Source organism: Terrapene carolina, unplaced genomic scaffold, assembly GCF_002925995.2.
Source record: "Terrapene carolina triunguis isolate 2854851 unplaced genomic scaffold, T_m_triunguis-2.0 Scaffold31549, whole genome shotgun sequence".
In the NCBI taxonomy this organism is placed as follows: Eukaryota; Metazoa; Chordata; order Testudines; family Emydidae; genus Terrapene; species Terrapene triunguis.
Genome location: NW_020695900.1, coordinates 132,381 through 186,485, shown reverse-complemented (window position 1 = coordinate 186,485; position 54,105 = coordinate 132,381). Strand labels below are relative to the sequence as shown.

The 54,105-nt window shown below is 46.4% G+C and overlaps 1 protein-coding gene across 1 annotated transcript; it reads left to right on the top strand.

Moving 5' to 3' along the window:
• The first annotated feature begins 5,628 nt into the window (after positions 1-5,628).
• On the top strand, positions 5,629-21,596 carry LOC112125823 (tripartite motif-containing protein 10-like). Its single transcript, XM_024224196.1, has 7 exons — positions 5,629-6,036; positions 8,134-8,229; positions 9,967-10,197; positions 11,798-11,820; positions 15,844-15,959; positions 17,634-17,666; positions 21,019-21,596. Exons 1-7 carry the CDS (start codon positions 5,629-5,631, stop codon positions 21,594-21,596), a joined length of 1,485 nt encoding a protein of 494 aa, XP_024079964.1.
• The last annotated feature ends 32,509 nt before the right edge of the window (positions 21,597-54,105 follow it).

Below are 54,105 nucleotides of genomic sequence, written 5' to 3'. Positions count from 1 at the left end.
GCAATGCACTTGTCCTGTTGCCTTGACTGAGAGAGGTTTCTGATCAAAGGGAGGATAGATTCCAGCAAGATTCCTGGGGTAATATCTCATTGGAGATATAGTGTGTGTTTCTCATACCCCATTTTGTGTTTCTTACCATCATGTCATCTTTATTTTTGGGTTTTTTTGCAAGTCAAAAAATTTCAGTATAAGCAGTAGTCCTCCATGCTCTCTGAAAAAATCAATAAAATGTTGTCAAATGATGGTCACATTGTGACCAAAACTGTAAATAGAAATCTTGATTTATTCATTACTGTCAATTACTTCAAAAATTAACTTGTTTGCTAATACTTTTCCTTTTGGGGGGGTCATAGTTTGGATTGGATCACTGCTTGCAACTTCTGCCAAAAAACACTCCTCTTCATCCGTGTCTCTGACTTCCACCTTTATCACTTGGCTGTTGTGAGGCTTGTGAGATACATCGCCTCCCATTTCTCCTACCTCTTCGGAGGTGACTTTTTTCATAGTGTTATCCACAGCAGTTTCCATTTTCATGTTTTCCTGTAATCTGTTTTCAGCAGCTAATGTTGCAGGCTCTTCAAATCGTTTTAAGTGGGAGATACTGTATATAGATCCTAAAACTTTAAGGTTAAAAGTGCAAGGGGGGGAAGGGAAAGAGGGGTGCTAATGTCAGGGTGTCCCCTTCCCCTGCTCCTTTACCCCATTGGGCCATTTAGCAGCAAGGCATTCCCTGGGAAATATCCCACCCTCTGACTCCACCACCTCAACCAAGCTTCACAATCATCATTGCTGTGTACAGTATTCAATTGTTTAAAACTTATACTATGTATATGTGTGTGTGTGTGTGTATGTATATATAAAATATAGTCTTTTGTCTGGCGAAAAAAATTTCCCTGGAACCTAACCCCCTCATTTACATTAATTCTTATGGGGAAATTGGATTCGCTTAACATAATTTCGCTTAAAGTAGCATTTTTCAGGAACAGAACTACAACGTTAAGTGAGGAGTTACTGTACAGTGGTCCCCAAAGATACTGTGTGGGGTAGCAATATATGTCACAAGCATGATGTCTAATGGCCAATCAGAACACAGGACCTCTTAACACTGTTTTGTAATTTCCCTTAAATTATAGACTCTCCCTTCTCCAAGAATAGGGATGGGTTGAATTTTAGCCTTCAGATTTGCAGTGATAAGGTTAGATGAAATAATGCCCATAAGCACTTGCCAAGCAATATGATTGTTGTTTATCATATTAACTCTATCCTCAAAATTAAATCTCCCAACTCAAAGTACAAAGTTGAATTTTTTTTAATATTTGGAAGAACAGCTCATAGTCCTCTCTCCATAACCTAAAGAATAGAACCTTGCGGCAGCCTGCATGAAAAATCCTCAGGGCAGACAAAAAATTGCAAAGCACGACCTATGGGATCCTCCTAGAAAGAAAACGACAAAGCCACTGAAGTGTAGTACTATAAGTTTCCACCATATGGGATAGATCCATCAACAGTTCATCCCAGTCAACGTATCTAAGGCATCTGACAGATGTAAAAGAATCAGTATGATTGACGATCTTCACCCATCATAAGGGGAAGGTCCTTTACCAATGTAGCCTGTGTTCTAAATGCTGGCTAACTTGTAGATTGACAGCAATCTAGGGGCATGTCTACACTCAACTCCGGAGTGATCGATCCAGCGGGGGTCGATTTATCGCGTCTAGTGAAGACCAACAACAGTGAAGACACCACGGTAAGTAGATATAAGTACGTCAACTTCAGCTACGTTATTCACGTAGCTGAAGTTCCGTAACTTAGATCAATCCCTCCCCAGACCAGTACTTAGAAATCTCAGGCCCCCAACTGGCACTTTAAGACCTTGTCTACACCATGTAAATAACCATTTTTAGACATGATTTTAGCCAAAGTCATGTTGTAATATTTTGGGCGCTTTTACATGTGTAGACAGGGGGGAATTAAATTGTGGGAGCTGTGATGGAATCCCTCTTGACCAACACACCCAGGAATGAACCAGGGACTTCCAGAGCTAAATTAAGTGTATGTGTGTGGAAGGCACATAGCACATAGTGGGTACTACTGAATAATAAGCTTTCCAGAATTGCTACAAAAGCTGTAAAACACATCCACCATAGCAAAAAGCCATGTGGCCAGAGTCCGTGGACAAGCCCAATTAGTACCATAGCCAGAGTCTAGATACAGGCCAAAGGTCAAAGCCAGGTGGTCAGAGGCCAGGCTGGAGTGGATCAGTAACTGGGCTGGAGCAAGGTCGGAGTAGGGCAAGGACAAGACTGGAACAGGGCACAGGCAATGCTGGGGCAGGAACCAGATCGGGAAGCCTAGGGAGTCTACCACTGCAAGGGCGTAGAAGGTTCCTGGCTGGGTAGTGCTGTTGCACAGACTGATCTGCAGCTCTGTCAGGGATGGAGAAATACCTGAGTATGGGGGTCATCTGACCCAGGGTCTACTCAGGCATAGGCTGCTGTCGAATGTCTGAAGACTGAGTCACTGGAGGCTCTGTGGGAAGGATAAATTATTGAGCTGTTAACACAGCTCTGTTGGAGCAGAGTGAGCAGTCCTGGTTTGGCTTTGGGTTTGTCTCACATCATTATTTTTTTCTAGTCCTTTAATCATTTTTGTTGCTGTCTTAGGGGGGAGGGATAGCTCAGTGGTTTGAGCATTGACCTGCTAAACCCAGCGTTGTGAGTTCAATCCTTGAGGGGGCCATTTAGGGATCTGGGGCAAAAATCTGTCTGGGCATTGGTCCTGCTTTGAGCAAGGGGTTGGACTAGATGACCTCCTGAGGTCCCTTCCAACCCTGATGTTCTATGAACAGCAGACAATCATTACTGGACTTTCTCCAATTTGTTCACATCTCTCTCAAAGTGTGGTGCCCAGAGTTGGACACAGTACTCTAGCTAAGGCCTTATCAGCCCTGAGTAGCAGGGAAGAATTTCTTCTCATGTCTTGCTTATAATACATCCCAGAATGATGTTTGTTTTTTTTGTAACAGTGTTACATTGTAGATATATATTTAGTTTGTGATCCACTATAACCCCCAGATCCTTTGCTGCTGTACTCCTTCCTAGGAGGTCCTTTTCCATTGTGTATTTGTGCAACTGATTATTCCTTCCTAAGGGGAGTACTTTGCATTTGTCCTTATTGAAGTCCTCCTATTTATTTCAGACCATTTCTCCAGTTTGTTGAGATCATTCTGAATTCTAATCCCGTCCTTCAAAGTGCTTGCAATACCTCCCAGATTGGTATCTTCCATAAACTTTGTAAGTGTACTCTCTATGCCATTATCCAAATCAATTGTGAAGATATTTAATAGAGCTGGACCCAGGACAGATCCCTGCAGGATCCCATTCAATATGCCCTTCCAGCTGGACTGTGAACCATTGATAGCTATTCTCTGAGCATGGTTTTCCAATCAGTTATGCACCCACCTTATAGTAGGTTCATCTACGCTATATTTCCCTAGTTTGCTTAGGAGAAGGTCATGTGAGACAGTATCAAAAGCCTTACCAAAGTCGAGCTATATCACATCTGCTGCTTTCTCCTAGCCACAAGGCTTCTTCCCATACCAAAGTTAAGCTGACTGGTCTATAATTCCCTGGTTTGTCTTTATTCCTCTTTTTAGACATAGATACTATACTTGCCCTTTTCCAGTCCCCTGGGATCTCTCCTGTCCTCCTATGAATTCTCAAAGACTCTTCAGCCAGTTCCTTAAGTATTCTAGGATGTATTTCACCAGGCCCCACCAACTTGAAGACATCAAACTTTTCTAAGGGTTTGTCTACACTTTAAAATTTTGCGATGGTGCAGCTGCAGCGGTGCAGTTGAGCTGCTGTAGTGCTTCAGTGAAGACAGTATCCACCCAGATGGGAGGGTTTCTCCCACCGGCATAGGTACTCCACCTCCCCGAGAGGCAGTAGGTCAATGGGAGAGCACTGTCTACACCACAGGTTAGGTTGGTATAGTTATGTGTCTCGGTGTAGACCAGGACTAAGCAATTCTTAACTTGTTCTTTCCCTATTTTAGCCTCATATCCTACTCCATTTAGTATGTTCACTATGTTAGTCGTCCGATCACAGCTAACCTCTTTTGTGAAAACCGAAATAAAAAAGGCATTTAACACTTCAGCCATTGCTTTACTGTCTGTAATTGTCTTTCCCTCCTCCTTGAGTAATGGGCCTACTCTGTCCTTGGTCTTCCTCTTGGTTTTAATGTATTTGGAAAATATCTTCTTGTTATTCTTCATGTTCCTAGCTAGTTTAATCTTGTTTTGTGCCTTGGCCTTTCTACTTTTGTCCCTACATGCTTATGGGTTTTTTTTTATATATTAATCCTTTGTAATTTGACTTAATTTCCACTTTTTGTATGACTCTTTTTTGAGTTTCAGGTCAAAAATGTTGAAATGTTCCTTTTGACATTTTCAGAATGGATTGTTTCAATTGTTTTGTTTCAAAACATCTTTTCATTTTGAAATTTTATCTTATTTTTTTAAATCAAAATGAAACATTTCGTTTTCATCAGAATGAAATGTTTTGATTGACCCAAAATTATTTTTTTCAACATTTTCATTTAGTGGGAAATTTCAAGTTGTTTTATTCTGATTCAGAACCAAAATAAATTTTGAAATATCAGAACTTCCCATGGAACAGAAATTATGTGTTTCAACCAGAGCTACTGAAAACACAACCTAAATGTTACCTAAAGGCTCAGTAACCAGAAGGCAAATAAAAATAACTCAAATATATTATTTAAAATAAAAATCTCTTTTTTTTTAGGCCTGGTTCATGATTTCTGAATGCTTGGCAATGCTGAATGAAGTTCAATATTTTAAATAAATTAAAAAGCTGATTTAACATGGCACTGTATAAGTCTTGATTTTTAATTTAATTGTATTCATCATTTCATTTTTGCCTCCCTTCACGTTTAGATACTCTTAGCAAGTTTTTAAATGTTGCAACATACTGTAGTAAGAAAATTGCATCTGTTATTTTTTGTATTAGAAGTGGACCTGATTAGAACGAGAATACCAGAACTTTGGCAAAGTTCCGATCCTAATCAAACTAACATTGCAACTCTGATCTGTTTCTAATTCACACCACACACTGTTTTGATTTTTTTAAACATAATTTCTAACTATGATGGTTTGATAAGCAAAGTATAATGGAATTACCTTCTTCTTCTATTTTGGCATAATTCTGCCAATACTGTTGGCCTCTATAAAATTTTTGTGGGCATGTGATGAGGGATTTTATGATCAGCTCTTTGTTTTCCGTAGAAAATGCTTGTATCTCTTCAGTGACTTGACTTGCTTAATTCTGTTTATGGCTGTATGAGAAAATATTTGTTTCAAGTCTAATCTGTATACATGTAGGAGTTCAATATATTCATTATTTTTATTTTATAGCTCTCCTTATATTTCCTCCTTTCCATTCTATGAAGGACCCGAGAGCACAGGTAACAGATTCACAGCAGATCAGCAATTAAGCAGAAGGCAGGCAGCTGCCCTGGGCTCCAGGAAGGGCGGTGGCCAGTTACAATCAGGCACAGACACGTTTTCTGAGCAAAGTGAAAGTTATTCTCCTCTTTCTCCTATGCGCCATGGCGACAACAAAGCAGGTAAAAGATCTCCAAGAGGCTGTTATCTGTTCCATTTGCCTGGATTATTTTAATGATCCGGTGATTCTCAAGTGTGGGCACAATTTCTGCCGAGTCTGCATCACTCAGTACTGTAAGGACTCCAAAATCTCCCCATTCTATTCCTGCCCTCAGTGCAGAGAATGGTTCCGGAAAGGAGAATTCCATCCTAACTGGCAGCTGAGGAATGTAGTCGACATAGCGAAAAAAATCCCAGAGCCAAGGGGGAAGAAAGCCTGTGAAAAACATGTGGAGCTTTTGAAACTCTTCTGTGAAGTGGATCAAACCCCCATCTGTCTGGTCTGCAGAGAGTCCCGCAGTCACAAAGAACACTCTGTGGTTCCTATCGAGGAGGCTGCCCTGGATTACCAGGTAATAATTAGTCATTTTTGCATTTGGAACGCAACCCAGCCAAGGCATGCTTGAACAATTCAGACTAGAGCCATCTGAGAAATATAAAACCAGCAATGTAATAAAACTAGCTTCCTACAATCACACGGTAGAGAAACAGAAGGGATTTTATACAGGAAGAATGTTGAGGAGACACGTTTTTATGGCCTGCTCTATCTATGGTGCTTATTCTGATCTAACGTTGTCAGTTAGGGGTGTAGGATTTTTTTTAAAACAAAATAGTTATACCAGCAAAACCCCTAGTGTGTGAATACAAGTTGTATAAAGGTGCCTTATGCCAGGAATGCTTGTTTCCCTTTCCATACAGGAATAACCTATACACACTTTTATACAGGTATAACTACATCCACACTAGCAGGGATGTATGGCTTTAATAGTACCAGGATACTTAAAGCATAGCATGATTTGTGTGCACTAAGGGCAAGATTATCCCCCTTGTACGGAAAAATCCACGCAGGGGGCAGGAAACTACAAGTTCCAGCTCACACAGCTTCCTCTTAACAGTTGCAAGGGAGGAGGGGGAAAGCAGGGTTTGTTTTTCATACAGAATGGACAAGAGTGGGGAGCTGGCCACTTTAATAGATTTCCTGAAATTCACAGAGGCTGGGTGATCATATTTTCAAAATGAAGATCTAGGATCCTATTATGGGGGGAGGGAGAGGGAGAGGGGTTGGATGTGGTGCTGAAGGATCAAGGAGGAGTACACCTAGGCTTTGGCAGCTGGGGAAGAGAGAAGATGATGTCCACTCCTAACCCTGTTTTCCCCCCTCAGCCCCAAGCAATATCTGCTTTCTCCCTCTCTTCCCTCTCTATAATAAAAACCCAAGCCACATTAAACACCTTTTATAGCAGGGAGTCTTGAAAATGTAACTGATGTAAATTGATCACTGTGGTCGCAAGGATCAAGCAGTATCATTGAGTTAGTTGTGTTTGGAATGTGTCCCAGTCAATCATCTCATTGACTCTCCCAAACTCTCAGGCAATCCCAGTGCATAGGGGGGTGGTCAGGAATTGGTTATACTTAGGTTAAGGGGGAGGATTATTTCTCTGGCCTACCCAGAAATGCCAAGGCCAGTGATATACCAAAATGTGCCCTGCATGACAGTGTGGTTTGCAGACTGCTCAGAAAATTCATAGTGAGCATGTGCGGAGTGTGTCCACATGTGCACTGGGGGGAAGTGAAGCTTCAGTCAAGCCCCTGCCCTAAGCTTGGTTTGTCAGTGAGGCCTAGATTCACAGAAGTACTCAGGTGCCTAAACCCCAGTTGGAGCCTCCACTGCAATTCACAAAACGCCCTCAAAGCCCTATAGGCACCTAAACTCCCTGTTTTTCAATAAATAGTTCCCTTGGCACCTGTGCTTCTGCCTCTGGCCATACACACTGCTGCCCTGCTCTAGGCACCCAGGTGTGAATTATTCTCCTAAGCCTCAGAGCGATTCACTATCCTGAGGAAAATCAGTTTTTGGGCCCCACACAGGAGTTAGGTGGCCTGTCTGGTAGGAAGCCTCTGAGCACGCTGGGGTGATGGAACTATTTGTATAACGGGGGTGCTGAGAGCCATTGAACAAAACTGTAAATCCTGCATATGATGGAAACCACTTCAAGCCAGGGGGTGCGGCCGCACCACTAGTTCCAGCACCTATGGAGCATGCCCAACCAATCAGGCCCCTCAGGTGAGTTCATGCAGAGGTGGACCCTCTCACAACTTTTAGGGGTTAGGGTACTCACCAGGGATATGGGAAACCACCAGTTCAAGTCCCCCCTCCACCTGATGAGGAGAAGGGATTTGAACAGGGATCTGCCACCTCTCTATGGGATATTCTGATGTAGGGCTCCCTCCATCTTTCCTGTTGAAGCTGTTCCACTGGAGATAAATACTTAGAGTCATTTGGGCCAAAGAGAGAGAGAGAGAGATCACAAGCATGAGAGTGACTGTATAACCAGGTGGTTAGAGCACTCGCCTATGTTATTATGTATTTAATATTCTTGAAAATATAAATTAAATAAACGGAAAATCCTTCCAAAACACCAAAACTAAACCAGTTTTTCTTTTATTAGAACCAAATTCGGAGCCGTTTGGAGAGTTTGAAGAAAGAGAGAGACGAGATTCTGTCGTATAAATCGAGTAGGGAAAATACAAGCCAGAAACTGCTGGTAGGTGCCGTTATTATTCAGAAGCAAATGTGCACAGAGACATTATCTCTGCTCTGCTTTGTTTGAGTAGCATAAGAAGAATTGTTCCCTGCCATGAAAGACTAACTTATTTATCCGCATTGTAAAGAAAAACTCTTCTGGTTTAATTGAGAGTAAGCAGGAAAATGGAGCATTAAAGAAAGTTTTAATAATCCAAATATTTCCATTGATGATGTGATTCATTTGTTTAGTTAACAGTAGTTTCGCCTTTAGTCTTCCAGCTAGAGCTGATTGAAATTTTTCAACCATAAAAAAGTCCTGCAGAAAAATGGGGTTTAGTAGAAAAAAAATTCCCTCCTGGGAAAATGTCATTTGCAAAAAAATTGCTTTTTTTTTACAGGAAATTTCAGAACAAAAATGTTTATTTTCATTTCTAACAGAAATTTTTCGCTTTGGTTTTAAAAACCTGAACATTTTTCAAAATTTCTAATGTTTGTTTTTTATCTCTTTGTTTTCCCGTTTACTCCATTTTGCCACTGAGTACAATAAAATGAATAATTTCTAAGGTTTTTTTCTCTTCGTTTTCCCTTTCTTTTTGCCGCTTTTTCTAAAATGGGAGAAGTTTTGAAGAGTTACGGAGAGAAGCGAATAAAAGGAAAACGCGGGGTGTGTGGAAATGAACATTTTAGAAAAAAGGGGAAACAAAAATGTTAAAAATTTCTAAAAGTTATTTCAAGATATTTTTCAAACAAATTAAAAGTTGTCCCATTTTGAACACTGAAAAATGGAAGCAACTTTGAAATTTCAAAATTTATTGTAAATTCCTCCCCCATATTTGAACAGACCTAACCACAAAAGGACAGTGAGGGCTCTAGAAATCTCCTGCCCCAGAGAAGGCTGGTCACTTAAAGCCTAATCAAATCCTAATGAAGTCACTGGAAAGATTTCTATTGATTTTGCTGAACTTTGGAACAGGCCCTTAGTGATATTGCTGCTCGACATCGCCATGAAGATGAATTGGGTTCTAAATATGATCTTAGTTTCTTGCTCCTAGGGTATCAAAAGCTAGAGAGTGCTCCAGAAAGAGCATGAATTGGTGGGCTTCTGTCTAGTTCACATGTACACGTTTCTAAGTGCCCTGCAAACTCAGATTTGCACATGCAAATAAGTTTCTTTCCAGCCATCCAATTTGTACTCAGAATTCCTGTGTGGATTAAAATTGGAGATTTATGATGTGACAAAATTTATGTATCTTAAATTGTGCATTCAACACTCATCAGAGCAATTGTTGGTGCTCTAATTTTAAAGACTGTTTTAGAAAACATGGCCCTATACATCTGTGCGTATTTTGTGGAGAGCCTCTGTTCCCCAATTCAAGTCTAGCGCTTCTTAGTTTGGGTTCTACCGTTTGCTCCCCAGAAGTAATCCTTGTCTGTCTAGTTCTAGATCCCAAACCTGCTGTCCTTCCTGTTACTAGAAGGATCTGGTTTTCTAGAAGCCACTGATCACAGAATATTATAATAATGCAAGATACATTCATATTCTAAACACCAGTTAGGACTCTTGAAAATCTATTGAAAAATCATCTGTCTACTGAGCATAGAGTATGTTCTCCATAAAATATCAGGAGTTAAATTCTATGGGGTTGCAATGACATACTCCCATGTGCATACATAAGGCTTTATAAAATGTCCCATAACTCACTCTGTGTTCCTGTCCTTGACTTGTGCTATCCCTGTTTGTATCTCTTTATTTCAGAAACAGCTACAAACTGAGAAGCAGATAATTGTGTCTGAATTTCAGCAACTGCGCCAGTTTCTGGTGGAACAAGAGCGACTCCTGCTGGCCCAGCTGGAAAAGCTGAATCAGGAAATTGAAAAGAGGAGGGATGAGTATGTTGCCAAATTATCTGAGGAAATAGCTTCTTTCAGTTCCCTGATCAGTGAGATGGAACAGAAGTGCCAGCTGCCAGCAAGTGAATTCCTGCAGGTGAGACAGTGTTAGAAACACCCCAGAACCTTTCACAGGGCAAGAAAATCTTCTAACCCTTCACTTGTGGAGTTTAGGAGTGAAAGGTCAGAACAATAATAAATATACATTATTTTTCCTTAAGAGCTTGATAAAATGCCCAGTAAAGTCAATGGAAAAATACTTCTTGAGTACAATGGGCATTGGATCAAGTCCTAAATGAAAAAAAAAATCTTCATTTGAATTCTAGTGGGAGAAGATTACTCCAAAAATGGCAAATTCCAAACTCTGTTCTCCCACTCTCCTAATGCAAGAACAAAGGGAAATTCAATAAAATTAGAAGGTGACAAATTCAAAACTGATGCAATGAACGCTTTTTCACATGTCACGTAATTGGACTGTGGAACTCATTGCCACCGGATGTCGTTGAGACCAAGCATTTAGCAAAACTCAAAAAGTGATTGGATATCTATATGGATAACAAGAATATCCAGAGTGATATTAAACCTCATGCTTCATTGCTTCAGCCAGTCGCTAACTATTAGAGAGCAGGATGAGAATGTGGGGGGCGGATTATATTACACCTTCCTTTGAAGCATCTGGCACTGTCCACCTTTGGAGACAGAATACTGACCAGATGGACCTCAGGTCTGATCCAGTCTGGCATTTTCTGTGTGCCAGATGCTAACTCCAAAAGATGAAAGATGGAACCAGTCTTTAATTATGGAAATAGCTAAGATTGAAGCTGAGTTTCCATTTTATGCCTGATTTGGCCACTCTTCCTACATACCCCCAAATAGGGAAAATATTGGGCTCATGAGGTCTCAGGCTGTGGTGATTTTGTCTGCCAGAACTGAAGTTGGTTAGGGAAGTTCATTACATATGGTAGCCTGAAAGTATAAGTAGTCATTAGAATTCCAAAAGCCTTCTAATGATTTTAATTTTCAAAAAGTGCCTCTAAGTAGCAAACAAGAAGGAAGGTGAGAAATAAAACGTAACATCCTGGACTTCTCTAGCTGATATCTAGGGTCAAATTCTCTGTTGCGACCAGTACCTGCTGTGGGCAACATTCTTCACTCCTCGGGTCTCCTGCATTGAACCTGGGGTGTAGGATAGTTACTCTGTACCCCACACCCATTGTTCTCGCCCAGCCCCAAATTCCTGTGGGTGTCAAGAAGCCCACAGGATGGGCCTTCAGAATGTTTGTGGGCGAGTGGGGAGAGAGTTTACAGCATGAGGGCAGCACAGCATGGAGGCATCCCTCCCTCTGGACCCACTGGAGTCTGCAGGAGGGGATCTTCCCCAAACCTGTGAGTGTTAGGGAGATCTTTGTTCAACATATCACAAGACTGAGCTCTCTGATTCCATGTGCCGTGTGGTTACTCAAATGTTGTTACACAAAGAGCTAGTGTGCCTCCCTTCCTGGGCCCAAATCCTGAACTTAAAGCATTTTTCCAAAGAAGCAAAGCCAACACATTCAAAGTTTTTGTTTGTGTTAATAAATAACAAATAATTTCACTTTGAAACTCAAACTGTGAAGACAAAGTGAGTCTGCTCTAGAGCAGGAGGGATCCTTAGTGTGAGATATGGAACTGAATTTCCTTTTATCTTTCTCCTCTAGGACATCAAAGGCACCTTGAGCAGGTACGTGGCTCCTTCTCACTCTCCCTTTCACTCCCCAATGCAGGGAAGGGATTTTGGACATGAGACATCGTTCCCCATGGTCCAGAAGTGCAGAGCATGGGGTTGGTTCCCAATTTCCCCCCGTTAAATTTAATCTTGGGGCTGTTGTCATTTTGAGTAGACTGCAGAATAGATCAGCCTGAGAAAAGAGTTATTTACCTACAGACAGGGGTGTTATTTATAGCGTAGCTGGTGGAATGGAGACCTCAGGAGATTGGAGATGGAGAATGCGTTTTTCATTTCTAGGTCATAGACTCCAAACTCCAGCGAGGTTAGTAGGAACGGAAAGTCAGTGCCATCTGATGACTATTCAATGAGCTGTTTATTAAGTGTTTCCTATTATGCAGTGAGCTCTATCCATGTGCTTAGTGTGGCAACAGATATGATTGAAGAGACGTTGCCTGTTCTAAGGAGTTTATAATGTGCTATTATCAGTAGTACTATGGCTAGGGTGACCAGACAGCAAGTGTGAAAAATCTGGACAGGGGGTGGGGGGTAATAGGAGCCTATATAAGAAAAAGACCCAAAAATCGGGACTGTCCCTATAAAATCGGGACATCTGGTCACTCTAACTATGGCAGTGTCTAGAGGCTCAAGGCAAAATCAGGTCCTATCATGCTGGGCACTGCACAGACACGTAGTAAGAGACAGTCCCTGCCCCAATGAGTTTACAGTCTAAATAGACACAAGAGACAAAGGGCGGAGGGAGGAAGGATTAAAATCAATTTAAGGGGACATTCAATAGAGACAAAGTACTGCACTTTGGAAGGAAAAATCAAATGTACGACGACAAAATGGGGAATAACTGGCTAGGCAGTATTACTGTGGAAAAACATCTGGGGGTTAAAATGGATCACAAATTGAATGAGTTGGCAGTGTGATGCTGTTGTGAAAAAGGCAAATGTCATTCTGGGATGTTATCACAGGTTGCTGTATTCACCGCAGGTGGTGCCTCCTCCTGGCTGTTCTGGGGATTAGCTCTCTTCCACAGCCAACATCTCCCCTTGCCGTCTCTCCCCCCGTTGTGCTCTCTCTCACTCTGCAGCCTGGTCTCTTACTCCAAGAGCTTCAGCTTCCTCTTCGTGACTCAGCCTCCAGCCAGGTCACTAAATGGTTTCCCCTTCTGGGGTATAGAGTCTCACTGGTCCCACTGCCCAGGCAATGCCACTGCATCAGTGGCTGGTAGGGGAGCTCAAGCCCGCCCACTGCTCCAGGGTCCAGCCTAGGGACCCTACCACATACAAGCAAAGTCTGCTTTCTCCCTGGGCTGATTCCTACTCACCTCCCATAGACTTTCTTCTCCACCCTTCTCTCTTATATGGGTTAGACGAGATGACCCTTGCAGTCCCTTCTAACCCTATGATTCTAAGTACTTCCTTCCTTCAGGGCCCGGATCCTAGCATGCTGTTCTTTCCCTGTTTCCCTCTTTCCTTTTCGAATGCACAGAGGGTGGCCGCAGACTTCCTCACTGCAGCCAATTTCTGTTGCCAGCTTCCTGGCTTTATACTAGCCCAGCCCCCACCTGCTCAGCTGAGCTTCATCTTCCAATCAGAGATTGCTTCTCTGGCCTAAACCACTCATGTGTGGCCCATCTCACTAATCTCCTCTTTCTCAGCTTCCTTCACTCTTTCTGGGGGCTGATGTGGGGTGAACACCCCACCACAGATGTATTAACAGGAGTGTCATATGTAAGACACAGGAGGACGTTGTTCCGTCCTTCTTGCCACTGTGAGGCCTCAACTGGAATACTGTGTCCAGTTTTGGACATCACACTTTAACAAAGATGTGGACAAATTGGAGAGAGTTCAGAGGAGAGCAACAAAAATGATAAGAGGTTTAGAATGCATGAGCTATAGGGAAAGGTTGAAACAAATGGGTATGTTTAGTCAAGAGAAGACTGAGGGTGGGCCTGATAATTGTCTTCAAATATGTATGAGGCTGTTCTAAAGAGACCAGTGATCAGTTATTCTTCAAGTCCACTGAGGGCAGAACAAGAAGTAATTGGTTTAATTTGCAACAAACGAGATTTACATTAGTTTGACGGGGTTCCCGGGGTGCAACCTGGACTGTGGGACTGCTGAGCCCTCCAAATCCCCAACCTGGGCTGCCTCACACTGTGATGCTGATGTCAAGCTACAAGCCTGCCAGGCCTTGCGCTGACACAGACACCTACGGGCAGGGACACGCCCAACTGTGTTACATGAATCATCTCCCAGCCATTGATGAACCAGCAATAGAAAGGCACCAGCCAGTTCCCCCCAGCTCCAGCCCTACACCGCAGAACTGTACCACCTTACACTGCTCAAGGCTCCCTTGGGCAGTGCAGGTTCATTAAGTAGTTTGCTGCTCCCTCAGTGTGGAGTGGACACACACTAGCCTTTGTAAGTTGAGAACCCCTGTGCTAGTGGACTGACCATTGTATGTATCCAAAGAACTAAATAAGAACATAAATTATCTTTGAAATGGGTTAGTGGGTCTCACTCCAGGTCCTGGTACAATGTGTGTCTACATCACCACAAGGATTGTCGCTAATTATCTCCCTTAAATGATGTACAGGATATAAGTCAGGTGATCCTGCTTACCCACACTCACAATACAAGAACAAGGGGACGTTCAGTGCAATTGAAAAGCAACTAATGTAAAGCTGAAAAAAGGAATTTTTTTTACACAATTCATTGTTAACCCGTGGAACTCATTGCCACATGGTATTACTGAGTTTCATAGATGCATAAAGTTGAAGGCCAGAAAGGATCATAAAATCGTCACATTTGACCTCCTGTATATCACAGCACAGGCACTGACTTTCTCATTCCCCCAGGGGTGTTTGAGCCCCACTTGGCCCTGGGCCCTGCCCCCACTCCACCCCTTTGCCCAAGTCCCCGACCCGCCTCTTTCTGCCCTTCCTCCACCCCCTCACCTCCAGCATCTCCTGCCCGCTGATGAACAGCTTTTCCCCAGTGGGCGGGAGGTGCTGGGAGGCAGGGGGAGGAGTTGATCGACAGGGCCCGCTAACAGGTGGGAGGCACTGGGGGGAGGGGAAAGAGCTGATCTGTGGGGCTTCCGGTGGGTGCTGAGCACCCATTATTTTTTTCCATGGGTGCTTCAGCCCCGGAACACCCACGAAGTTGGTGCCTATGTACCACAGCACCTTAAATTTCACCCAGTTATTCCTATATCCATCGCAATAACTTGTATTTGATGAAATCCTATCGTGTGTTGACTAAAGCACCTTCCAGAAAGTCATTCAGTCTAGATTTGAAGACATCAACAGACAGTAATGCCTGCAGCTCCCTAAAAGTGGTGGGGCCACCGGTGCCCAAACCATGGACCCACCCCTGCTCTGCCTCTTCCCCTGAGACCCCTCCCCATGCTTGCTCCTCTCCACCCCCTGCCCCATCACTTGCCTTTAAGGCAGGTAAAATGGGAGAGAGCAGAGCTCTCCCACTTTTAAAAGTGATGGGGCCATGGCCCCCCTGTTGTGGCGCCCTTGTCAAGAGGCAGTTTCTTCCAATGGTTAATCCACCCGCACTCTTCAAAATGTCTGTCTGATTTCCCATTTGAATTTCTCTGGCTTCAGCTTCCAGCAATTGGTCCTTGTTATACCTTTCTTTGCTAAATTGAGGAGCCCTTTAGAACCAACTGTATTCTCCACATGAAGGTATTTATATCCCATACTCAAGTGCAAGGCATTTTTACCAGCCCTCAAATAATTTTTGTGGGTCTTCTCTGCACCATCTCCACTTTTTCAACGTCCATTTTAAAATGGGGACACCAGAACTGGATGCAGTTTTCCAATATCGGTCTCAGCAAAATGAAGGGGAAGCTTATAGTGTCCAAGCTGGTATTGGACCTATTCCTGGGGCAATAGAGAATTTAATCCTCCAGGGTCTGCTGAGCTACAACCATTCACTAGAATAAAACACATGTTAGTAAAAAACAAATATGACCGAACTCCACAATGAGTAACACTGGGTTGTTCGTCAGATGTGAGAGGGAGAAGTTTCAGAACCCAGTGGCCTTTTCTTCTGAACTGAAATGGAGAATCTGGGAATCTTCTCAAAGAAATGCATCTCTGGAGACCATAATGAAGAAATTCAAAGGTAATGAACAGTCATCTGGGGAATTTTCTCACATATATTACACTGATAATAGACAGAGCTGGGGAAATCTCTTGGGGACAAGGATTGTGGATGGAGATAGTCAACTAATCATTTGGAACCTATGAATTCCCTACTCAGCTCTCAATACAGCACATACACACTGGGTTAGGGTCCTAAATTTGGACTCCCTGGGGGTTTTCCTTTCCTAGCAACTTTGAACGTTAACCTTAGCTTGAACTTCCTGCTGAATTAACTGTTTTTGAAGTATGTTTATTTGGATTTTTTGTCTGCAAGTCCTCCTGTGTCATAATCCCTCTCTTGCTTTAGAGCAGGGTGAGGAACCTTTTTTCTATCACAGGCCATTGACCCACAGAAAAAAATCAATCCCGGGCCACTCACCCTCATGGGGACAGAGAGGCAGCGTGGAGGCTCGGGGCTTCCCCCCGCAGTAGGCCAATCTGGGGCTTGCAGCTCCAGCTCCACTGGGGGTACAGAGGAAGTGGTACTGGAACAATTTTTACAGTGGGGGTGCTGAAAGCAAAGGGTCCCAAACTTTTTACCTGGCACTCCCCTTACCCCTGTCTGTGCCCCCTCTCCCCAGAACTGGTGCCAAGACTGAGCCATGGGAGAGGGGGCGGGAAACAGATAGGAGTAAGGGGGCTGAGGCTGGGACCACAGCTGGGGGCGGGAGCAGAGCCCTGGGGGTGGGGCCAGCAGACCAGACCATGCCTGTGGCGCCGGGGGCAGAGCCCGTGCAGGGCTCCGGCAGCCAGCTGGGACCATGGGCGTGGGGCTGACAGCTGGGATCCCACGCAAAACCTGGGGGGTGCTGCAGTACCCTCGGCACTCCTAGTTCCCGCGGCTCTGCGCAGAGACTCAGGGCTTCCCCCCCACGGCGGGGTGAGTCAGCACTCGCGGCTCCAACCCCACAGCAGGGAGGGGAGGGGTGCTGCGGGCTGGATAAAATTTAGCAACATGTCATATCTGGACCACAGGCCGAAGGTTCCCCACCCCTGCTTTAGAGATTCTCCACCTTTTATCCTCCTGAGCTGGAGATAATGAGACCACCAGGTCTGTCAGGAAGGATGAGCCAGATTTACTGAGTACTAGTGGTACAGGGGCAGATTTAAAGTTGATTGAATGCTAATCAGTGAAAAAGTGTCTGTGTATTGGTCTGTCTGTGAATTATGTGTTGGTGTCAGAGGGTTTGTCTACACAGCAATTAGACACCTGTGGCTGGCCCATGTCCACTGACTCCGGCTCACGAGGTTCGGGCTTGGGCTGGAACCTGGGCTCTGCAACCCTCTCTCGTCACAGGGTCCCAGAGCCCAGGCTTCTGCCCAAGCCCGAGCATCTACACCACAATTAAACAGCCCCATTGCCCCAGCCCTGCGAGCCCAAGTCAGCTATCATGGGCCAGCTACAGGTGTTTAATTGCTGGTAAAACATCTCTGGGTATGTCATGTAACCTTAATGTTTGTGGTTATTTTTTAGTGATGTGTGTAATGGTTTGTATTGGTCTGAATTGCACTTAACCTCCTTAACTATAACTTCATTAAGTTTGTTTTCTTTTCATTTTGCTTTTTTGTTAGAACGTTAATAATGTGAATATTCATAAACATGATAAACATGATAACATGACATTTCGTCTTTTTCACCCGTTTCTTCCTCTAGACTCGCTGTCGTCTAGACAGCAGTTGGACAAAGGTAAATTTCTGGGACGAAAGGGGGAGTGAAAACTTTCATATGAATTATGGTGTGTGACAGACCCAGACCAGTGGGGTACAGGAGTCTGGTAGAGGGCAAATATACTGGTCACTGGATGAGTAGTTTTCTGTTCCCTGAGTGACCAGAGCAGGGGCTGCACTAGAGTAATCAGGAACCTGCTAGAACCAGTTAAGGCAGGCTGGCTAATTAGGACACCTGGAGCCAATTAAGAAGAAACTGCTAGAATAAATTAAGGCAGGCTAATCAGGGCACCTGGGTTTTAAAAGGAGCTCACTTCAGTTTGTGGTATGAATGTGAGGAGCTGGGAGCAAGAGGCACAAGGAGCTGAGAGGGTGTCCTGCTGGAGGAGCACAAGCATTATCAGACACCAGGAGGAAGGTCCTGTGGTGAGAATAAGGAAGGTCTTTGGAGGAGGCCATGGGGAAGTAGCCCAGGGAGTTGTAGCTGTCATGCAGCTGTTACAGGAGGCACTATAGACAGCTGCAGTCCACAGGGCCCTGGGCTGGAACCCGGAGTAGAGGGTGGGCCTGGGTTCCCTCCAAACCTCCCAATTGACCTGGACTGTGGCATATTGGCAGCACCATAATTCAGGTTTTGTTTCAATTTTGCATTTGACAGGAGCTGAACACTGTATTACTGGTGGCTACACAGATCTTTCCTAAAAACAGAAAAGTAGATTCTTTTCTCTATTATACTTTAGAATTTTTAAATAGTGGTTGGGTTAACCAGATGTGCTGGTGTGGAGGAGAGGGGGTGAGCAGTGTATCTCCATAGAGATCTAAGAGTTTACAAATGAGCCTTTTTGAAAATCAGAGAGGAACATCACACCTCATTTTCAGAACTCCTTATGCACATACATCACAACCCCTGGCAATATTATTATTATTAGCAAATGCACAAGTGGTACAATGAAGAATGGGAAAATTCAAAAATACAAAAATATACATTTATGTTTTATCTCTCCACTTTATATGTCAAAAGAAAAAATGTTAAAAATGTCCAAAAGGGTTAGGTAGACACCACCTATTAGCAGACATGCCAACTCTCATGAATTGATCATGAGAGATACGATTTCTGAGTAAAATTAAGCCTCACTCGTGATCTCACGATAGAGCTGTGGCTGAAAAAATATCCTGACATTTGAGAGTTCTATAAATGAGGCTTAATTTTACTTAGAAATCCTGTCAGCTGCCCTGGGTGTGGCTGGAGCGCCCGCTGTCAGTCACCCCAGTGCAGCTGCTCCCCTGGGAAGTGGGAGAGGGGACCCCACTGTAGCCCCCAGGCCTAGGGAGGATGAAGAACCCTAGGAGGAGCAAAGGTGAGGCTGGGAGGCTTTATTATGGCCTGGGGGCTGCAGGGGGCCTGAAGTGAGAGGGGGGCTGATGAGCTGGGGGGGGCTGTATTGATGTTGGGTTCTGAGCAGATAAGGTGACTGCTGGCAGGGTGAACTGAGGGTGGTGGGATAGGGATGCTGAACTGATGGGGCAGTGATAATGGGGGCTGGGGGACTGAATTGAGGGGGGTTGGATGGGGACAGAACTCATGGGGGGCCTGGGGGACAGGATTAATTGCTGGGCAGGAGATGGGCAGATGTGGCTAGGGGTGAAAGTGAGTCAGTAAGGGCTGGTACAGCGTACCGGCCCGTACGCAACCCACATTAAAGTGCTGCCACGTCAGTGCTTTAACATCGTTGCCCCTTTTGCCCCTCCCTAGCCGCCAACGGGGGGGGAAGGGAACAGCTGCCCTGAGGCCGGCGATTTAAAAGGGTCCGGGGCTCCGGCTGCTGCTACCGCTAACGCAGCAGTGGTCAGAGCCCCGGACCCTTTAAATCGCCGCTGGAGCCCCGGGCGGCGCAGGCCAGGCGGTCTGGAAAGGCTGGCTGGGGGACGCTCACCCCAGCCCCGCCCCTTCCGCCTGAGGCCCTGCCCCTTCTGGGGCCGGCCCCAGCCCCCATACCAGTAAGTCTTCCCTGTTACTTTCACCCCTGGATGTGGAGGTGAAAGCTCCTGCAGCAGGAGCCAAAATCCCCTTATCCAGTACATGTGGGAGAGTGGGCAACACTAACTGTCACATGTGCACGCCCTTGGGAGGGGCCAGGGGAGTTCAAACATCAAGAGACTGACCTAAAAACCACAATAGAATCCTTTTTAAAATGTCATGATTGTTGGGCCAATCTCATGAGATCTGATTTGTTGAAGTTGGCAATACCGTATTAGCCATTGCATAGCCTTGGGGCCAGCAGTGTGGAGTTTGGAAAGTCCCCGATAGACCAGCACAAGACGAGCAGCCATTCAGGAAGTGTGCGGTGTCCTCAACCACACCACAGCTACACAGAGTCCTGGAGCACCAGTGATGTCTCTATAAAAGCAGTTTTTCTTGTGCTCAGCTCGCTGATCTTTAAGAGGGAGGGGGCTCTGCAAGGAGACGGGATGTGAAGAGTTACATTGTTGGACAGGGGGACTTGGGATTCCCTGTAACCTGCTGGGAGCCTCCTATAATGCCAGGGTCTCTAATCACATCTGTGAGGAGAGGTGGGTGCGGATGGGGAAAGATTCCAGGGCCTGATTGTCAGGCCCTTTCATGCTGCTCTGTCAGAGCAAAGGGGCCTTAATGTGCCTGGAAACAGTCCCCAGAAAATAGCTCCAGTGCAAGGGAGCTACCCCCGTCCATGTGAAGCTGGCACAGGGGCTCTACAGCAACTCTGCTCCCAGCCGTTATTGTAGGAGTGGGTCTGGGGCCATGCTGGGGGCCAGGGCCATCCCTAGTGGGGTCTGGGGTGGAAGTGACGGATTTGTTTCTTCCGGGACCGACCGCGCCAGCCAATCGCACCAGCCCACAGGACCTCCCCAAAGCACGGGGCCCGGAGCGGTCGCCCCAATTCGCCCTACCCAAGGGACGGCTCTGCTAGGGGCATAGACAGGATGCATTACACTATGGCTGCTCTCTGTTTTGCAGCCCTGAGGCCCCTGTAACTAGGGGTCAGGTAGACTAAAGGAAGGACAAAGGTGGCTTAAAACTACTTCCCTCTAACCCCCCTTGTCTATACCCCAAGCACAAGGATGGAATAACTGAGAATCAGACTCTGGGTTTGGGGTCCTGGCTCAGCTGAGCTGATCCCTTCACTCTGTCACTGAACTGGCTCTGTCGGGTGTGAATCCCCCCTGCACATGGCTGAGATCTCAGCGCTGCTCCCCAGGCAGAGCTGGGGAAATCCTGGAGGCAGGAGGTTGCCTGATTCACTCCCCAGCTGGGGCAGGTTCTGTCACTGACACGATCAGACCCTGCCCCAGGGCTGAGCTCTGCCCCTCACGCTCTGATTCTCTCTCTGCAGCGAACGTGACTCTGGATCCAGATGTGGCCCATCCTGAACTCATTGTGTCTGCAGATCAGAAAAGTGTGAGATGGGGACCCACACATCAGGCTTTGCCCGACAACCCTGAGAGATTTGACACTGTTCACTGTGTGCTGGGCTGTGAGGGATTCACCTCGGGCCGACATTACTGGGAGGTGGAGGTGGAGATGGAGGACTGGGGACTCTGGGCTGTGGGGGTGGCCAGAGAGTCTGTGAGCAGGAAGGGAGGGATCAGCTTTATCCCTGAGCAGGGGATCTGGGCTGTGCGGTGCAGTGAGGATCAGTACCGGGCTCTCACGTCCCCTGAGCAGCGCATCACCCCCTTGTCCCTGAGCCGGGCACCCCGCAGGATCCGGGTTTATCTGGACTATGAAGAGGGGCAGGTGGCGCTTTTCGATGCTGGTCATGGGGACCCGATCTTCACTTTCCCACCGGCCTCTTTCGCTGGGGAGAGAATCCGCCCGCTCTTCTGGGTTGGACGCGGGGGAAGCTCTTCTATGCTCCTGCACCATTTCTCTCTCCTGGGCCAACGCTGCCAACTCACACTGTGTCCGTGAGGTGCCCTGTCTGTCCCTATGAAACAGGCTCCTCTAGCCCCCACCCTCCTGATCTCTATGACCTGGAGGACTCAGCCAGCCAGTCTCCCTCAGCACAGACAGGCTGAAGACGGAGTGACGCTCTACCCGTAGCTCTATGGCTGTGGAGGTCTGTGTGAGGCTCTAGGCTGGGTCTCTGTGCTCTTAGGAGGCCAACTCGGTGTGGAGTGGGGGGGGGGGTCCCACCAAGGAAGGATGGAGCCCCTGTGGGAGGGACCCAGCCAAGGGCCAGGGAGAGACCCCTCAACTGGGGGGAGGGGAAAGCAGGGGGGAGGCCTGGCTGAAGAGGCTCAGGAGAAGGGAAGAGAGAGCAGGGGGAGGCCTGAGTGAAGAAGCTGTGGGGGGGGGGGGCGGGGAACAGGGTGTTTAAAATCATATTCATTGATTGTTATTTAGCCACAAGCAGCTAATATATATTTAAATACAACTGTTAGTGTGTGTACGAGGTGCGAAGGCTGACATTTTCAAAAGAACCAAAGTGATGTAAGACTCATAGATTTTCAATGAAACTTGTGCTGCTAAGTAACTTCAGGTGGGATTTTCAAAAGCACCTAAGTCATGTTTATCATTGTGTTAGTTTTAATGGGTTAATATATTTTTCTGTGACGGGTTGGATCACAGAAACCCCCTTGGGAACTGCCAACTGATGTGCCAAGACTACTTCTGACCCTGCTTTCCCTGCCAGCCTGGGACTCCAGCACCCTGTCTTGTTGAGCCAGACACGCCAGTCTGCTCCAACAGAGACCCAGAGTCTGAACCACGTGCCCCAAAGCTGCAGGCTTAAACTGAAAGCAGCTTAAGGAAGTGTTCCTGTCTTTAACACTAAGATGCTCAACTCCTAGTGGGGTCCAAATCCCAAATAAATCCGTTTTACCCTGTATAAAGCTTATACAGGGTAAACTCATAAATTGTTTGCCCTCTATAACACTGATAGAGAGATATACACAGCTGTTTGCCCCCTCCCCAGGTATTAATACATACTCTGGGTTAATTAATAAGTAAAAAGTGATTTTTATTAAATACAGAAAGTAGGATTTAAATAGTTCTAAGTAGTAATAGACAGAACAAAGTGAATTACCAAGCAATAAAATAAAACATTCAAGTCTAAGTCTAGTACAATAATAACACTGAATACAGATAAAATCTCACCCTCAGAGATGTTTCTTTCACAGACTGGACACCTTCCTAGTCTGGGCACAATCCTTTCCCCTGGTACAGCCCTTGTTCCAGCTCAGGTGGTAGCTAGGGGATTTCTCATGATGGCCGCCCCCTTTGTTCTGTTCCACCCACTTATATATCTTTTGCATAAGGCGGGAATCCTTTGTCCCTCTGGGTTCCCACCCCTCCTTCTAAATGGAAAAGCACCAGGTTAAAGATGGATTCCAGTTCAGGTGACCTGATCACATGTCACTGTAAGTCTTCATTACCCACTTTTCAGCCCACAGGTATACAGGAAGACTTACAAGTAAAACAGAGTCATCTACAGGTAATTGTCCTGGTTAATGGGAGCCATTAAGATTTCAAACCACCATTAATGGCCTACACTTTGCATAACTAAAATAGGACCTCAGTTATATTTCATATTTCTAGTTTCAGATACAAGAGTGATACATTTATACAAATAGGATGACCATACTCAGTAGATTATAAGCTTTGTAATGATACCTTACAAGTGACCTTTTGCATGAAGCATAGTCCAGTTACATTATATTCACACTCATTAGCATATTTTTATAAAATCATAGAGTGCAGCATCACAATGTTTACCATTGTGTTAGTTTTAATGTGTTAATATATTTTCTAGAATAATGAATTTTCCCCGTGTAGGCAAACTGCTTGTGTTCTCCTGTTCACCTTATTCAAGTCTCCCAGTAAATGGACCCGAGAGGGAAATTGGTCTGTTAAAACTTTCTGGAAAGCTCTGGTTTGCTGTGTGAGGTGTATTTTGAGACAGAAACAAAGGGTTGGTTTCCACATGAATTTAAAATGAACAGAGTCCTGAAAGCCCAATCAGTTCCCTTGTGTCCACTGCCCAATATAGGATGTAAAGGCAAAAACAGAGGAGAAATGTAGGATTGATGACAAATATATGAATGATGCTGGATTCCATCATGCACAACATTTCCCGCTAGATCATCTCTTCTACCCCCTGTTATACCGTCAAGTAAATAATTTAACTGTGAGGGTGGGAATTACTCTGGCAATACCAGGAATATGAAATAAAAATGAACAGATCATATGGAAAATCCCCTTGAGATGCACTGAGTTCAAACTAAAATGTCCAGCATCTGTCACATCAGAGTTGTTTTCATGAGGTGCAAACTGTGTATAAAAATTATCATATTTGTTCTTCATGTAGCTCATTTTTCTTTTAGAAATCTCCCTGATTTTGCTGTAAGCAATTTATTGTATCTGACTTTCCTCCCAAAGTGGTCTTTCTAAAATGTGGCTAAATTCATATTTGGATGGTGTATGTTCATATTATTAAATTTGCTGACAGTAGAATTGTTACTGGTGTGACTGTCGCCTGGTATGAATCACCACTGAGAATGCCCAATTCAGGACAAGGCAGATACACCCCAAAACCGGATGGTTTATTCTATAATTAGATTCACCAAAACAGTAACAAAATGAGCTCTTATATCCCCACACTGGTTAGGAGGAAGCCAAAGCACAGTCCCCTTTTGGCATTCCAACTCCTGGCTTGTCCACCCAAACTGGTCTTTTGTGATAAATGATTACTAAAACCAGAAATCACATATAAAGTTCTTCCAATCCCAAAGCCACTGTCCTCAGGTCAATATATACTTTAGATCTTACCCCAAAATCACACTGCAGCCAATCCCCTTAGTAACTAAAAACTAAAGGATCATTAATAAAAAAGAAAAAAAGAGAGTTAGTAAATTGTTAAAAGAATCATATACTTTACAATTGATGTATAGGGAAATACAACCTAGATGGAGCTACTACAAGGTGGATGCATAACTGGTTGGAAAATGATTCCCAGAGAGTAGTTATCAGTGGTTCACAGTCATGCTGGAAGGGCATAACAAGTGGGGTCCCACAGGGTTTGGTTCTGGGTCCAGTTCTGTTCAATATCTTCATCAATGATTTAGATAATGGCATAGAGAGTACACTGATAAAGTTTGCGGATGATACCAAGCTGGGTGGGGTTACAAGTGCTTCGGAGGATAGGTTTAAAATTAAAAAAGCAGACGACTGGCCCAGGCCACCCAGATTCCTGGACGACCCGGCCCCACAGAAAGCAGATGACTGGCCCAGACCACCTGGACCCCTGGACGACCAGACCCCTCAGGAGACAGATGGCGAGCCCAACCCCAGCAGAGCTTCTGCTGGCAACTGAAGCCCCCACAGATCACCTTATCTCACCGGACCAGCAGGTACCCTTGGAGGGGGCGTGTGGAAGTGGCCCAGGGTTAGTAGCCCCTGTTTGGCTGCAACGCTGGCAGAGGGTGAGTCAGAATGTTGCAGCTTGGATCCCTGCTGATGCAGTGGCAGACCCCTGTGCCACCCTTAGGCCCCTGGGCTGGGACACAGTGGAGTGGGAGGGCCTGTGTCCCCCCCTCCCTCAGGCTAGCTGAAGGAAAGCCTGAGGTAACTGACTTTGGGTACAGGCCCAAGCTGAGAGACTTTGTTTCCCGCCAAGCTCTGAATCAGAGCTTGGGCTCATTAATTGCGAGCAGCCGCAACTGAGTGCAGGGGGGAGCTGAGAGACTTTGCTTACTGCCCTGCTCTGAACCAGAGCCTGGGCTCGTTAACTGCCTGCAGCCCCACCTGAATACAGGTGGAGCTGAGAGACTTTGTCTACTGCCCCGCTCTGAACCAGAGGCTAACCTGATAGACTATTTGCAGCTCCACTGGAGTGCAGGCTCGAGCCAAAGGACTGCAGCTTGCCCTGAGAGAGGGGCTAGACTATGGGCTCTAGTTCACCACTGAGATCTCGGGCCTGATCCTGCCATCTCTACTCTGCTGAATTTTAAACAGGGACAGTTTAAGCCGTGGGAATGAGATCCCCAAGTGAATACTTGGAATGCCCTGGAAAGACTCATGGAAGGACTCTAATAGACTCTATATCTAAACCAGGGGTCAGGTCAGTCCAGGGTCCAGGCAGTCCGGGCCAGTCATCTGCACTCTGCGGGCCTGCTGCCATCTCCCAGCATGAGAGTTCAGGGGAAGTGTCTGTCCCCTCCAGTGGCTGGGCCCCCATTCAGCTTCTTGGTTCCACCTTTATACTTCCAGCCCTACCCCTTGGCTTCGGGGGGGGGGGGGGCAGAGCTAGGGGGTAGTGCTCCGCCCATGATGGGGTGGAGCCACCCTCTTCCTCTGTGTCTGGGGAGGGCCAGTCCACCTCACTACAGGGTCAAGTGGATCACAAGCTAAATATGAGTCAACAGTGTAACGCTGTTGCAAAAAAAGCAAACATTCTGGGCTGTATTAGCTGGAGTGTTGTAAGCAAGACACGAGAAGTAATTCTTCTGCTGTACTCCACGCTGATTACGCCTCAACTGGAGTATTGTGTCCAGTTCTGGGCGCCTCATTTCAGGAAAGATGTGGACAAATTGGAGAAAGTCCAGGGAAGAGCAACAAAAATGAAATGAATAGGCAACAGATTTAAAACAAACAAAAGGAAGGGTATGTCTACACTACGAGAGTAGTTCGATTTTAGTTAAATCGAATATGTGCAATCGATATTAGAAAGTCGAACGTGTGTGTCCACACTAAGGACAGTAAGTCGACTTTGTCAGTCCACACTACCAGGGAAAGCGTCGACATTGGAAGCAGTGCACTGTGGGCAGCTATCCCACAGTTCCCGCAGTCCCCGCCGCCCATTGGAATTCTGGGTCGATCCGCCAATGCCTTCTGGGTAAAAAAATGTGGCGAGGGTGCTTTTGGGTAACTGTCGTCATCCGTCAGTCACTACCGCCCTCCCTCCCTCCCTGAAAGCGCCGGCGGGAAATCAGTTCGCGCACTTTTAGATCAGTGACAGCGCGGACGCCACAGCACTGCGATCATGGATCCCGCTGCGACCATCGCTGCAGTTGTGGCTGTTCTCAACGCCTCGCAGCTTATCATACACCTTTCCCAGAGGCAGATGCAGAGAAATCAGGCGAGGAGGCTACGGCACCGCCGTGAGGGCCTGAAGTCGGACAGTAGCACAGAGCTGTCAGAAACCACGAGCCCCAGCGCCCAGGACATCACGGTGGCAATGGGGCATGTGGATTTTGTTGAACGGCGATTCTGGGCCCGGGAAACAAGCACGGACTGGTGGGACCGCATAGTGCTTCAGGTCTGGGATGAATCCCAGTGGCTGCGAAACTTTCGCATGTGGAAGGGGACTTTCCTGGAACTTTGTGACTTGCTGTCCCCTGCCCTGAAGCGCAAGGACACCCGCATGCGAGCAGCCCTGACTGTCCAGAAGCGAGTGGCCATAGCACTCTGGAAGCTTGCAACGCCGGACAGCTACCGGTCAGTCGCGAACCACTTTGGCGTGGGCAAATCTACCGTGGGGGTTGTTGTCCTGCAAGTAGCCAAGGCAATCGTCAAGGTACTGCTGTCAAAGGTAGTGACCCTGGGAAACGCGCAGGCCATCATAGATGGCTTCGCCACGATGGGATTCCCAAACTGCGGTGGGGCTATAGATGGGACTCACATCCCTATCCTGGGACCGGGCCACCAGGCCAGCCAGTACATCAATAGAAAGGGCTACTTTTCAATGGTGCTGCAAGCACTGGTGGACCATCGGGGACGGTTTACAAACATCTACGTCGGATGGCCGGGCAAGGTTCATGACGCTCGCGTGTTCAGGAACTCTGGTCTGTTTAGACGGCTGCAGGAAGGTATTTACTTCCCGGACCACAAGATAACTGTTGGGGATGTGGAGATGCCTACAGTGATCCTCGGGGACCCAGCCTACCCGCTAATGCCCTGGCTCATGAAGCCCTATACTGGCGCCCTGGACACTGAAAAAGAACTCTTCAACTACCGGCTGAGCAAGTGCAGAATGGTGGTGGAGTGTGCTTTTGGCCGTCTCAAGGGGAGATGGAGAAGCTTACTCACTCGCTGTGATCTCAGCGAAACCAATATCCCCATCGTTATTGCAGCTTGCTGTGTGCTCCACAATCTGTGTGAGAGCAAGGGGGAGACCTTTATGGCGGGGTGGGAGGTTGAGGCAAATAGCCTGGCTGCTGATTACGCCCAGCCAGACAGCCGGGCGATTAGAAGAGCCCAGCGGGACGCGCTGTGCATCCGGGAGGCTTTGAAAGCCAGTTTCAAGGCTGAGCAGGGTACCCAGTGACTTTTTAAGTTTGTGGACACAGAAGCAGAACTTGCCCCCGTTTCTTTACCCAGTTGCCGTCGACTATCCTCTCCAATCACATACCCCCTTCACCTCCTTCCCAAAAAATAAAATCTGTTCTGTTTTGTTAATGGACACCGTTGTCTTTATTACTGTTTTCGCGGGAATGTTTTAAACCTGGGACGCAGACTGTGGCGGGGGGCGGGTTTAGTGTTGTGATGCAAATGATGCTTCTAAACTCCAGGAATGACAGGCTCCGCGGTGGTGGACTGGTTGTTTCAACGGAGCCTGCCAGCCCTCCTGGCCGGGACTGCGTGTATGTGTCGGCTATGTGACTGTCTTGCAGGGGGAGGAGGGTTACAGATCCCCTGCTGCGCGGCTCTGTGATCCAGGGTAAGGACCGCTGCATAAGATCTGTAACTGCCCTCCCCCGCCACCAAGTCACAGAGCAACACCCCCCCCCCCACCACACAGAACATGAAAACCACCTCCCAGACTGACCAGGATAACTAGTCACTGCACTGTATATGTGCCCTGCTGCTGCACCTGCCCCCTGCTAAAGGTGACTGTCCTGTCCAATGACCAAGCCCCTTCCCCCCCCTTCAGACAGACTCCCCTCCAAAAGAAGAGGATGGAAACAGAAATGAACAGAAACGTATTCTTTATTAACAACCGCACATGGAACGGGGGGGTGAAACTTGGACGGGGTCTTGTGTGGGGCGGGTAGGAAAGGACTTTTCAAATTTTGGGGAATGAGAGCCTTCTAGTGGTAGAGCAGTCCGCAGGGGTGGAGTGAAATTTTTCACGGCCCCTTCCACCCCTCCGTGTTTGGACTTTGGGTGAGGGGGGTATGGGACTTGGTGGCGGGGCAGGGCAGTTACAGAGAGACTGCAGCGGGGCTCTCTCCTCCTGCCTCCGGTCCTGCAGAACATTCACAAGGCGGCGGAGCGTGTCCGTTTGCTCCCTCATTAGTCCAAGCAGCGTTTGAGTAGCCTGCCTGTCCTCCTGTCGCCACCTCTCCTCCCGTTCAATGTTTGCCCGGTGCATTTGGGACAAGTTCTCCCTCCACTGTGTCTGCTGGGCTGCCTGTGCTCGGGAGCATTCCATTAGTTCAGCAAACATGTCTTCCCGTGTCCTCTTCTTCCTCCTCCTAATGTGCGCTAGCCTCTGGGCAGATGTGGCTGTGGGAATTGGAAAAAGGGAGTGAATTCCTGAGACAGAGCAATGTATCTGTGAACAGAGAACATAGTCTTTCTCTGTGAACAAGACCATGCAGAGCACCTATCACACGCGCACTGAGGACAAGGTCGAATTTTCGGCCCTCGCCTACCGTGCCTGCGGTCTTGCTGTGGCGAGCTGAGGAGCAGGGCTGGACACCGGACTTTGTCTAGCTGGCAAACATGGTAAGCCGTAGACTTGTGGCCGCTTAAAACTTTAAGAGTGGCACTGGCCTCCTTTCACATAGAAAGCAATGCGAGTCTCTGCTGGCAGCAATCCTGCAAGCATGAACTCTGGCCCTGTCCCACCCCCTCGCGGCTGTAAACCGCGTGGCTGTAAACCGGCGGTTGCAGTTCTGTAAAGGGACGGGCAAGCAGTCCCAATACTAACTTTCCCCTACCTAATTCACAGCAGGGAGTCATGGCAGACATCACCCTCCTGAAGGTCTCTGCGAGCCAGAAGGAGCGGATGCTTCGTGACAGCCTGCAGAAACCGGGGCCATTTGCTGCACTGCTCTGCAAGGCCATGATCCCGGAGTACCTGCTGGCGTTGTGGCAGGGAAACGTGTCCTACCACGGGGGGCCTAATAAGCTCTCCCTGCCCAGGAACCTGCTGATGAGGCTGGAAAAACACCTGCAGGAGGTGTATGAGGAGTTCTCCCCGGAGGATGTTGCCTCTATCCCCGGTTACATTGACCAGTTCTTGGCTTAGGTGCCCTTGGAGGGACAAATGACTGCAGGGTTTTGGGCACTATAATCATGAAGCGGACATTGTGCAATTTTTTGAAAATGGTTCGGACTATGTATTGAGGCGCCCAAAGACAGACTAATCATGATACACTTTGCACTGATTCCCCTTTTGTTTGACTTTCCTGTTTACATGTTTTGAAGCACTTTACCCACTGTTAATATTTTCAATCTTCCTGTTTTGTTGCAAATAAATGTTTACATGTTTTAAAGCACTTTAGCTACTGTTAATATTTTAAATATGCCAGTTATGTTGTAAATAAATGTTTAGATATTTAAAACACTTACTGCTTGATCCTTCCCCTGAATCTGTGTCTGGGGTAACGGCGGGGGACGGTTGGTAGGGGATCTCGGTCAGGGTGATGAAGAGCTCCTGGCTGTCGGGGAAATCAGCGGTTCCAGCGCTGTCGACTGCCTCGTCCTCCTCATCTCCTTCTTCATCTTCCCCGTCCGCTAACATGTCGGAGGAACCGGCCGCGGACAATATCCCATCCTCAGAGTCCACGGTCAGGGGTGGGGTAGTGGTGGCGGCCGCAGTGCCTCGTAGAAACGGGATGTGTGGGGCTGGGATCCAGAGCGTCCGTTTGCCTCTTTGGTCTTCTGGTAGCCTTGTCTCAGCTCCTTGATTTTCACGCGGCACTGCGTTGCATCCCGGCTGTAGCCTCTCTCTGCCATGGCTTTAGAGATCTTCTCATAGGTCTTTGCATTCCGTCTTTTGGAGCGCAGCTCGGAAAGCACGGACTCATCTCCCCACACAGCGATGAGATCCAAGACTTCCCGATCAGTCCATGCTGGGGCCCTCTTTCTATTGGATTGCACGGCCATCTCTGCTGGAGAGCTCTGCATCGTTGCCACTGCTGCCACTGCTGCTGAGCTCGCCACGGTGTCCAAACAGAAACTGCGCTTCAAACTGCCCAGACAGGAAAAGGAATTCAAATTTTCCCGGGGTGTGGCTGGTCAGAGCATCCGAGCTCGGACTGCTGTCCAGAGCGTCAACAGAGTGGTGCACTGTGGGATAGCTCCCGGAGCTATTAGCGTCCATTTCCATCCACACGTAGCCTAATTCGATATGGCCATTTCGAATTTAGCGCTACTCCTCTCGTTGGGGAGGATTACAGAAATCGATTTAAAGAGAGCTCTATGTCGAACTAAATGGCTTCCTGGTGTGGACGGGTGCAGGGTTAATTCGATATAACGGCGCTAAATTCGACATAAAAGCCTAGTGTAGACCAGGCCGAAGTCTTTCTTCACACAATGCACAGTCAACCTGTGGAACTCTTTGCCAGAGGATGTTGTGAAGGCCAAGACTATAACAGGGTTCAAAAAAGAACTGGATAAATTCATGGAGGATAGGTCCATCAATGTCTTTAACCAGGATGGACAGGGATGGTGTCCCTAGTCTCTGTTTGCCAGAAGCTGGGAGTGAGCAACAGGGGATGGATCATTTGATGATCACCTGTTCTGTTCATTCTCTCTGAAGCATCTGCCATTGGCCACTGTTGGAAGACAGGACACTGGGCTAGATAGACCTATGGTCTGACCCAGTAAGGCCATTCTTATGATTGCTAAAGTCCTTCATGCCCTTACTTAATATATTTTCTAGAATAAAATAATGCATTTTCCCAGTGTGGGCAAACTGCTTGTGTTCTCCTGTTCACCTTATTAAAGCCCTCCAGAGAATGGACCTGCGAGGGAAATTTGTCATTAAAACTTTCTGGAAAGTTCTGGTTTGGTGTGTGGTGTATTCTGAGTCAGAAACAGAAGATTGGTTTCCACGTGGATTTTGCCAAAATAAATTGAAAATGAACAGAGACCTTAAAGCCCAGTCAATTCCCTTGTGCTGCCCAGTATAAGATGGAATGGCAAAAAGAGATGAGAAATATAGGATTGATGCAAAATATATCAGTGATGCTGAAGTTCCATCATGCACAGGATTTCCCACTAGATCATCTCTTCCACCCCCATTATATCATTAAGTAAATAATCTAACTTGAAGGGTGGGGGATTACTCTGGCAATACCAGAACTATGAAATAAGTATGAACGGATCATATGGAAAACCCTCTTGAGATGCACTGAATTAAAATCGAAATGTCTAGCCTCTGTCACATCAGAGTTTTCATGGTGCTTATAAAATATGGATAAATGCATACTTTGATGGTGTATGTTCATATTATTAAATGTGCTGGCACTAGAATTGTTGCTATCAATAAAAAGATCCAGATTTTCTCTGACAAGCTCCTTTACAGATCAGTGAAATAATGGTGCAAACCTTAGAGCTAGTTGAATTATTCAGTATAAATAATATCCTGTGCCAGTGTGGGGCCTGATCTCCAGTACTAAGTTTGAATTCACTATTTACCCAGTCACTGCGGACCATTTCAGAATAAAGACACAACTAAGATGATTTATTGCACAATTCTGCTTCCCAAGTGTCAGAAGTCCCAAATATCCTCTGCCCAGACAACAAAACCTGCAGCTTTCCTTCAATATCCATTTGATAACCAACATCCACAATGCAGTCACCAAATCAATTAAAAAAACCCTGCAGTTCTTTGAAAGAAGAACATTTAGCATCAAAATAAATAACCCAAAGGAAGCTTCACCAAACTGTATTATTTACGTTCATGTTTTTAAATGAAAAAGCATTTTTAATATACAGACTCTGCTGCTGAACTTTCAACTCACCCACTGCAGTGGAACACTGCAGAAACCAAAGTCCCTTGCTTCCGCAGTTAGCTTGAGTCTGCTGTTAAGTGCTGGGGATCTTGTTTATACCCACACAGGAATGCACACACACCGAAGTGAGAGAGGCAGAATGTATTGAAGCATGACACATTTTTCCTTGAAAAACCCTTCCTAAAGTGTTGGTTATTATGGTCGAACCAACTCAACCTACCTCCTTACCCTAATACGTGCCACTGCCACCTATATACAGCAGCATCTTTTACTCTCATGAGGGTTCAGACCAGATATAGAACTTGATTTCATTATGCTGGTGCTTGCCCTCCTCTTGTATTTTTGCATGAGAAGACCTGGTGACATTTACTCAGCGCTCTCTTGGCTTGCGGGGTAAGTCTGGTGAGAACGTCCTTAGTCGCCACCATCAAGCTGTACGCACTGCATAGCACAAAGTTCCTGCTGGCTGTTGTCCAACCCTGCTCTCCCTCCTTTGTACCGCTGACCTCTCTCTGCTCTTGCCTGTACCACAATATGACAGACAGGACATGAATTTCTAATACAGCAGCTATGGCTTAGTGAGGAGGGCATGTAAATGGCTTGCAGGAATTGTGCGATCTGTTCCTGGTTCTGAATCTGACCTACTGTGTGACCTTGGTCAAATCCTTTCATCCCGCTGTGCCCGTATAAAATGCAGCTAATGGTGCTTCATAACATACCTGTGAAATAGCGCACTATTGCAAAATGTGAGGGGATTTTATATCAGTACTCAATAATTAGGAAAATGGCCACATTTGATGGGATTTTCTATTAATATTTGAGAATTAGGATGGAAATGGGGCAAAATCTATGGCCATTTTACATCAATATTCAATTATTTGAAAGAGAAAGTACAAAATCTGAGGGCATTTTCTATCAGTTTTTGAAAATGAGACCAAATCTGATGGGCTATTTTGTCAATAATTGATAATAGGAGAGACAAGGGGTTTAATCTGAGGAGATAGTTGATCATAGGAGGTTTAACCCCTTCCACACCATCTGTCCATAATGTGCCGTAATGACTCAGGCCAAAAGTTTCCCTCCAAAACCAGAAATGACTGCAGTTTATTGATGGTGGGGGGGAAAAGCCCCCAAATGAGGGATTTTTTTAATCCACATTCAAGAGGTAGAGAGGAAAGTAGGCAACATTAGAATGGACTAAACAGTGTAAATATCTGAGGGGATTTGGGGTCAGTATTTGATCATTAGAGATAACAGTGGCAGTATCTGAGGTAGGGATTGTGTCAGTGTGAGAAGATTATGTGTGTTATGTAGCTGTCTGGTTTTACTCTTTATTGCTTGGCTTTTCTAGTTCTAAATTGGGAATTATTTGCTCTTAGCAACTTGAACTGGTTTAAACTAAGCTTTTTGTTTGTTTGAATAATGCAATGGGTTGCCAGGAGTGGCCACTGATGAAACCACCCCACCCAGAGCATTTTTTTAAAAGCTTAAATGGTTTAATCCACTCCATCTTCCTCATACAGTTAAACTTTGATACCCCTTGCCATTGGCTGCACAGGGTGTGGTATGTGAAAGGGGAGGCCAGGTGGCCCAAGCTAAGAAGCACGGAGCAGATGGGGGTGGTGCCTCTCAGGTTGTTTACAGTTTTAGCAACTCACTTTAATCACTCCCCCCCCCCATTTTTTTTAGTTCCTAGAGGAGCTGGGGTGCCCTCCCCCATGGAGTAAGACACAATCATACATAAAAACCATTCATAAATTTAATACAATGGTCCCCAAAGATACCGCGTGGGGTTGCAATATATGTCACAAGCATGATGTCTAATGGCCAATCAGAACACAGAACTTCCTAACACTGTTTTGTAATTCCTTTAAATTATAGATTCACCCTTCTCCAAGAGTAGGGATGGGCTGGACTTTAGCCTTCAGATTTGCAGTGATAAAGTTAGATGAAATAATGCCCATAAGCTCTTGCCAAGCAATATGATAGATAGTTACTTGTCATATTAACTCGATCCTCAAAAATGAAACCTCCAAACACAAAGTGCAAAGTTGAATGACTTGTTTCAAAATTTGGAAGAGCAGCTAAAGAATAAATGCTTGTGGCAGCTTGCATGAAAAAGTCCTCAGAGCAGACAAAAAATTGCAAACCACTACCTATAGGATCCTCCTAGAAAGAAAAGAACAAAGCCATTCACCAGTGCTGCTATGAGTTACAATTCATCACAGTCAGCATATCAAAGGCATGTGACAGATGTTAAAGAGTCAGCATGATTGATTTGATCTTCCACCATAATCAGAACAAGGCCCTTTATCAATGAAGTCTGTGTACTAAATGCTGGCTAACAATCAGATTGACAGCCCTCAAGGAAATCACCTGAGTTGCCTTGACAAAAAATTCTTCATAAAGTTTCCCTTAAAAAGGAGAATATAGACACAGCAATAACAGAGAAGATTTTTATTGTCAAAATAATTTCTTTAGTAAGGCCCTAATGGTCACTTCCTTGCCCTAAATCTCTTCAGATTATAGGCCCAATGTCTCCCAGCTGGACTTCATTAGACTCCAATTCACAGGTTATAACCCAAAGAGTGGTAGATACCTCTATTACCTTGGCAAGTGACAGTGGCTCATACACAAGCAGAGATGACAGTGTTTGTCACCCAAAAATAAATCCCACTGCTCTGGAGTCTGATAATTGTGGTCTGAATCTGCATGTTATTTTCTGAGAAAATGGTTAAAAACCCTCACAGTGAAAACTACTTGATTGCATACATCACTGGAAGCAACAAAGATCCACCAGCCCTTTTTGTCACTTGGAACAGCTTTGCCACTCAGGACTTTGCAGAAGTTAGCTGGAGGCTAAGAAGCCCACCTGTGCCTCATGGAAAACCCCTGGCACAAGATATCAAAATGTTTTCATGCTACAGTTGATGAGAATCAGGCAGTGACTCCAGCCCCATTATTCCAGTCACCTATTTTCCATCTTCCTCTGTCACAGACCATGTGTATATACCCTGATGATCTGTGAGGACATGGCTAGGAAGAGGATTTAGAAATTATTTAGAAATTATTATATCAATCACAGAAGGCAAATATTAAGCAGAAAAAAAGATGGTTACTGCCACAGTTTTTGGGTTGTTTTTTAGGGGGGCGTATGACAAGGGTGGGCAAACTTTTTGGCCCGAAGGCCACATCAGGGTTGCAGAATTGTATGAAGGGCCAGGTAGGGATGGCTATGCCTCCTCAAACAGCCTGGCCCCGCCCCCTATCTGCCCCCTCCCACTTCCTGCCCTCTGACTGCCCCCCTCAGTACCACTGACCCATCCAACCCCCCCTGCTCCTTGTCCCCTGACTGTCCCCTCCAGAGACCCCCCACCCTAACTTCCCCCCCAGGACCCAACCCCCTCCCCAACCTCCCCTGCTCCCAGCCCCCAGGGAATCCCTGCCCCTGATCCAACCCCCCGGTCCCAACCCCCTTACCACGCCGCTCAGATCGTGTCTGGCTGCCGCGCGGAGCCGGACACGCTGCCCCGCAGGAGTGCGCAGCCCCGGCCCCCAGAGCACTGCCCGAGCGGCATGCTGAGGCTGAGGCATGGGAGGGGAGACAGTGGGGGAGGGGCCAGGGGTAGCATCCCTGGCCAGGAGCTCAGGAGCCGGGCAGGATGGTCCCGCGGGCCAGATGTGGCCTGCGGACCGTAGATTGCCCTCCCCTGCTCTAAGATGTTCCCTCTCTAAAGCCTGGAATACCTCCGGCAGACCACAGTACTTTTTCCCAGAACCACCTGCTGCAGAGAGCTGTGCCATGAGCTATGCTGTAGGTACTGTACCTCCAGAGTCCCACAAATTCCACAATACAGTGACCCAGCGATGGTGGGAAGAAACGCTGTATGGAGCTGGGTGTGGATGTGGTAGGTGCTGTTTTTCAATCAGCTGTTCGGCAGAGTGGCTGTGCTACACCATTGCAGGGACCAACAGCGTCAGACGCTGCCACTCCACACTCTGTCATGGTAGAGCCTCCCTTTGCCAACTTAGACAACAAGGAGTTTCCAGCCTCACAAGAGTAACATGAGACAATGAATATACAGGAAGTGCCTGTTTGGTGGTCAAAGTTCAGAATCAGCCCATTTCTGAGAACAGGAAAATGAAACTAAATTTGTTTCTTCTCTGCAGAAGCAGTCATGGCTGCTGCGAATCCAGCAAAAATGCTTCTAGGTGAACTGACTTGTTCAGTGTGTAAAGATTATTTTAAAGATCCAGTGTCTCTAGATTGTGGGCACAATTTCTGCCAGGCCTGCATCACTCAGTGGTGGGAGGGATTGCGTACAAACTTCCACTGTCCTGAGTGCAGAACAACCTTCTCCCAGAGAAACTTCAAACCAAACAGGCAGCTGAGGAATATTGTAGAAGCTTCCAGAACATTTACATTGGAGCCAGCAAAAGAACCAGAAGTTGGGAGAGTGTGTGAAAAACACAAGGTGGATTTAAATGTCTTCTGCCAAGAGGATCAAATACCCATTTGTATGGTTTGCCATCTGTCCCGAGATCACAGAGAACACACTGTGGTTCCCATAGAGGAGGCTGCCGAGGATTACAAGGTAAGAAATCACGGGATGGTGTAAAAGCTGGAATGGCCAGGAACTGCATTTTAAATAAAGAATTTATTGCAAAAAACAGCAGATACTGTAAGAGACCCTTAAGAACAATATTTTAGCAATGAGAACAGACTTATAACACACTGTTATTAACCTGTTCTGGCCCAAAACCATTTTTAACACCAATAAGGACTCAGAAGAGTCAGTTCTGAATTGGCCCAGGGATGAAATTTATACGTATAGCACAGAACTATTACAGTGGAACTGCTGTTGACCTGGGACACATATTTTGCTAGAAATTAAAAATACATCTTTTATGTAGTTGCCAATTTTGTTTGGAAGTATTTCTGAAGCTTTCATAACCTAATCTTTAATCTTTTGCACATGTGTTGTGCACTTGTCATGAATTAGTGCAGCCAGATTTTCCTCCAAAAAAGACACATGAAGGGGGAGAGTAAAAGTCTTCTAGCTGATACGTGGCATATGAAAGAAGTGTAGCTGGCTTCAATATTGTCACCTCTTAAAAATACCAATAACTTCTGGAAGATTCAAATTTACAGAGATTTCAGGGTCCTGGGTGTACTGACACACAAACCCTTCCAGGGCACAGTGAAGGTCATACTCACCACACAAGTCATTGTGACTGATTCTGGTTTTCATGTTATTTTGTATTTGTTGTGTATTTTTGGGAAGAGTCACTCTCATATATGGAGGTGAGACCTCACTGGTAATTTTTAGATAGGCCTAAATGTTTCTGCTCCACAACTTTTGACAGTGTTAAAAAGTGGTTCTGGGCTGGAATGGGTCAATAAGCGTGTGCTACTAATCGGTTCTAATTCCGAAAATATTGGCCTCAAGGTAATGTGCTATATATATAAATTTCATTCTCTGGGTCACTTTGGAACCGTGTGTTCCAGGTACTATTTGGTGTTTAAACAATGGTTCTGGGCTGGAATGGGTTGATAACAGTGTGCTAGTAATCTAGGGTTACCATATTTCAACAATCAAAAAAGAGGATGGGAGGAGCCCCGCCCTAGCCCCACCCCCGTCCTGCCCTAGCCCCGCCCCTGCCCCTTCCACTCCCTTCCACTTCCCGCCCTCCTCAGAACCCCCCCACTCCTTCTCCCCTGACTGCCCCCTCCTGGGACCCCTGCCCCTAACTGCCCCCCAGGACTCCACCCCCTATTTATGTACAGGCGTGACTACCTGCCCTTTCCTGGTTATTATACGCGGCCAGTCCGCATCCACATCCAGTAGTTAAAAAAAAAAAATAAACTAATAATTTAAATTGGAATTTCATCCATTAATAAGTATTTATTATATAATTAAAACCATTCTATTGAAGGACAGATATTAAATAACACTAAATAAGTTAATGTTCAAAACAATATTAAAAATTTGAAAATTTAGAGCATGGAAACCAAAATAGCTAAAATTTAGTAAGCCTCCCTGCTCCTTGTCCCCTGACTGCCCCCTCCTGGGACCCCTGCTCCTAACTGCCCTCCAGACCCCCCCGCCCTCCCGACCCATCCAACCCTGCTCCCTGTCTCTTGACTGCCCCCTCCAGAACCTCTCTGCCCCTTCTCCGACCCCCGGCCCCCTTACCGTGCCGCTCAGAACAGAGTGCTGCAGAGCAGCGCGCTCGGCAGCGCGGGGGGAGCAGGGGGAGGAGCTCCAGACTGCCGGAGGCCCGAGGCGAACGGCCGGCCGGCGATCTGCGAATGCAGGGAGGGGGAGGGAGAGAGCGAGAGGAGGGGAGTGATTTCAAGTTGCAGGGGAGAGGAGGGGGAAGCGGAGGAGGGGCTCTGGCTCTCGGAGCCCATGCAAGTGGCACGATCCGGCCGGCTGCCCTGTCAGCCACGCGCTCTCTGCATTGGGGGGAAATCCGGACATTTACGAATTCCCCCCCGGACGCTATTTTTAACTCAAAAAAGCCGGACATGTCCGGCAGAATCCGGACGAATGGTAACCCTAAGTAATCGCTTCGCGTTGGTAAGATATTGTCCGCAAGGTGCTTTAAATATCGTTCTGGGCCAAAACAGGGTAATCACAACGTGTTATGAGTCTGTTCTCTTAACTGTCTGTAACAGTACCTGCTGGTTTTTGCAACAATTTTATTGGCTAAAATGCCACTCTGGGCCTTACTGGCTCCTTTCAACTTTTACACCATCAGCATCCCTATATTTCTGCCCCTGGGCATGCAGATTGCTGCCTATTTCTCACTTAAGCCACAGAGCAATTCACAATCTGGAGGAAGACAGACGTTTGGCTGCCTGCCTAGAGTGTGGGGTCTGATCTGGCAGGTGGCCTCTGAGCACACCTTCTGGATCAGCCTCGCCCTTCTAACTTTTAGCCCAGGGGTTAGGGTACTCACCTGATATGTAGGAAACACTGGTTCAAGTACCTCCTCCAGCAGATGTGTTGAGTGTGCTGACTATGGGATATTGTGATGTGGGGCAGGCTCCCTCCATCTCCTCTGTCAAAACTATTCCACTGGGGATAAAAAGTCATTTGGACCAGAGAGAGAGAGAGACCAGAAGCATGAGAATGACTGTATAGCCAGGTGGTTAGAGCAGTCACCCATTCTCTTATGTATTTAATATTCTTGAAAATATAAAAAATGTGGGAAAACCCTCCAAAAGCAACAAAACTAAACCACTTTTTCTTTTTTTAGGACCAAATTCAGAGCCGTTTGAAGACTTTGAAGAAAGAGAGAGAAGAGATTCTGTCATTTAAATTGAGTGCGGAAAATAAAAGCCATGAACTGCTGGTAGGTGCCGTTATTACTGAGAAGCAAATGTGCACAGGGATATTATTCCTCTTATGACACTCAGACTAAGCAGTATGTTGATAGTGAGCAACAAGTTCCCTTTTGTGAAAGACCATTACTTATTTATTGTCATTGTGAAGAGAAACTGTTCCGGTTTATAGAAAATGGAGCTTTAAAGAAAGAGCTTTAATAATCCAAATATTTTCACAGATAATATAAGTGTAATTTGCTTACTTAACAGTAGTTTCTCCTTTAGTCTTTCAGCTAGATCTGGTCAAAATTTTTCAACCAAAAAACCCTCCTGTAAATAAATGAGGTTTAGTAGAAAACAACTTTTTTCATGGGAAAAAATCATTTGCAACAATTTTTTTCATTTTTTGACAGGAAATTTCAAAATGAAGCAAAAAGTTTTGTGTCATTTCAAAATGAAATTTTAATTTTGATTTTAAAAAGTTGAAAAAATTCCAAATTTTCAATTTTTTAAATCCTTTTCTTTCCCTTTTTACTCACTCCTTTTAGCCAATGAGTACACAAAAATGAATAAATTCTAGGGGTTTTTTACCTGCTTTTTATTTTTGCTGCTTTTTGGAAAATGGGAGAACTTTTGAAGGGGTACAGAGAAAAGGGAATAAAAAGAAAAAAGAGGGGGGAATGAACTTTACTTTGTTGCATTTTGGGAAAAGGGAGAAACAAAAATGTGAAATTTTTCAAAAGTTATTTTAAGGTATTTTTCAAAGAAATTAAAACTAGTTCCATTTTGAACACTGAGAAATGGAAACAACTTTGTAATTTCAATTTTTTTTTGCAAATTCAACCCCTCCTCCCCCCAATTTTTTGGCCAACTTCACTTTCCACTGAAATAACCACAACAGGACAATCAATGCGCTGCTGTATGAATCTGCTGCCCCAGAGGAGACTGGTCACTTAAGGTCTTCTCCGTAGCCTACTCAAGTAATTGGAAAAATGGCTGTTGAGTTCGGTGAGCTTTGGAACAAGTACTTATTGGTATCACTGCTAGACATTGCCATGAAGAAGATCTGGGCTCCAAATCTGGTCTGATTTCCTTGCTCCCAGAGTATGAGGGGCCAGAGAGTGCTCCAGAAACAGCATAAATTGGTTGACTTCTGTCTGTTTACATGCATATATTCCCAAATTAGCTGAAAACTCAGATTTGCATGTACAAATAGGGATCTTCACAGCAGCCCAATTTGTGCTCAAAGTCCCTGTGTGTATTAAAATCCAAGATTTATGCTGTGCCAAAATCTATGTATCCAAAACTGTTTTCAGAACTCATGAGAGCAAATGCTGGAGCTCAAATTTTAGAATCTGTTTTAGAAAACATGGCCCTATGTGTCTATGTGTATTTTATGGAGAACATCTTTTCCCCAATTCAAGTCTAGTGATTAGTTGGGTTTTACTGTTTTGCTTTCCAGAAATAATCCTTGCCGGTCCAGTTCTGAGTCCCACACCTGCTGTCCTTCCAGTTATTTGAAGGATCTGATTTTCTAGAAGCCACTGATCACAGAATACCCTAATCATGCAAGAAAAATTAATATTCTTGTGGCCGGGGTCCTTGTGGGTAGCCAGCTGTGGTCACTCAATTAGGATGAACTGAAAAGAATGGGGCAGACAATCCCAATAAAGCTGGTGGATATTCCAATACTTAGATTCACCAAGACAGCATAAAACAGCTCCTTTATTACCTTACTGGTTACTCAGAAGTCCAAATAGCAGAGTTCCCTTAAAGTGATCCAGCCTCAGGCCTCCATCCAGGTACCCACATCAAATATGATGAAAATTTCTTGTAAATCTTATTTCATCATACAAAAGAAAAGGTTCTAGCAATCCCAAAGGATCAGACACATTACTTACCAAGTTAACAAATGTTTCAGATCTTACCCAAATACATGCTTCAGTTAATTCTTAAAATTAATTAAAAAACAAGAGAGAGAGAGAGAATGGTTAAAAGATCAGTATACAGACAGACATGAATTCAATCCATTGAGGTTCAGATTCACAGCAGAGATGGTGAGCTTTGTAGTAGCAAAGAGTTCCTTTAGAATTCAGTTCATAGGTCATAGTCCAATATCCAAATCGCATATTCAGGGCATACCAGTGTAACTGGGACCTCAGTCCTGCGACTCAAACTTCCTCTGATGAAGTCTAAGCAGATCTGAGATGACAGAATCAGGACCCAAGGATCTTTTATAGAATTTCATGTCTTTTGACAAGTTGGACTTCCTCAGGGAACAAAAGGGAATTAGGATGACTTTGAAGGAGGTCCATCACCGGTACTTAGCTATACGAATTAACATAAGGCCATTTGCTTGTTCCTCCACCATTCACAGTACATTTCAAAGAGAGATGAATATTGAGATATCCCATGTTCACAATTCATTTACATGATAGGATGTTCTTTTGATCTCTGAATTGTAAGAATACAGCATAGACAGGGACTGTTGACTACATTGTCCACCCTACTCATACATATGTAAATACACAAAAGCACAAACATTATCTCCCCACATGTCTTCTGTGGGTTATTTATTTTGCAGGATGTTTAACCCTTTCTAGCCATGCGTTACAATTCTAACCACAAGTTAGGACTCTTGAAAATCTATTGGAAAATCATCTGTCTACTGAGCATAGAGTATGTGCTCGACAAAATGTCAGAAGTTAATTTTGATGGGGTTACAATGATATGCTTCCATGTGCATACATAAGTCTTTATAAAATATCCCATGACTCACTCCGTGTTCCTGGCCTTGACCTGTGCTTTCCCTGTTTGTATCTCTTCATTTCAGAATCAGCTAGAAACTGAGAAGCAGAAGATTGTGTCTGAAGTTCAGCAACTGCGCCAGTTTCTGGAGGAACAAGAGCGACTCCTGCTGGCCCAGCTGGAAGAGCTGAATAAGGAAATTGAAAAGAGGAGGGATGAGTATGTTGCCAAATTATCTGAGGAAATATCTTCTTTCAGTTCCCTGATTGGTGAGATGGAACAGAAGTGCCAGCAGCCAGCAAGTGAATTCCTGCAGGTGAGACGGTGTTAGAAACACCCCACAACCTTTCATAGGGACAAAAAGTCTCCTAACCCTTCACTTTTGGAGTATAGGAGTGAAATATACATTTTTAAGGGCTTGATCAAATGCTAATTAAAGTCAATGGAAATATTCTTCTTGACTCCAATGGTCATTGGATAGAGCCCTAAATGAATAAAAAAAGTTCTTCTTTTGAATTGTAGTGGGAGAAGACTCCTCCAAAAATGTCAAACTCCAAACTCTGTTCTCTCTGTCTCCTAATGCAAGAATGAAGGAACATTCAATAAAATTAGAAGGTGGCAAATTCAAAACTGATCCAAAGAAACATTTTCACACATCACATAATTAGAGCATGGAATTCATTGCCACAAGATGTCACTGATTCTAAGAATTTAAAAAAACTCAAAAAGTGATTGGACAAAAAAAATTATTTGATATTAAACCTCATGCTTCATTGCTTCAGCCCGTCTCTGCTATTAGACAGCAGCATGAGAATGTGAGAAGCAAATTTTCTTACACCTTCCTCTGAAGCATCTGATATTGTCCACTTTTGGAGACAGGATACTAAGTAGATGGACCTCAGGTCTGATCCCGTTGATCATTTCCTGTGTTCCAAATCCTAACTTCAGAAGATCTAAGATGGAACCAGTCTTTAATTATGGAAAAAGCTAAGATTGAAATTGAGTTTCCATTTTAAGACTGATTTTGCCACTCTTAATACATACCACAAAAAAGGAAAAATATTGGCCTCAAAATTGATACATTAGGTCTGAGGCTGTGGTGATTTTTTCTGCCAGAACTGAAGTTAGTTAGGGAAGCTGTTCGTTACTTATTGTACCCTGAAAGTTAAGTAGTTGTTAGAATCCCAAAAGCTTTCTAATTATTTTAATTTTCAAAAAGTGCATCTAACTAACAAAAAAGAAAGTGAGAAATAAATCTTAGTATACTGGACTTCTCTAGCTAATATCTAGGGTCAAATTCTCTGTTGTGACCAATATCTGCTGTGGGCAGCATTCTTCACTCCCCAGATCTCCTGCATTGAACCTGGGGTGTAGGATAGTGAATGGCCCTCTGTTACTCTGTACCCCAAACCCATTGTTCTCACCCAGCCCCAACTTCCTGTGGCTGTCAAGAAGCCCACAGGATGGGCCTTCATAATGTTTGTGGGAGAACGGGCAGAAAGTTTACACCATGAGGGCAGCACAGCCTGGGGGCATCCCTCCCTCTGGACCCACTGGAGACTGCAGGAGGGGATCTTCCCCACACCTGTGAGTGTTAGGAAGATCCTTGTTAAGCACATCACAAGACTGAGCCCCCTGATTCCATGTGTGTCAGCTGGTTATGCAAATATCATTATATGAAGAGCCTCCACATACAAACTTCCTGGGCCTAGATCTGGCAGTCAGAGCACTTCTCCAAAAGAGCAAAGGCAACATGTTTAATGTTTTGTTTGTATTAATAAATAACAAATCATTTCACTTTGAAACTCAAAACTTCAAAGACAAAGTGAGTCCCCTCCAGAGCAGGAGGGATCCCCAGTATGGGATAAATGGGACTGAATTTCCTTTTATCTTTTTCTTCTAGGACATCAAAAGCACCTTGAGCAGGTAGGTGTCTCCTTCTCACTCTCCCTTTCACTTCCCAATGCAGGGAAGGGATTTTGGACATGAGACGTTGCTCCCATGGTCCAGCAGTGCAGAATGTGGGGTTGGTTCCCAGTCTCCCTCTGTTAAATCTAATCTTGGGGCTGTTGTCATTTTGACTAGACTCAAGAATAGAGCAGCCTGAGAAAAGAGAGATTTACCTACAGACAGGGTATTGATTTGTAGTGTGGCTGGTGGAATGGAGACCTCAGGAAACTGGGGATGGAGAATGCGTTTTTCACTTCTAGGTCATAGACTCCAAACTCCACCTAGGTGGGTAGGGATGGAAAGTCAGGGCCATCTGATGACTATTCAATGAGCTGTTTATTAATTGTTTCTTATTATGCAGTGAGCTCTGTCAGTGTGCTCGGCGTGGCAAGAGATATGATGGAAGAGACATTCCCTGCTCTAAGGAGTTTATAATGTGCTATTATCAGTAGTACTATGGCAGTGCCTAGAGGCTCAAGGCAAAACCAGGGCCCAACTTGCTGGGCACTGCACAGACACACAGAAAGAGACAGTCCCTGCCCCAAGGAGTTTACAGTCTAAATAGACACAAGAGACAAAGGGTGGAGGGAGTAAGGATTAAAAATCAAGCAATAAAGACAAAGTGCTGCATTTTGGAAGGAAAAATCAAATGTACAGCTATGAAATGGGGAATCACTGGCTAGGCAGCTGTACTGCGGAAAAACCTCTGGGGGTTCAAGTGGATCACACATTGAAGGAGTCGGCAGTGTGATGCTCTTGTGAAAAAGGCAAATGTCATTCTGGGATGTTGTCCCAGGTTGCTGTATTCACCGCAGGTGGTGCCTCCTCCTGGCTGTTCGGGGGATTAGCTCTCTTCCAGGGCCAACCCCTCCCCTTGCCGTCTCTCCCCCGTTGTCTCTCTCTCACTCTGCAGCCTCATCTCTCACTCCAAGAGCTGCAGCTTCCTCTTCGCGACTCAGCCTCCAGCCAGATCACTAAATGGTTTCCCCTTCTGGGGTATAGAGTCTCACTGGTCCCACTGTCCAGGCAATGCCACCACATCAGTGGCTAGTCGGGAACTCGAGCCCGCTCACTGGTCCAGGTTCCACCCCAGGGACCCTACCACATACAGGCAAGGTCTGGTCTCCCTGGGCTGCTTCCTACTCACCTCCCAGAGGCTTTCATCTCCACCCTTCTCTCTTATAGGGGTTAGACTAGATGACCCTGGCAGTCCCTTCTAACCCTATAATTCTAAGTACTCCCTTCCCTCAGGGCCAGGCTCCCAGCAGGCTCTTCTTTCCCTGGGTTCCCTCTTTCCCTTTCGAATGCATAGAAGGTGGCTGCAGACTTCCTCACTGCAGCCAATTCTGTTGCCAGCTTCCTGGCTTTATACTAGCCCAGCCCCCACCTGCTCAGCTGAGCTTCATCTTCCAATCAGAGATTGCTTCTCTGGCCTAAACCACTCATGTGTGGCCTGTCTCACTAATCTCCTCTTTCTTAGCTTCCCTCACTCTTTTTGGGGGCTGATGTGGGGTGAACACCCCACCACGGATGTATTAACAGGAGTGTCTTATGTAAGACACAGGAGGACGTTGTTCCACCCGTCTTGCCACTGTGAGGCCTCAGCTGGAATCCTGTGTCCAGTTTTGGGCACCACACTTTAAGAAAGATGTGAAAAAATTGGAGAGAGTTCAGAGGAGAGCAACAAAAATGATCAGCGGTTTAGAATGGATGAGCTGTGATGAAGGTTGAAATAAATGGGTGTGTTTAGTCTAGAGAAGAGAAGACTGAGGGAAGGTCTGATAACAGTCTTCAAATCTGTCTGAGGCTGTTCTAATGAGAACGGTGATCAGTTGTTCTTCAAGTCCCCTGAGGGCAGAACAAGAAGTAATCAGTTTAATTTGCCATAAGGGAGATTTACGTTAGTGTGATGGGTTCCCGGGGTGCAGCCTGGACTGTGGGACTGCTGAGCCCTCCAAATCCCCAACCTGGGCTGCCTCTCACACTGTGATGCTGATGTGAAGCTATATGCCTGGCAGGCCCTGCGCTGACACAGACACCTACGGGCAGGGACACGCCCAGCTGTGTTACACGACTCAGCTCCCAGCCATTGATGAACCAGCAATAAAAGGCGCCAGCCAGTTCCCCCCAGCTCCAGCCCTACCCCCCAGAACTGCACCGACTCACACTGCTCAAGGCTCCCTTGGGCAGTGCAAGTTCATTCAGTCGTTTGCCGTCCCTCAGTGTGCAGTGGACACACACTAGCTTTGTAAGCTGAGAACCCCTGTGCTAGTGGACTGACCATTGTATGTATCCAAAGAGCTAAATAAGAACATAAATTATCTTTGAAATGATTAGTGGGTCTCACTCCAGGTCCTGGTACAATGGGTATATACATCTGTGACGGATTGGGTCACAGAAACCCCCTTGGGACTGCCACCTGATGTGCTGAGATTTTCCCTGACAGCTTGGGACTTCAGTGCCCTGCCTTGTTTGAGCCAGACACGCTAGCCTGCTGCAAACACAGCCCGAGGTCTGAACCACGTCACCCGCAAGCTGCAGACTTAACTGAAAACAGCTTAAGAAGTGCTCCTGTCTCCAGCACTCAGATACCCAGTTCCCAATGGGATCCATACCCCAAATAAATCCATTTTACTCTGTATAAAGCCTATACAGGGTAAACTCATAAATTGTTCGCCCTCTATAACACTGATAGAGAAATATGCACAGCTGTTTGCTCCCCCAGGAATTAATTACTTGCTCTGGGTCAATTAATAAGCAAAAAGTGATTTTATTAAGTATAAAAAGTAGGATATAAGTAGTTCCAAGTAATAACAGAACAAAGTAAGTTACCAAGTAAAATAAAACAAAAACATGCAAGTCTGAGCCTAATAGAGTAGGAAATGAAATGCAGTTAAATCTTACCCCAAAAACTTCTTTTACTGACTAGACTCCTTCCTAGTCTGGGTCCAGCAATCACTCACACCCCCATAGTTACTGTCCTTTGTTCCAGTTTCTTTCAAGCCTCTCTTTGGGATGGAGAGGCTTGCTCTTGAGCCAACTGAAGAAAAAATGGAGGAGTTTCCATGGCTTTATATAACCTTTCTCTTGTGGGTGGAAACCCCTTTGTTCTCCTGTGTAAAATCCCCTCGACAAAATGGAGTTTGCAGCCACCTGGGCAAGTCACATGTCTATGAATGATTCAGCTTTTTGCAGGCGCACGCCATTGTTTACATGTCAGTTTGAACATTCCCAGGAAAGCTCAGATGTGGATTGGCATCTCCCAAAGTCCATTGTCAGTTAAGTGTTTCTTGATTGGGCACTTACTGAGAATAGTCCTTTCTCAAGAAACTGACCAAATGCTTCACTGAGGCTACTTAGAATCAAACAAGTACATGGCCAATATTCATAACTTCTAATACAAAAATGACACACACATACAGACAGCATAGTCATAACCAGCAAACTACAATCTTCCCGTAGACACCCCACTTGGCCTCCTCTGTATAAGAACTGGTGCAACCATAGGACCCTGGTTGCAACAATGATCTATACAGTCACAGTTTATGTCAATAATGTCACAACATCACCACAAAGATTGTCATTAATTATCTCCCTTAAATGGTGTACAGGATGTAAGTCAGGTGATCCTGCTTACCCACACTCACAATACAAGAACAAGGGGACGTTCAGTGCAGTTGAAAAGCAACTAGTGTAAAGTTGAGAAAAGGAAATACTTTTTTTACACAATTCATTATTAACCCATGGAAATCATTGCCACATGGTATCACTGAGTTTCATAGATGCATGAAGTTGAAGGCCAGAAAGGACAGTAACATCATCATCACATTTGACCTCCTGTATATCACAGCACATTCCCCTGGGGGTGTTTGACCCCCGCTCGGCCCTGGGCCCTGCCCCCGCTCCCCCCCTTCCCCCAAGGCCCTGCCTCGCCTCTTCCTCCCCTGCCCAGCCTCTTCCCGGCTTTGCTCCACCCCCTCCCCCCAGCACCTCCTGCCTGCTGCTGAACAGCTGATCCCCGGTTGGTGGGAGGTGCTCGGAGGAAGGGGGAGAAGCTGATCAGCAGGGCCTGCTAGCAGGTGGTAGGCACTGGGAGGGGGGAGAAGATGATCTGTGGGGCTGCTGGTGGGTGCTGAGCACCCACTATTTTTTTTCCATGGGTGCTCCAGCCCCAGAGTCGGTGCCTATGAATCACAGGTCCTTGAATTTCACCCAGTTATTCCTGTATTCATCGCAATAACTAGTATTTGACTAAATCCTAACATGTGTTGACTAAAGCACCTTCCAGAAAGCCATTCAGTCTAGATTTGAAGACATCAACAGACAGTAATGCCTGAAGCTCCCTAGAAGTGGGGGGGCACCAATGCCCAAACCATGGCCCCACTTCTGCTCCGCCTCTTCCCCTGACACCCCGCCCCCTGCTCGCTCCTCTCCGCCCCCTCCCCCTATCATTTGCCTTTAAGGCAGGTACAAAGGGAGAGAGCAGAGCTCTCCCACTTTTAAAAGTGATGGGGCCATGGCCCCCCTGTTCTGGTTCCCCTGTCCAGAGATGGAGAATCCACCACTTCCCTTGGCAGTTTCTTCCAATGGTTAATCCACCCGCACTCTTAACAATGTCTGTCTGATTTCCCATTGGAATTTCTCTGGCTTCAGCTTCCAGCAATTGGTCCTTGTTCTGCCTTTGTTTGCTAAATTGTGGAGCCCTTTAGTACCAAGTCTATTCTCCCCATGAAGGTATTTATACCCCACACTCAAGTGCCAGGGGTCTCTCAGTGCGAGGCATTTTTACCAGCCCTCACATCAGTTTTGTGGGTCTTCTCTGCACCGTCTCCAGTTTCTCAATGTCCATTTTAAACTGGGGACACCAGAACTGGAGGCAGTTTTCCAATATCGGTCTCACCAAAATGAAGGGGAAGCTTGTAGTGTCCAGGCTGGGATTGGACCTATTCCTGGAGCAACAGAGACTTTAATCCTCCAGGGTCTGCTGAGCTACAACCAGTCACGAGAGTAAAATACATTTTAGTAAAACACAAATATGACCGAACTCCACAACGAGTAACACTGGGTTGTTCTTCAGATGTGAGAGGGAGAAGTTTCAGAACCCAGTGGCCTTTTCTTCTGAACTGAAATGGAGAATCTGGGCATCTTCTCAAAACTCTGCAGTTCTGGAGACCAGAATGAAGAAATTCAAAGGTAATAAACAGTCACCTGGGGAATTTTTTCACCTATGTTACACTGATAATTGACAGAGCTGGGGAAATCTCCTAGGGACAATAATTGTGGATGGAAATAGTCAACTAATCATTTGGAACCTATGAATTCCCTACTCAGCTCTCAATACAGCACATACACACTGGGTTCGGGGCTACATTCGGACTCCCTGGGGGTTTCCTTTCTTAGCAGCTATGAACATTAACATTAGCTTGAGCCTCCTGCTGAATTCACTGTTTTTGAAGTATGTTTGTTTGGATTTTTTGTCTGCAAGTCCTCCTGTGTCACCATAGTCCCTCTCTTGCTTTAGAGCAGGGCTGGGAAACCTTTTTTCTATCACGGGCCATTGATCCACAGAAAAAAATCAATCGCAGGCCACTCACCCGTAGGGGGACAGAGAGGGGGCGTGGAGGCTCGGGGCTTCCCCCCACAGTAGGCTGAGCCGGCGCTCGTTGCTCCGCCTCCGCGGGGGGTGCAGAGGCAGTGGCGCTGGAACAATTTTTACAGATGTGGACAGGGATAAGGGGGCTGAGGCTGGGACCACAGCTGGGGGTGGGAGCAGAGCACCAGGTGTGGGGCCAGCAGACGGGACCCCATGTGCAACGCTGGGGGCAGAGGCCTGGGCGAGGATCCGGCAGCAGATGGGACCCCACATGTGGGGCTGGGGGCAGAGCCACGGGTCGGGGTCCAGCAGCCAGCCAGGACCCTGGGCATGGAGCTGGCAGCTGGGACCTCACTCGCACAAAACCTAGGGGGTGCTGCAGCACCCTCTGGCTCTGTGCAGAGGCTCGGGGCTTCCCCCCGGCGGTGGGGCAAGTCAAGACTCACAGCTCCATCTCTGCGGCAGGGAGGGGTGGTGGTGCTGCGCACTGGATGAAATTTAGCAACAGGCCGGATCTAGCCCACGGGCCACAGGTTCCCCAACCCTGCTTTAAAGATTCTCCACCTTTTTTCCTCCTGAGCTGGAGATAATGAGACAACAAGGTCTGTCAGGAAGGATCAGCCAGTTTTACTAAGGGTATGTCTACACTACGAAATTAGGTCAATTTAATAGAAGTCGATTTTTTAGAAATCCATTTGATAGTCGATTGTATGTGTGTCCACTAAGCGCATTAAGTTGGCGGAGTGCGTCCACAGTACGGAGGCTAGCGTCGACTTTCGGAGCGGTGCACTGTGGTAGCTATCCCACAGTTCCTGCAGTCTCTGCCGCTCATTGAAATTCTGGGTTAAGCTCCCAATGCCTGATGGAGCAAAAACATTGTCGCAGGTGGTTCTGGGTACATGTCGTCAGGCCCCCCTCCCTCCATGAAAGCAACAGCAAAAAATCGTTTCTCGCCTTTTTTCCTGGGTTACCCATGCAGACGAAATACCACGGCAAGCACTGAGCCCGCTCAGCTCACCGTTACCGTATGTCTTCTGGGTGCTGCTGACAGACGCGGTACTGCATTGCTACACAGCAGCAGCAGTTCCTTGCAAGTTAACAAAGACGGTTAGCAGCGGTATTGCACCATCTGTTGCTGTCTCCTGGTTGCTCCTGGCCGACCTCGGTGAGGTCGGTCGGGGGCACCTGGGCAGACATGGGTGCTCCTGACTGGCCTCAGTGAGGTTGGTTGGGGGCGCCTAGACATAAATCGGAGTGACTCCAGGTCATTCTCTTCTTTAAGTTTCATCTCATGGAGATTCAGTCCTGCCTGGAATATCATGCGAGCTGGAGGCTTTTGCCTCAGGCTGCTCTCCCAGCCGGCAGCACCGCGCGGTCGCACCTACCCCAGCCTACCCCTTGCTCCCATGGCTCATGAAGCCTGGACAGTAGTAAGGAGCAGTTCAACTATAGGCTGAGCAAGTGCAGAATGGTGGTAGAATGTGCCTTTGGATGTTTAAAAGTGCTCTGGCGCTGTTTGCTGACTAGGCTGTTTGCGATTAGAAGAGCCCCCTTTGTTGATTTTAATTCCCTGTAAGCTGACCCTGTAAGCCATGTCATCAATCGCCCCTCCCTCAGTGAGTGCAACGGCTGAGAATCGTTTCGCGCCTTTTTTCCATGGAGACGCCATACCACGGCAAGCATGGAGCCCGCTCAGATCACCGGGGCAGTTATGAGCACTGTAAACACCACACGCATTATCCTGCAGTGTATGCAGCACCAGAACCTGCAAAAGCAGGCGAGGAGGCGACGGCAGCCCAGTGACAAGAGTGATGAGGACATGGACACAGACTTCTCTCAAAGCACAGGCCCTGGCAATTCGGACATCATGGTGGTAATGGGGCAGGTTCATGCCGTGGAACGCCGATTCTGGGCCCGGGAAACAAGCACAGACTGGTGGGACGACATAGTGTTGCAGGTCTGAGATGATTCCCAGTGGCTGTGAAACTTTTCAATGCGTAAGGGCACTTTCATGGAACTTGGTGACTTGCTTTCCCCTGCCCTGAAGCACCAGAATACCAAGATGAAAGCAGCCCTCACAGTTCATAAGCGAGTGGCGATAGCCCTCTGGAAGCTTGCAACGCCAGACAGCTACCGGTCAGTCGGGAATCAATTTGGAGTGGGCAAATCTACTATGGGGGCTGCTGTGATCAAAGTAGCCAACGCGATCACTGACCTGCTGCTATCAAGGGTAGTGACTCTGGGAAATGTGCAGGTCATAGTGGATGGCTTTGCTGCAATGGGATTCCCTAACTGTGGTGGGGCAATAGATGGAATGCATATCCCTATCTTGCGACCGGAGCAGCAAGGCAGCCAGTACATAAACCGAAAGGAGTACTTTTCAATGGTGCTGCAAGCACTAGTGGATCACAAGGGACGTTTCACCGACATCAACGTGGGTTGGCCAGGAAAGGTACATGACGCTCGCATCTTTAGGAACTCTGGTCTGTGTGAACAGCTGCAGCAAGGGCCTTGCTTTCCAGACCAGAAAATAACTGTTGGGGATGTTGAAATGCCTATAATTATTCTTGGGGACCCAGCCTACCCCTTAATGCCATGGCTCCTGAAGCCATACACAGGCAGCCTGGACAGTAGTCAGGAGCTGTTCAACTACAGGCTGAGCAAGTGCAGAATGGTGGTAGAATGTGCATTTGGACATTTAAAAGCACGCTGGCGCAGTTTGCTGACTCGGTTTGACCTCAGCTAAACCAATGTTCCCATTGTTATTACTGCTTGCTGTGTGCTCCACAATATTTGTGAGAGTAAGGGGGAGACATTTATGGCATGGTGGGAGGTCGAGGCAAATCACCTGGCCGCTGATTACGTGCAGCCAGACACCAGGGTGGTTAGAAGAGCACAGCAGGGCGCGCGGTGCATCACAGAAGCTTTGAAAACCAGTTTCATGACTGGCCAGGCTATGGTGTGAATGTTCTGTTTGTTTATCCTTGATGAAAACCCGCCCCCTTGGTTCACTCTACTTCCCTGTAAGCCAACCGCCCTCCCCTCCCCCCTTTGATCACTGCTTGCAGAGGCAATAAAGTCATTGTTGTTTCAAATTCATGCATTCTTTATTAGTTCATCACACAAATGGGGGGATAACTGCCAAGGTAGCCCGGGAGGGGTGGGGGAGGAGGGAAGCACCGGGTGGGGTGGTGGAGGAGGGGAGGAGGGAAGGACAAGGCCACACTGCACTTCAAAACTTATTGAATGCCAGCCTTTTGTTGCTTGGGCAGTCCTCTGTGGTGGAGTGGTTAGGTGCCCGGAGGCCCCCCACCGCGTTCTTGGGCGTCTGGGTGAGGAGGCAATGGAACTTGGGGAGGAGGGTGGTTGGTTACACAGGGGCTGTTGCGGCGGTCTGTGCTCCTGCTGCCTTTCCTGCACCTCAACAATACGCCGGAGAATATCAGTTTGATCTTCTAGTAGCCTCAGCATTGCATCCTGCCTCCTCTCATCATGCTGACGCCACCTATCATCTTGAACCCGCCACATGTCCTCGTGTTCATGTAGTGCTTTCCTGTCTGCCTCCATGCATTCTGCTGGGCTCTTTCAGTGTGGGAGGACTGCATGAGCTCAGAGAACATTTCATTGTGAGTTTGTTTTTTTCGCCTTCTAATCTTCGCTAGACTCTGGGACGCAGATGATACGGGGAGCGTTGAAACATTTGCAGCTGCGGGAGGAAAAAAAGGGAGAGTAGTATTTAAAAAGACACATTTTAGAGAACAATGGGTAGACTCTTTCACGGTGAACAGGGCTGGCTCTAACTTTTTTGCCGCCCCAGGCAAAAAAAAAGAAGCGCCGCCCCGCCGTAACCCCCCCCCCCCCCCCCCCCCCCCCCCCCCCCCCCCCCCC

Coding starts and splice junctions, on each gene's coding strand:
- LOC112125823 (XM_024224196.1), top strand. CDS start 5,629: ATGGCGACAACAAAGCAGGTAAAAGATCTCCAAGAGGCTGTTATCTGT. Junction 11,821..15,843: donor ATCAAAGGCACCTTGAGCAG/GTACGTGGCTCC, acceptor GTTGTTCGTCAG/ATGTGAGAGGGAGAAGTTTC. Junction 17,667..21,018: donor TAGACAGCAGTTGGACAAAG/GTAAATTTCTGG, acceptor CTCTCTCTGCAG/CGAACGTGACTCTGGATCCA.